The sequence below is a fragment of the Bacillus rossius genome, assembly GCF_032445375.1.
Source record: "Bacillus rossius redtenbacheri isolate Brsri chromosome 9 unlocalized genomic scaffold, Brsri_v3 Brsri_v3_scf9_2, whole genome shotgun sequence".
NCBI lineage: Eukaryota > Metazoa > Arthropoda > Insecta > Phasmatodea > Bacillidae > Bacillus > Bacillus rossius.
Genome location: NW_026962013.1, coordinates 5,028,769 through 5,080,689, shown reverse-complemented (window position 1 = coordinate 5,080,689; position 51,921 = coordinate 5,028,769). Strand labels below are relative to the sequence as shown.

Below are 51,921 nucleotides of genomic sequence, written 5' to 3'. Positions count from 1 at the left end.
TGCAGGAGGACTTGAGGAAGTTTGAGGGTTCATCGAAGGCAAATGGATGGGGGATAAATAACAATAAAACGAAGGTGGCAATATTCACAAAGACAATAAATTCCGGAGGTAGAGAACTTCAAGTACCTGGGAGTATTCCTACAGGTAGATCTAGGTTGGGGAAAGGAAAATACAGCGGGTAGTAAAGAAGGGTAGGAGGTGGCTGGGGCAGATTGTTAAGACAGTAAAAATGACAGGACGGAGGGAAATTAAGGCATAATAAATGTTGGTGGGAACGATGACAGAACATGCTGCATCAATTGGGAATCCGTATCTAGGGAAGGATTTTAAGAGCCGAAAAGGGCACAAAGCAGAAGTTCTAGATGTGCAATAGCTAGGTATGTAGTGGTGAATGGATAGGGAAATCGACAAATACATAGACCATCTGGGATGATGAATAGCTGGGGTGGAACACACTACAAAGAAGGAGAAAAGTAGAAAGATTGATTAAGCTTTTTAGGGTGACAAAGTCAGAGACGATGCTCGGGAGAGCTGTCAGGTAGGTTGAACAAAGGGGGGTTATAGAGGCAGGAGGGATCATGAGTGGAAGATCCAGAAAGAGTGTAGACTAACGAAAAGAGGAAAGTAAGCTTTCTGGTCAGGATGGGGTAGAAGTGGAATGGGATTGAGTGGAAGAGACTGTTTGATGTGGGTGGAAGTTCAATCGGTGTATCAAATCAAAATCGTGCACAGCAAAAACAGAATTGGCATTTGTTTCCATCACAAGTAATTTATTGATGAGCCAAACTCTGTTCATGGTGCTGTTCTTGGCCTGGTCTGTTTCGCTGTAGAGTTGATGACTCATAATTACACACTAATATATCCTTACTTGCAGTTTGGTTCACATGTTGAGAACTGCTTACAAGTTACGGTTCCAGTGAGTGGGAACACCAGCCGCTGACACGGTGTGGCAGACATTTACAGCCCGGAAAGCTGAACTAAGATAGTGATTGATGTGGTATAATTTACACTTACAATACACTACAATGTTACCGAAAATGTTTACAAGGGGCACTAAGTAACCGCTCTGTGGTTTCCGAAACATAGTGGATGTTGCTAGTCAGCACTCTCTGTGGAGCAGGATCTCATCGTGAAACAATTGCTAATTGCTAACCGAACACAACACACAATAGATATTTTGGCCTCGGTGTCTGTGATTAACGACCAGCGTGCACCAAAATGTGGCGGAATTTGCTAGTTAGTCTGTCCTTTGGAACACATGGCTGGCATAACATAAAACACTTACACAACAGTACTCGATTATTAAAATGATCATGCAGAATGGTGGTTGATTCCACATGCACCTTAATGTTCTTATACAGCAGGAAACATCTCGTCCCCTAACGAAAGCTAGGCAGGTAACCTCATAGGCCCAAGAATGTCAAAAACACTATGCGGCTTGCGGCAGTGTCCTAGTTAAATGAAATGTTCTTACAAAAGGTTTTACCCTTGAAGTACGCAGACAGTTCTGTGTGTGTTGACGCCGCCGTCAGTGCTCCCTCTGAGAGCACAGGCCGTTATGTGTCCTCAACACCTGATAAGTGCCACGCCCCGAACGCGCCCGCGCGCGCAACGTAGTGCAGTGCCCCGAACGGCGTGACGTCAGTCACGGCCTCCTACGTGTGCAAAGCGCCCGGCCGGGTGTGGCACTGCGCAAGGGTATTGTTTCTCAAGCATTTCATAATATAAACAAAAACTAAGAAATCTAAGCCATTCAATAATTAATGTTAATTAAATGATCATATGTTAAAAGGGTATAATTCACAAAACTGGCCGAAGTCACCTTCCCGCGCTCCGCAGTTTTCCCGCGGAATTTTCCCCCTCCCTGGCCCCGGCGGCCAGGGAGGTTAGTCAGTCGCCATCCAGCACTCGCCCGGGCCGGCAGCCCACGCACGGGGAGCCTTCAATTTTTGCACCAACGCCATATAACTGCAATAGGTAAATATAGTCCAAACGTTTTATATCAGCTCCCCGGTCGGCCCAAATCGGCCGTTAGCAGTCACGCGCGGTCTTTTAATAACATGTGTATCCCATCAGGGATTTTTATATTTTACGTATGCAATTAGGTGACCCGTCGTGGCACCTGCGCCTCACGCTTTCACGTCCCACCACGGGACATAGTTCTTTGCCCACGCAGGGCGGCACTGCGCCGAACGCGACCAAAACTTTCGGACGAGTATACACCTGGGATGTGCCACGGCCACGTGTGTGATATCGCTCCAGATTCCACCGTGTCCGTACCCAGCTTAACGTGGCCATCGCCACCCCGCGGACTATCCGCTCATGCATATTCTCCTGTGCGGGACTAATCGCAGTAATTCAGTGTAACGTGTTTTAGTAAGTAACTTATTCTCCTGTGCGGACCAATCGCAGTAATTCAGTGTAACGTGTTTTAATAAGTGGCTTATTCTCCTGTGCGGGACTAATCGCAGTAACTTAGTGTAACGTGTTTTAATAAGCCAATCATTCTCTTGTGCGGACTAACCACAGTAATTTAGTGTCATGTGTTCCCTTAATTAAGTCGTGGGACCGTTCGTCCTCACTCGTCACGCCACGTCCGTATACTCTCGCAGTGACCCTAGCAGGTCCAGGTGCGCGGAGCTTAGGTCGACGGTGAAGCGGCCAGTCACATGAACGTGTGACCTGTAGAGTGTACTCCGCAATAAATCACCAAAGGAACTCGTGTGTCTCATTAATAAGGCGTCCTGGGAGGCCATAACAGCCCGGGGAGTCCTTTGTCGCCGCATCCCTGCCTACCGCCACGAGGCCAGGAACCCCCCCTTGAGATTCAAAATTAACTTACCAGCTTAAATTTACGTAAATTCAGATTAGGCAACGGGGACGGCGTCAGTGTGAAACAGCAAACAGCCTCGTTGCTAACTGAAATATGGTTAGTGTGGGTCCACACATGTGGCCCGCGTAAAAAGTACAAAATTTATGTAGAAAACAAAACTGTCAATGAAGGTGCTAAGAATAATTAGTGTAACGACTGGCTGTGTCTGGCCAAGTGGGTGAGGCCGACCACGGAGTACATTAAAACTAAAAATTTTACTTACTCTATTGCAGTGAACTCAGAGTTATTGTGCCACCAAATGTACTAACGAATCAGTCCCTGGGACACGTGTAGGAATCATGTAGAGTCGCCGGAGATACGGGCCTACGTGCCAATAGCCCAGTATAATAAGTATCGTGTAATAGAGAAGTGTTTTGTTCATCAAGGTATAATTTGTCATATTAGAGTTTATTTTGTAATCGCCGCATCGAGTGCAAGAGTACGTCCTTCACGCGCAGTAAAATCGTGAGCCGCCACTGAGGAAGTGGGCTGCGCGTGTGACTATTCGATTCGGGACAACCGTTACAGCCAGAACGGGCAGCACTATGTATAGGGCTGTGCCATAATAAATTCGTCAAGTATCCACCAGTAACTTTGTGTTCTTCTTCAGGCGTCCCGAGTGGCCATAACAGCTCGGGGGGCCCTACTGCGTTAACCCCTACCTCTAGCCACAAGGCCGAACCCTCCCTGAGATCTCGAACCCAAACAAAAATCACGTAAAAATAATAGGAGGTAGTGGGGACGGCATCAACCCAGCTAAGTGATGTATGTGGTGCAGTCGATATCCATGCAAGTGTCTATCGAGATGTTGATGGCGCGGGCTGTTTGAGACATCACACACTTTAAATTTCACTACATGTCGCACTTGACCTGGTGAGGTGCTGATGAGGCTTAGCAGCCTTTGCCTGAAACGAGTCCTGGTGGTCAGTGTCAGCACTTTTTGGAAGGTATTTAAAAACATGGTAGAGTGCAACATGAAGAATTGAGATGGGTAACGAGTATGTGGTGAAAAGGTATTGTAGAGAGGGATAGATATATTGACCATCTGTGATGATAATGAAGCTAGGACCCAGGTTTTAATTAAGGGCCTATAACTGTTTCGATCTTCTTCATATGTACTTTTCTAATTCTGGGGAGAATTAATGACCACAAATGAAACCATGGCAACAGAAAACAATGTTAACAGCTAATATGTATGTACGGTTAGCCCTGTGACATTCTTAATTCCAATAAGAACGTACTAAGAAACAATGCCTTAGGGTTTATAGAACTATGAAGGAGCTTACTGGAGTCTGAAAATTGCGTACAAGCAGACGAAGTTATGTTGTTATACTCTCTAGTATCTACTATTATGTCCACTGTTGCACGGTGTGTAAACCAAATAATAATTAACTGACAATACACATTATTTTATGTTTGAAAATGCAGAGTGAATTCAACATCTATCGATTTTCTTTTAGTCGATAGTTGTCAATCTATTTTTTCTTGTCTACAACGGTACAACCATAAATGGAAATTTTTTCGTGAAACCAAACTGTCCGCTGACGTCATTATTAAGTGAGTGTTTGTAATCTCCGTTAATTGTGTCGTCGGTAAGCTTCGCTTATCTGTACGTGTGTTTGTTGAATAGAGGGAGGTTGAGGTAGGTAAGCTGTACGTTACGTCATGTTTCGAACAGCTGATAAGTAATGTAATCTGTCGTACGGAGCTCTTGCGCGTATGGCATTTATATTTTGGACAAGTCCTGTAAAGAGGAAGTGGGAGTGACCGGATATCACAATTTACTCAGTGCTTTGTTGAAGTCACAGTTTGGTTTGAATTTGAAACGCTTGTAGAATGAATAAAATCACAAAAAAATATATCCAGTTTGTTAAGTCTGTTGACATAAAACATTTAAAAAGTCTTGGAAATAAAATATATGTATAAAAAGGGCGTGCCATTTCTTAAACTGCCATTCGGAAGATGACCTGTCTGCATTGAAAATCATGTGTAAACTCTCTTAATCTCGGAGAGAGTTCATTATCACATGCTGGTGGTAGTTTAAAACCTGAAAATTGTGTTGCTCTTATTACCTATCCCATAAAAATATGTTCTTATATTCGTACTTCCCCTCCCCCCTCCAACATCATTTTATCAGCCACATGTATGTGTTACTATTCTTGCCACAGCATAACTAGGCAAGCACCCCTCTACTTGCTGTGTTTGTTCAGGGTAATTTTAATAGGTCATCAAATGCTACGGTTAGATAGATGGGAGTGTTCTTTGCACTGTACTCTCTGCTGGTGCAGTTGTTTTGAAACTTATTTATTACTATATCTGAAAAACAATCAAATTTCTTGGATGAAGTGATGGGTAAATATGTAGAGTCGCGGTATATGCGAAAAAAATGCTAAAAATCCGAAAATACATTTATTCTATGCTCTTTCACTTCCTCTTTTCAAATCAACCGGCGGAGATAAGAAATTCCGAATACTTTAGGAGATATCGAATTTTTTAATTTTCATCACAATACCTGTGTATTCATGCGGCGATCACCATTGTTTCTGGTTTACGAGTATCTATTATGTTTCTTATTGGATAATTTTGTCACGTGACAGTTCCGTGATTGGCCAGTATTCAAATGAACCAATACGTGATTATTTATTTATTTATAAATGTTCCGTCGGAGGTATCGCGACGTAGGTGAACGACTACATCATTTCCTTCTAATGGCAAAGGAAATGTACCCGCCTCCAATTTAGGTGGGTTTTTAACGTTTCTAATTTTAAAGTCTTATTTTTATTTGGATATTGTTGCGCAAGTAATAAGTAACAAAAACATTTTATCATTTGTCCGGGTTTGTTAGGTCAGGTCAGTTACATTATAAATACTTTAAAACTAAAGAACCATTAAAATTAATTCACATTATTTTTTATGTCCGCTTAGTTTGAAAGTATTAATAATGTAACTGACCTGACCGAATCAACCATTTTATTTATTACGCATTCACGAACACACGGCGAAATAACAAAAGTGGCGACAATCAAATGGTTGTATAGGTGTTGTATTGCAAAATTAAAAAATTAGATATCTCCTAAAGTATTTGGAATTTATTATCTCCGCCGGTTGATTTGAAAAGAGGAAGTGAAAGAGCATAGATTAAAAGTATTTTCGGATTTTTAGCATTTTTTTTTGCATATACCGCTACTCTACATATTTACCAAATTCTTATATATGGAGAAACACAGGATCGGCAACCTAACATTCACAACATTCCATTCCGAGGTTGTGTTGGTGCATATTCAGTATAAATATTATAAATTTGTTACATAGTGAGAATGATTGTTGGGATTAGGTTAGCTCTATTAAAATTACTTTACAATTTTGTGGATGATAGTGTAGCAGCATAAAAAATACTGTAAAATCATCTAAATGGTTGGTTAGGAAGGATAGCTCTATCTTAAATTGGTAATTCCTAAGCAACCATAAAATATTTAACAGTATTTTTAATGTAGCTATACTAACCCAACAACTGTTCTCAATGCTTTAAAGTATTTTTAAGGTAGCTAACCTAACCTAATAGACAATTCTCACAACTTGACTAAAGTTCTCCAAAACTTAAACATACAGACTGATGCAGGAAAGCCAAAAATGGTGGTGGCCGCATCAATTCTCAGGTTATTTAATGTGAGCGATAAACTTTGATTTCTCAGAAACCAGCAGGAATATAAAGATGCTGTTTTAGGATAAATACACGAACATCTTTAGTTTTCGAAAAAAGGATTTTCTGTTTTTTTATTTATTTCTGGAAAAAGCCATGACGTAAGAATTTTACCATTTAGTCACCTAGCTGCTTAGTCGAGCCACTTAAGTGCTACACTGCAACAGATTGCCAGAAGCAAGTTTGGTTGGCACAACACTCTTAAACACTACATTAGTCCTTACCAGCTTCTAGTTTAAAATTTTTGGTTTCAATTCAGTTTTGAGGTATTTATCCAAATTTTTTTGTTATGATAAGGCAAAAAAACTGTATTCATCCAAAAATAATGTGACCCCAAACTTTTAGATTGAGTTAATGAATAGACTTTTTGGATTGGAAATCACAGTTCAAGTACATACGTAGCACTTTAAAATTATTTAAATTATTAAATTTGTATATTTAGGTTACTAGACCCTTTCTGGTGCCACATTTCTCAGCAGCGATTTACATGGTTACTTTTGAAAAACCAAGACACAGAAAAAAGTCGTGTTTTATAACTAGTTCAAAAGGGGCAGCTGTTCAGAAAGGAAAGAATGTGTATACGGTGGGTAGTCTGGGAGGGTGAAAAAGGAGGGGGGAAGGGGGAATGGGTGCCTTCGCCAGCAGCCACAGGGAAGAGAAGCGGAAAGAAAACCCAGGGGCAGACTCCATTTGCACCTCTTCTTCAACCTGCATCTCTCCTCTGTCGGGCCTATGCAGAGGTCCAGGAAGCCCCGGAGCAAAGTGCTACAAGTGGTGCAGTTCACAGGCAGGAGAGCGTGTAGTTTTACAACTAAATCGTTTCCAATGGCAAAATACAAGTAGCTTGGCTTCTGGGTTGTAGCCGTGACCTTGGCAAATAATTCACCGACGTTTCGGTCAACATTGCAGTCGCCATCATTAGGGAGCATTTATCTAGTTAGTTACCTAGGTAACGACCGAAACGTCGGTGACTTATTTGCCAAGGACACGGTTACAACCCAGAAGCCAAGCTATTTAAGACAATGGCCGTGAAAGCCTGCGAACATTATTTGTGGATACAATGCGACCCCCACTTTTAGTTTCCACAGTTTTGGTAAAAATCATAGCTTTCTGGTAAATTCCAAGTTTTAGATAACTTGTATCAATCATATATTCACAAACAGGCTCTAGTATGGAGAGTGACAAATAGCAGGGAGTACCAAAACAACAAATTTTTGTTGAGGAATATATATATCTGGAAACGAAACTCTGAAAAGTCTCAGGGGCGAACTGTAACACGCAAATTTGAATTTGGCTTGCATCAGGGTCTACTTCACTAGCTGAGGGGACGCACGATCGCAGCGCAGCGACGTAGATGTTTGTGTAAACCACACGCAGTCTTGGTGTACATCACCCTTCGTGGTACGAAACTCTCAAGTTTCAGGCAGTTGCTGTTAAGACGTATGAAGATCTTCCTATTTGGCCACACGTCTGTTGTGAAAGCACCATTGGTAGATGCCCTCTGCTCCTGCTGCAATTTTTTTTTTCACCTGGCCGTTTACCATTAATATATCCGCCATCTCTGCGAGTGTCAAGTCTGCTGTGCCATTGCTGTTCGTCAAATATGTAATCTCAGTATCATGCTAACAGTCGTCACTACGCTAATCACCCAAATCAAAATGTGTAAATGTACCACAACCAACCAGTGTGCTGTACACCAGACAGACAGCTGGCTGTTAGTGCATTTGACTAACTCTACACGTCCTTCTCGTCGCGTGCTCCCCACAGAGCGTGTGAATGTCTCTGAGCCGCGACAGTGTGTCGTCTCAGCCGCTGCAGTAGTCCCGCCAAATTCAAATTGTTGCGCCACTGTTCGCGCCTGTAACTTTGCAAAGTTCATTTTCCAGTCATACGTTCCTTAACAAAAATTTGTTGTTTTTGCATTCCCTGCTTTCCGTTAAAATTTATGATCTGCTATTTATGAGCATTCTGTTCATTGGTAGATAGGTACTAAATTTGAAGGTAAACTTTTATGACTGTTAAAAGTTTGTGTGGTAAGTGTAATTTTGAGATAAAAGATTTCATTAAAACACATGTTAAAAATTTGCAAGTATTTATGTAAATTTTATGTATGTATATGTTTTTTATGTATGCATTCAATTTTTATGCTCAGGATTTTATTTTATAAAGTTATGTACATAAATGAATATATTTTTCAGTGTTTAATGTGGCACTAATTTAGCCAATGTTTCCATGCATATTTATTGTTATTTTATTGGTGTACAGGGTTCCTACGCCTCCTTCATGTTCTTAAAAAGTCCTTAATTTGCCTTTAATTGAATTAGGGCCTTTGAAAGTCCTTGCAGTTCACAAAGAATCCTGAAAAAACTCCTTTAATAAAGATTGATAGCATGCAAGTAATGGATAAATGCAGGCATTTTAATGTGCTTTTGTTTTGGACTTGGCAGAAAACAATGCTTTGTGCAGTACAATTGGAAAATCTTGAGACACATGATTAGAGTTTATGTATAAAATCATTTTGAACTCATGTTGTGTATTTTGTATCTCACCTTTAATCTGTAAACATGTGTTTTACTGTCTTTGAACTTATAAAGTAAATGTAAATGTGATAAAATTTAATGTTAGGGCTTAAAATTTTGGCTACATACTAGGCTTGGGTTGGATATGTTCCAGAGATAATTATGGACAATAGAGGTTTATCTGTATGAATTTAACTAACCGATGAAATTATTTCTATGCGTTAAAAATTTAATTTTTTTTTTCCTTGAGAGTTTTTGTGATATTACAAATAGTTTTATTTCTCTTGATAGTGGTGAAGTAAATTGATGAAGTAAAGGAGCCCTTAAAAAGTCATTTATTTTTTATTGGATGAAAGGGTGCGGACCATGATGTATCATTACTCATTTTGAGTGTGGCATCAAATTAAATTTGAATTTCTGCTGTTTGTTGCAGTTTCGAGGCCTGCCGTTGGTCTTAGGAGAAGTGACCAATGCCTGGGTGAGTGTGATGACGCAGTTCATTGCGACTGGCGGATGGTTGAATGTTTGAAAGCCACGCGTAGCTTCTTTCATGCTCATTGTGTGTTCCGTAGCCAATTGCCAGCAGTGCCGTTCACATGAACCAGTGGCTAGTAGCCAGGCTCAGATCGTGTCACAAACTCAAATCTTTTGCAGCTTTCACTTTTGCATTTGCGAAATCAAAAAAAAAAAAATTACTGTGGCCACTTATTAAAAGTCATTGGGTTCTGAAGCGTGCTTCTCAAATTTGTTGCTAACTTGATGAGATTTATTACCAGTCAGCCTAATGGTGCAGCAAAAATTTGCATGTGCCTTTGTGTGGCAACTGTACTAAACATGTGAAAACAAAGATTTAATTGTTCACGCAACAGATGCAATGGTAGACACTTCTTTGCCATGTGCACACAAAAACAAAAAAAGCAAGAACATTCAAATGGTGCACATGTGCAATTCAGTATCTAATGTAATATGAGTAATGCTACATTTATAGGTGCACATTGAAATACACTGAACACTTTTCTTCTGTCCCTAAATGTTAAGTAACTGAGCCTATTAGGAAGGTTTGTTTTTGTTTCACCTAAACCTATGTTGTATCCCATCGTTTTCGTGGATGTTCACTCGTGCAACTTGCTTCTGGTTAAGGTGGCTAACAAATTGCATGCAGAACTTGAGGTGTTAGCTAATTATAAACTGTTCAACATTTATTAAATGTGTCTGATTACTATTAGCATTTAAGAACTATTCAATTTCCTATTGTATTTTCATTTCATGGTTTGGTTTTTAATGTGTAGTTTTTGGACAGCAAGACGTTTTTACACTGGCATTTTTAATGAATGAAAATGTTGATACCGAGTTTTGGGTAAAAGTTCCGTATCACTTATCCAAGTTTATCCCTTGATTATGATGGCATGATCCTGTACAGATGATCTTGTGGTACATCATGCTTTCTGTTTTAATTTAATACGTCAAAAGATCCTGAAAATAAAAATATTACAATGCAAACAATGTAAGGAAGTAAAAAAAAAAATAATTTTTTAATTTTAATTTTATTAGATAAACAATCATAAGTCATTTTTCATCACAATATTTGTTTTATCCAGGATCTTTGTACTGAATTAAAACAGCAAGGATCATGTACCACAGGATCAATGTATTGAGGATCATGCCATTAGGATCAACCATGATAAACTTTTACAGGGTTTTGTCAGTTGGATAGACACATGCAAGAAGCCTTTATGCTCAATATTCCACCATGAAATGATGGGGTCGCTCCGTAAAGTCCCACAGGAGACTGCATGCCAGGTCGGTGCCGTCCTAAGCACTGCCATGCTCTTGGAGCGTGCGTGCCCAGCTTCGGCGCGCTGCGTCTTCGAGCAGGGGTGGGGGGGGCTTGTTTCCCCCAACAGCGCCACAACCCTGCTGACAAAGTAATTGACCCAGATTGTGGCCTCGTCGGAGGTCAAGTGACACTAATTGTCCGACGCTTCCCCTCACCACAACCAACAAACAGGCTTCTCAGTTGCGAGTGTTGTTATCTGGAAGATGGTGCTGTCTTGGGATGTGCTGGTAGTGCAGTTAAAATGGGAGATAAGTTACTTGGCTTTCCTTCTAACTTTGGCAATTTTTTTGGCACAGAAGTGATTGGGCATTTTTTTCTGCAATTGTATGGGAGTTAGGTGTGCTACAAAGTTTAGGTTTCAGTAAACACTGCTAAATAACTACTCATGAGTCTCATTTGTCTGAAATATGAATTTCATGCCAGAATGGGGAAAGTGATGCGAGTGCTATCTGGTTGAAGCTAATACGCTAGCTGACGTCTTTCTGGTGAAAGTGATTGGGAGGGCTGTTAGAGAACTCCATTAACTTGTTTCTCGTCGTCCAGCTCACCTGATCGCATAGAGCCCTTGTGTTGGCTATTTTAGCACGGCCAGCTGTGAATTGGCTCCTGCAGCTGGCACGGTTGGCGTGCGCTGGTGGTTGCGACGACGTGACTGTGCCAACAGAAGGCCTCAGATAAAGATTGTGGAGAGTTGTTTGCACTTGGCTCGGTGGCTTCCTGTGGATGGTGGAGAGGGAGGAGGGGGGAGGAGGAACAGATTACGCAACCGTGTCAACACGGAGGGGAGAAGTGACTCCGTTGCTAAAAGTGTTAACGTTTCCTCAACAGATTTCTGTTCCAGTTTATCGTGTGCAGTTGGCCTGAAATGAAATTTTGGTTCATAGTGGAATAATTTTACTGAATTTTAAAATTTTTCTGTTCCAGTTTTCGTGTGTAGTTGGCCTGAAATGAAATTTTGGTTCATAGTGGAATAATTTTACTGAATTTTTAAAATTTTTGTTTTTTCTGCTTTAATTTCGTGTTGGTGTGGCTACTTGTTTTCTTGTTACAACAGATGGAAGAGTGAATGGTTTTTCGTGTGGACACCTTGCAGTAGTGTCAGGATGGTAGTGGGCTGCAGCAGTGCCGGGTGAAGACTGGCTGGGGAGGGAGCAAGTGTCGCGTGTCGGGAGGACAGCGAGGTTGGGGAGGGAGCAAGCGTCGCGTGTCGGGACAGCGGGGTTGGGGGAAGCGCGCGAGATGGCCGGCCCCGTGCGGGACTTCCCGCTGGCGCTGCAGGCGCTGGAGCACAGCAGCCTGTACGCGCGGCGCGTGGCGCACCACGGCAGCTCCGCGAGCGTCAAGGACGCCACGTGCGACTACGAGGACCTGGGAGACGGGACCCCGCCGGCCGGCCCCGTCCCTCTGCCGCTGCCCAAACCCGGGGGCACCAGGTATAGTCGGTTCCTGCCAGGCTGAGCACTTAGGACCAGCCGCGGAGGGATGTATCCCTCGCTAGGTGCTTCTCTTGTCTTGGGGCAGGAAGGAAACGGCATTCAACGAATTATTTAATTTTGTGTCCCTTTGAAAAATCTAGTATCATTAAGTTGAGGCCAAACACTATATTAGTTACGATGATATTTATTAGTGGTAGGCAATATAATCCTACATTATCACACAAATGATTTTACTGTACAATAGTACGGAATAAAATTGATGTACTTCTACCCTAAGTAAAATATCAAATGTCTATATAAGAAAAACTATAAAAAAATTATTTAAATAGTTATGTACAAAGAAAACCGGTATCAGCTAAGTATGGAAACAAATTATGATCAGTTCACAGATAAGTAGGAAAAAAAATTAATTGAAATCATTCATTATAGAATAAAAATATGCAATATGTTCAACATAGTTACTTTTAAAAGATGTACAAAAAAATTGTTGGTAATTAATTTTAATGTTCCAAGTAATTGTCAGCTGTATGAATCATTATTTAATTTTATTTTTTATAAAAATGTTTCAAATAAATTTTTTGTTGATACTAACATATTTTTGTTGTGGCTTACAGTTAGTCATGCTTAGGGACCGGAAAAATTCGCGGATTCAATGACCTCTAGGATGGCCTCCATTATCCTCTGCACTTCTCAAGTAAACACGTGTGTTCATTGGTTACTAAATTGTGAGTCGTCTCCACCGGTTAGCTTGTGATTCGACGCTTCTTTGGTCGATAGTCTCTCATTGGCCCAGAGAGCTCCAGTTAAACCGCAAGCCAATAGCAGAACCAGCAGAATTGTACACATGTTTGAATTTCAGCCTATCACGAAATGAATCCGCGAATTTTTCCGGTCTCTAGTCATGCTTGTCCCACGGCCACAAGTTGCAGTGCCCAAGGAACATACGTGTGGATGTGTGGCGGTGGCGGTGTGGTTGTCGGACATCGCAGATAACCACAGACTAACTGCAATAACCTGCGGCCTCGGTGGTGCCATCGTCGGACGAGCGGGGACGACATCTTGGAGCCACACCCTTGTTTGTTCCAGCGTCAGCATGTCCCTGGGCAACATGTTCTGCTCCCGCTGCGGAGACGGGTTCGAGCCTCACGAGAAGATTGTCAACTCCAACGGGGAGCTGTGGCACCAGCAGTGTTTCGTGTGAGTCGAGTGCGCTTTCGTCGCTCAAGTCAGGCGGAAGTGCGGCCGTTGTGCCGGACGGTGACCACCGGGTAGCTTCTGTCCTAAACCTAGCTTCAACATGGCTGACATTTTAACGTGTGTCGTGGAAGTCTGTTGAAATCAAGTATTGTTAATCCATATAGTAGTAACAAATAAAACAAATTTATTTATTAACTGTATTAATACCTAATATGAGTGTGCTTATTGATTAAATATCATAAATATTTTTTTCTGTGTGTAGCTTACTTGTAGAAAATATGAATACACAATATAGCATTGATATGTACTTGCACGACTTATCTTTTTAAATGATATTTATTTGTAATTTACTATATCGCCAATAACTAAGAATACAGAATTTCTTTGTCAGAAAAATTAGGCTTATTTGATTTTCCAAATTAAGAGTTCACAAATTCCTGCTATGAAGTTGCATGTGTGGTTTTTATAAGATATAAAGTCTTCATTAATCTGTGACAGTGTTAATAACAGCAATGTATTTTTGACACAATTTTAGATCCTTGCCATTTTCACTCTCAAGATGAGAACCTTAACCGATACAAAGACCACAGTATGATAATTATTAAGGGTTTGCATGCATTTTGTTAGTATCTCTGTATTTTTTCTTTGAAAGACATTAGTTGTGTTAATCTAAAGAATTTAACTCATTGAATTTGTCCTTAAACTAATGAAATCACCCCAACATGACAGTCATGAGTACGTTGTATTTTAAGTGTCCACTTTCAACCACTGGTATACCTGACAATATTGTCTTGTGTCGTGCGTGTATCGTGGAGTGCAGCAGCAGTTGCCTGGTTTCTGGAGACGCTCGTCGCCACAGTTTCGTCCCCGTGGCCAGTGGCGAGTGTCGCCTCACGCTGTCTCCTGCCGCAGGTGTGCCCAGTGCTTCCGGCCGTTCCCCGAGGGCATCTTCTACGAGTTCGAGGGTCGCAAGTACTGCGAGCACGACTTCCACGTGCTGTTCGCGCCGTGCTGCGGCAAGTGCGGTGAGTGTCCGTGCCCGTTGGACGCTTTGTCCAGCTTTCTAGAGATGTGGGCGGGTCTGCAGATTTCTCAGTTAAATTGAGCTGAGCCTAGTTCGCTATTTATATCATCACGTCCAGGATTGATTAATTTTTGGAAGAGTCCTTAAAAATTGAGTTGAGCGTGAGTGGTTACTATAGTTTTTAACTAAAAATATCTTATATTTTTTCCCAGTCTTGCTATTAAAATTTGATAATCATATTAGAGAATATTTTTATATGATTATTCAAATTTGATTCCAGCAATAAAACTGATATATGCACATGCCTAGTATTTTTGCTGTTTTTAGAAACATGATGTCAAGTATTTTAATTTCACAGAGAATATATTTTAACATTTGGTAATTTTTTTTTTTCATTTTTTAAATAACCTGTTTCTATTAGCTCTTTTTTAATGTGATTCAATGGCAGTGTTAAAAAATTGACTTAACTATAGAATTTCCCAAACTAAAAATGAGCCAAAAGATTTATTGTGGCGTGATTTTTTCTTCTTTCATTTTCTTCCGCCAATTTCTGGTCAGCAGCGATTTTCCCCACTTCGTAAATGACGGGACTTAAAACATCTTCAAACCTCATGTTACATTAAAGAATAAGCCAATGAACTAGATATAAAATGAGTGTTTGAATATAAAAGCTGTAACACTTTTGATGTTGCTACATGTGTGCTGAACATCTATACGACTATATTAGTAAATAAAAAGGACATTTTAAAAAAACTAATTTTTTTGACCCAATCTTTCACTGTGGAAGTAATGGGGAAATACCTATGATAGTTTTTGAACGCTGGGCTCTCCTGCCTCCCCCCCGCTACGAGCTTGTGAACCCACGCCGGGCGTGTGGTGATGAGAGCGACGCCGGCTGCGCAGGGGAGTTCGTGATCGGGCGCGTGATCAAGGCGATGAACGCCAACTGGCACCCGAACTGCTTCCGCTGCGAGGACTGCGGCAAGGAGCTGGCGGACCTGGGCTTCATCCGCTACCAGGGCCGGGCGCTCTGCCACGACTGCAACGCCCAGGCCAAGGCCATCGGCAGCGGCAAATACGTCTGCCACAAGTGCCAGTGAGTCCTCCTCAGGGGTCGTTCAGGATCGACCCCCTGACCGTCCCGTCGACCGGTCACCCAGTTATCCGAACAAGACTCAGATATTCCCCAAACCTTTTTTTCCCCCCAAGTTAAAACAGATTTACATTATTTTAAATTTTGTGAACGTAACACTCTATGCATCTTAAAATTGCAATGCCCTTGGATAGGCACCAACCTATTTTTGTTCCCCCTATCGCGTGATGTAAAGACGTTATAAAACATTAACCTGAATTCATGTTAATTCTGCTACTGGTAAGGAAGAAAATTAATTTTCTTACTAGCGAGTTTGGTTATATGGGACATTTTTGTCTGTAGGTGCAAGGTAGTATGCGAGTTATAGCATTTTGTTTCCAATAAACATATTATAGCATCGTTTGTGAATACTCAGTTATCTATAATTATAATTTTTCTGACCCCAATTATGGCTTGAGGCAGAGTGGGAAATTTTCCGTGGCCCGGTACCAAATTAGTTGCTCAGGCGTTGGGAATCTCTGCTCTTCGCGACGTAGGAATTTTGGGACCACTTGTTTTGAAAGTCAGCATTTGTTGATTATTGTGACCTATTTAACATTTTTTTTTTTCTTTCTGGAGATGATGAATCATTTCTTCTCTGCAGTCACACACTGGAGCCTGTGACTTTATATAAGATTGTAACAAGATTTAAAAGCTTGGGAGGGATGCTGTTCATTACCTGGCATGGCAAAATGTTGTTGATGGATGGATAACTCAAACAGAAAATCATTGCAAAAAAAAAGTGTAAAAATGCCAGAAAGTTTAAAGCAGTGCTCCTCAAGGGACATGCCTAGTCAGGAGTGTGTGTGCTAGGGTGAGACAGGATGATGAGCGTATGGCTCTGGACTGGCACGCAGTCTTCGTGTCGTGCATAGATTTCAGCGGTAACCGTAACATTATATGGGAGAGTAATGAAGTTAAAGATTTAATGCAAATCCTCGGAGTACTTTCAAGAATCTATTACGGGTGTTTCACACCTAAAAATTGTTCTGAAAAAAAAATGCATTTAGGAATTATCACCCTTGTAAAAAATATAGTTTAAAAACAAAATAAGGATCCTGAACTTCTCGTCCGCCCTCACGTTTTCTTACATGCTTTGTGTGGACAGAAACCACATGGATATTTTGAGCAGTTTTCAAATAGCTTGGCTTCTCCTGTAGCTATGCTCTCTGCGTGTGTGCCCGGGTAGGCGGGGGGCCTCGGCTGATGGGCTCTGGCGTGCCGTGTGGCTCGCTGGCTGGTTGGGGGTCGTCCATTAATCACATACTGTTTTTTTAGCAATTTTTTAACCCCCCCCCCCCCCCCCCTCCACCTCCTCCTAGTGATTTGTGGTGAGGTTTCAGACTACCCCCCCAATACATCACGTGTATTTTTTTGGTACAAAATATTTTTAAAAATTTCAGAATATTATCTTCAAATATAGGTATATAATCTAATTTAATTCTGGAAAATTAAGCACAGTGATAAAAATGTCCAGACACACATTAAGGTTGCAGGTTTATTCTCACTGGCATAAAAATAATAAAGGAAAGGCTTATAAGTAGAAATTGAGCGAAAAAATAAATACACGTGATATCTCTCTATACACCCCTCCTCCCCCCTTGTGATATTTCGTGATTTTTCCAGACACTCCCCCCCCCCCCCCCCCCTACAAGCCTCGCGTGATTAATGGACGATCCCTCGGTTGTAGCTGCCTGTGTTGTGTCTGCGAGGATCGGTGACGGAGCGTGTGGCGTGTGGCTCGCAGTGGCGTCATCGACGACCGGCCGCTGCGGTTCCGCGGGGAGGTGTACCACCCCTACCACTTCAACTGCACCGCGTGCGGGGTTGAGCTGAACGCGGACGCGCGCGAGGTGCGCAGTCGCCCGGGCTTCGCCGCCAACGAGATGGTGAGGAGCTTGCGTGGTTGGCAGCCCTGCCACCCGATCGCCTGGTCTCTGGACTAACATTTTTTACTTCTGTGCACATCACTCACATGAGATTGATAATTGCTAGGGACACCTGTATTTTGCGAATACATTTCGTGTCAAGGTATTTCACAAAATACTGTAGCTACCCTCCTGTGGTCATTGGCTGAGGTCGGTGAGAGGTGTCGTCCCGCTCTTGACGGGGCCGATGAGAATGTGGTCACCGTACTGCTACACCCTCAAAATTTGCCATGACTCTTAGAAAAAGCTACAGTGTTTTGTGAAATACCGCGAAATACAGGTGTCCCTAATAATTGCTAGATACTTAAGTGTGATATTAATGTTGTTTCAAACTATAAAATGTAATTAATGACAGAATTATATGTTTATAAGTTATTCTTTATGTCCATAATGCAGGAACATGGGACAATGATAATTTTAGTTTTTCTACTACAGTCAAACCTTATCTATCGTTTTTCAGGGGACCAACAAAAAAATTCAATAGATGCGGACATTCAATAGATGTGGACTTCACTCTTAAGAATTTTAAAAAAATATTTCAACCTCAAAATTAGGGTCAGAAATATATCAGTTACTTGTCATTAAAGTTAATCAGTTGAAAAATAAATAAAAATAGTATTGTACTTAATTCAATTTACACTTGCAAAAAAAATAAAAACATATCCACAATAAATCTACATGGAAATTAAAGTCTTTTTCAATATCCTAAAGTCTGAAATATGTTTACTCATGTCATCAAATGTAGAGCTGTACTGAAAAAGCTGATTTTGCCGATATTTAGTTGAATCGGCATTTCTGCCGACTTCTGATACGCTTGTTAATTTTCGGCCGAAATTACTGAAAAACGAGAGAGACTGCCATAACCTAAAAATCCACGATTACCCTTTTCACTTTTCGTAGTAGTACTGCATTACGGTAACTGTAGTGCAAATGTGGTAGCTATCGTGCTTCTGTAGTAATTATGGTATTGACTAAGAATCTTTAGTTCTTTTTATGGTAATTATCTTAGGATAACAATTGGGTTTGTACTGTAGTTATGGTACATCATCCATATTTCTTCGTAAGTTGTTGTTCATTTGTCTTTTCTTCATATTTACGTGCTCCATTACTTGGCTGCAGATTTAAGGTGATTTTTACTACTGTATACTATCGTTACTGTTTTTATGACGGTTTCTTTCTAAGAAATGGTTATTTCTGCAAAATCTTTATGGTTAAACGATCATCTATTATAATTTATAGTGACGGGACCACATATTTTGTACGATCAATGCGGACAAAACGATAATTCGAACATCAGTACAAGCGGACTTTTTTAATCTCAGTTGTATGGCAATTTTGCCGGGACCGTAGAAAGTATACGATAAACACGGACAATCGATACATGCGAGTTCGATAGATAGAGGTTTGACTGTACATATAACACAAATTGACATCCATCACACAAGCATAAGAGTTATCTTAGGTGAAGTCGTTATGTTTTTGTTTTAAAGTGTTTAATTTGAAATGTGTCAGAGCAGGTGGGACGGCAAATTTTAATTAAAATTACTTATTTCTGACAATTTTGGTTTACGGTAAAATTCAAAACTGATGATAGTGACAATTAATTTAGTCTTTGCATACACTACGTAGTATCATTTTCTAGGTTTTGAATTATTTTATCCGTTTAGTCCCAAAATTATAGTTGGAGTATAAAAACACATTTTGCCATTGTTTGTCTTCAATTTCAAGCTCACCTCCACAGAACTATGGAATAAGAATATTGTCAGTGCAGAGCTACAGCGCGTCTCCTCCTGAATTTGCTGTGTGCGGTTAAAACTCTCTGTCTTTTCAAGCTGATTTTTGCCATTAAAGCTCTCCTTTTCGTTGTGCTCTGTTGCCAGGTATATGCCATGGAGATAAAATGTTTGAGACAACTTTGCAATGTAATGAAACTTTTTCAAATGTTATCGAAACATTGTATTTTGTTAAACTAAAATTTAGAATGATAATTTTGAAACTATAGATTCCTGTTGAATTTCATTAAGAGCTTTAGCTGATAATATTATTTGTTTTATTTATGAGTTGTGTTCAAAAAATGCTTTCTTGGTTTCAACTAGGTATTTTTGTCAACAATATATATTTTTTTTACATTATTTAATATTAAAATTTTTGCTCTTTTGAGCACTGTACTTAATTTTATGGATGTGTTGTTATTAATAGTAACCCACTGCTACAAATAGTGTCGCCAGTGAAATTCTAATTTGTGTGTACCATTGAAAATTTTTTTTGTCAGGTTTACTTCTACTGTTATAATACTGTCATGGACACCAAATTATGGTCTTTAAAAGTCAATAGATAGTAAAATTTAAAAAAAATATATTAAATTTAATACAGTTAAATCTGTGGATTTATGGAAGAGAGGGTTGAGTCAAAAACATCAAATTTTAAGAGAGGTGGAAGAAAGTCTAATATTATTTTCACTGTCAAATATTATTCCATATATTATTAATTATTGATATCTTATACAGACAACACAAAACTACAAACCATATAAAGTGTCAAAAGGCATATCCTTCAAATAATCCTTGACTTTCTTCCACCTCTCTTAAAATTCAATGTTTTTGACTTGACCCTCTCTTCCATAATACCACAGAAATATGGCATGAAAAATAAGATTTTTAACGTTAACAAGCCGGGTAGCATCAGTGGTCGCCATTTACTCTGTCCTGCAATCTTAAGCGTGGGTTACGATTCATGGTGCGGTCCTCGGAAGCAGGGAAGGTGTGTGCCGTGACCATGTGCCGCGTGCGTGCAGAACGAGCTCTACTGCCTGCGCTGCCACGACAAGATGGGCATCCCGATCTGCGGGGCGTGTCGCCGGCCCATCGAGGAGCGCGTCGTCACAGCGCTCGGCAAGCACTGGCACGTCGAGGTGAGGGGCTTCGTCCGTGCTCAAGAGGTCCTCAACCGAAACCCCTCGTGGCCCAACATTATCGTCGCCTGAGAATCGGAGTGTTCTGTGTCCCTTGAAGTCGGAACTGAGATGTAAGCATTTGAAAGTTCAAAAAACTATGAACATCATGACACAGAACAAAATAATATTGGTCTTAAATTAAGAACAAACATTTTTATGTGCGTAGACGTGTGTGGATATAGTACAAATGAATACTAATATTAATTTCGTGTCCATACCATAAAAAACCTAAAAAGTGGACACAGAACACTCCAATACTCAGGCGGCGATGTGTCACCGTGAAAGCCACGAGCAGCTAAAATAAGAACTCCAGTGTAGACTTTGCACACATTTCCCTATTAAATTTTAAATTTATCCTGACCACACATTCACGTTACAAATAAGAGCATTGCTCCGCAATATTAAAGCAAGATGTACAGTATGCAATTAGTAAATTTCGATTCACACTATTAAAAGTTTTATATTAAAAAAAAAAATTGAATTCATTTTGCGTATATTGTATCTCACCTTTTAATCTAAAAAAATGTTGATGTTTTTACTGCCTTACTTTGAAATTATAACGTAAATGCAATAGTGATCAAATTAAATGTTAGGGGCTGCAAATTTAAGATATTTCCAGGGATAGTTCTGGACAGTTGACCTGACCAAATTATTTTTGTGCGTTGTTGTTTTCTCGTGTGGGTTTTGTGATTTTCAAATGGTTTTTCTACCTCTTGGTGGTGGTGAAGCTTGTGTGGTGAAGAGGTCCGCGAACGCTCCTTAATTTTTCGGTTGCGCGAGAGGGCGGGGAACCACGTGCTGCGTGTTGCTTGCAGCACTTCGTGTGCGCCAAGTGCGAGAAGCCGTTCTTCGGGCACCGCCACTACGAGAAGAAGGGCCTGGCATACTGCGAGACCCACTACCACCAGCTGTTCGGCAACCTCTGCTTTGTGTGCAACCAGGTCATTGCCGGAGACGGTAAGACACGCTCTCGTACAAGTTTGCGAGTATTCAGAAAAATTATTTAACTTTACTGGATAATTTGTTACTAGGCTAAACATTCCATTTTAATTAATTTTTTTTTAATTTTTTATTTTTCATTATCATTAGAAACAGAAAAGTATGATTCGTTCACAAAAAAAAATATCATAAGAAAGTGTGTAACACATATAAAGCTAAGAATGTTTATTGAGTAATTTTTATTTGTTTTCTACATCTTAGTATATACAGCCTTTCTTTATGTAACAACTAGTTTGTGATAATGAAAATTTTTTTTTTTAAATATTGTATTTTTATTTTTTGTATATAATCAGTTGAATCAATAAAACTAGGTAATATAAAATTTTGCTGGTTTAAGAAAGTGCAGTGCTGTATTTTTTTTCTTGGATTTTACATCACACTATCATGGAGCCATATATATATATATGTATTTCTTGCTCTTTATTTTTACTCTATTTTGCATCAGTTTTGTTTATGTAATCCTGTGAAGTGCTGAAAAAAAGTTTCACTGTACATATGTTCAAATTTTATTTGAAAAATTATTTATGTTCAATTCAAATATTTAAAAAAAAAATGGGGGGGGGGGGGGGAATTCTCTAGCTGGTTTAAGCCCTGCTCACTTTGGCAATTTTTAATGGGGTGCAATAATTATGCAATTTCATTAAAGATGTCTAAATAATGTTTCAAGTTTTCTGGCAGCCAAGTTTTAAAAAACAAACTCACCTAGAAATTTATTCAGTCTCTTTGTCTGGTCAAGTTTAAATTAAAGGCAGAGTGAGGTTACATACACAAGCTGAATTTTAGTATTTTTTTATTGCTTTTACTGTGTTTGTGTTTTTAAATGTAAGATCACAGTTTGGTACAATATTTAAAAATTCCGTGTAATTGGAGAGTTTTGATGAATATTTGTTTCTGTCAGGACATAAAAGTACTGACCAAGTCCTTTTGTCAAATCTCTTGCAAAGAAAATATTACCGCCCAGATCTCATAGTAGCCTTATGCATCCGTAGCCTTGCGCTTGGAGGCGATACCGCGCCAGAAGCACCGGCGAGTGTCACACTTGCTAGCAGGCCTCGCTAACTCAAATACACTGACTAGGTTGGCCCCCTTGATCAATTGGTTCCCTCTCGTCGATTGTTTGAGAACCGGGAGCGGTCGGCGCGCCCTGTTGCAGTGTTCACGGCGCTGAACAAGGCGTGGTGCGTGCACCACTTCGCCTGCTCCGTCTGTGACCTGAAAATGAACCAGAAGACCAAGTTCTACGAGTTCGACCTGAAGCCGGTGTGCAAGAAGTGCTACGAGAAGTTCCCCGCGGAGCTGCGTCGCCGGCTGCGGCGGGCCCACGAGCAGATACCCAAGAAGCTGGCTGCCTGAGGTCTCTGCCCCCTCGCCCCGTGGCCCCCTTGTCGGGCCTCTGCCCCGCGATCATTCTCTCGCTTTTCATAACTCACACTGTCTACACCTTCGCTATGATAACTGTTGGAAATTGTCACTACCGTGAGTTGTGGTGTGGTTGGAGACAAGATTTTATAGTTTTATTTTTATTCCTATATAAATTTTAAAACAAAGGATTGTGGTTTTTTTTAGTTTTATGGAAGCTAGTTCTGTAATACTTACTCCACCAAAATAACGGTAAAATTTGTATTCTGCATTTTTACGATAAATAATTTGTGACAAATTAATCTGAAACAGCTACATACAGAACAATGAAAATCAATTGGCTAGCATTGGCTGGTTTAGAAGCGATTCAAAAAGAGATGCAAAATAAAATCAAATTAAATAAATTTTTGTGACCCATGCACTCAATTTTTTGTCTGAAAATAATGACATTCCTTGAATTCCAAACATTAAAAGATTACTTTTTTTTATGTTTTGAATTAAGTTTTGCTATATGGTGTATTATCTTGCATTTCGCTGTTTTATGGTGTAATGGCGTTTTTTGGTGTTATTTTAGGTTGTTTTTTTTTTTCTCAATCCACCATATAATCTTGTCTCTAGGTTATTGTGTTGATATAATTACTAGAGACCTGCAAAATTCGCGGATGCATTGACCTCTAGGATAGACTCCACAGTCCTTGCTTTAAATACTCGCGGAAATGACACCTGTTCATTGGCTACTGACGCTTGAGATGTCTCAACTAGACTGTCCGTAACTTGGCACTTTCTTGGTTTAGTGTTCCCCATTGGCTCCAAGTTCCCCGGATAAAATGTGGGCCGATCGCAGAAACGGTACAAAGGTATAGTTGTTTTGATGCTAGCCTATCGCAAAATGAATCCGCGAATTTTGCAGGTCTCTAATAATTACTCTAATGGTAAGGGTTGTTCATAAGATGATAATTGTAATGGAACTTCGTATTGACTGAGGATACGACAGTGAAGACTGAACCAAAGTTTGTTCATTCAGTCATTCATTTATGCACTGGTTGGAAACTGCTAAGGAGTGGGATGTCTTTATGAATGTCAATCTGCGAGGCATTTATTGGAATTGCGTTTGAGATTAGGAGAAAGGAAAGTAGTTTGTTGTTTTTAATGATCTGGTTGTTGGAAAGTGGAAAATATAGTTTCCACTTGTGTTGCGCATTAAAGAACTATATTAAAAGTTTCCACAAGTTCTGGTCAGCAAATTTTTTTTGGTTAGATTTTCAGAACTGTATTAACACTGTTAAATATTCAAAAACAACTGTAGATAATAGTTTATTCAAATCAACAGTTTAACAGTTGTATATTACACCTGTCTCCCCTCCAAATTAGGCTTGGGGTCCAGTTATAGCTAAACATTAAGTGTGTGTTGTGCGAAAGGTGGAACTTGATGGACTTAGGTAAGTTATACCATCTGTTGATCACTTGAGTGGACTGCTGGTACTGCCCCAACTCCAAAATAGTTTCTCATGTACATGATCATTGATTCCCAAAAGTTTGTTAAAACTACGGGTTTCCAGGCGCAGTTTTGGTCGAACGTGTCGTTCAGAATGTACAAAACGTATTAATGTAGCTTAAATCCAGGCCTGTGCGGATACTAGTTGTTTGATGGGAAGCGAAAATATAAAATCCAATATTTAAAATATTTGCAAAGTCGAATCTAATTGCGAATATAGTTCTTGGCAAAGCTGTTTTACACTTATTTTATAAAATACAGGATTGAAGTTAGAACATAATCATTAAAAATTTGTAATGTTTGAACTGATTAAGTGATCATCAAATTGGGCCAAACTTATGTACATTCAATCAAATTATAAAATAACTATATGTATAATATAATTATTGAGCATTCATAATGGCAAATGGACCACAGTCTTTTAATTTTTTAAGAGTATACACTGCATTAAAAAAAAACTAAATATATCATGAGCAAATTTGATGTTTCCAATGTTTTAAGTTTGCAACAAATGCAAAGCTTCGCAGCAGATGCAAAGCTTCGCATTACAACCGATACTTCAAGTAAAACGATAAGCAAATTTCCTGGCAAAGTCAAATTGAATATTAAAAAGAGCTTCGATTGATTTGCTTAGCGGAAGCTTGGCACATGCCTACTTGCTTCGTTTCATACCTTGCAGTTATACTAGCGGAGTGAGCTGTTATATATCAGTGTTTATTTGTATTGTAAACTAACTGCATTGCTAATTCAACTCTCTGTTTTTTATTTAATTATTTGCCAATTTTGTTGCTTAGAATCCAAGTCGCTTAACTGAATGTTTGTACTAGCTAGCAGTAGGCTTGTGAGACGAGAGCCATGTTTGTAACACGGTGTGTAACTGTGGAATTATATATCATGTGCCTTGTTGCTTGCCTTTTTAAAAAAAACTTAATTGTCAGTGTTTGGTGTGTTGTAAGTGTTCACTTGGCTATGGGTTCCAGAGGAGTAAATGTTGTTGAAACCTCGGAGAGTGAACATAGAGTTGTGTATTTTTTTAATGGAGATAAAGCAAAACCTTAATTACATAAAGAAAAAAATTAATATTTATATGTATTAACCTACCTGACCTTTCTAATATTGCAATTTAAAAATTATTTTACTTGGTACCTGAGCCATATTTAACAATTGGAACATAGTTTTTATATCAGGTTTATTTTTATGCAATTTATGTATTACAAAAAAATTTTTACTTGTATTAAACAAAATAATTGTTCACATTTTGGGTTTCAATCTTGTTGACCTACCTTCCTAGACCCAAGTCTTCCATGATAATTGCTATTATGCAACTTTAAATTGTATCATTTCCGAAAATAATCTCTGAAGAGAATTTTCATTCCGCCAGAAGAGTCATTTTGACGACGCGTCTATGTGTCTGTCTGAACAGCAAGACGTTTGTAGTGAATCTACTAAAACATTCATACCACTCATTGACAAAGAATGAAGATTGAAAATATAAATATTGATGCGTTTCACACATACAACTACCGACAGACGTCAAGTTTCTTCATTCCCTCCCAGCTCTCGAGACTTGCTTGGAATGGAAGGCCTGGCCTGATAGGCGATAAAATAGGGCGCTGCAGCTGTGATTCCAAACCGCCGACTCATCTTATCGCCTTGTTACTCGCTGCCTCGACTTGCGTATCTTCTGCCGAGACAGAACTGCCTGCACGTCTGCAATAAATGGCCTTGTACCAGAAATCGTTTGGAGTCACTTACCGACATGCTCTGTCACATTAATATAGGTATCTGGAACAGACTTGGTCACGCCACTCGTGCCTCGGCCGTGCTTCTCACGACTCGGCCGTGCCTCCCGAGAATTGGTGAGCTGGCCATTGAGACCCGATGAGCTTCTTGACCCTTGTCGCTTCACGAGGAAGGGATCTCCTTTGGAAGCTAGAACATTCAAACACTCAAAATACTTACGTAAGCATTCAGATGAGAAATAACTAAAGGAATTGAAACATTTTGACACACTTCATAAGTTGTAGCTACAGATCAAAATTCTACATTTATGTAGTGATTACAAAACTTTGATATTGTACTTTTTTTTTTTTTAAGTGCACCACTATAATTAACTTAATAAAGCAAAATCACTCGAATGTTGTTTGTTCAGTTTTGTTATTTCAGAATTTATTGTCTGGTTTTAACATTCAGGAATCCTCTATGTGGTACAACACGCACTGTCCTACCAGACCCATGTTCCACTGTATTTGTAAGGTATGCTCTGCAAGGGAAATTACAGGATGAAGAAATGCAGTGAGAGAAAGTCAATTAACCGGCCACATTTTAGACCACGGCTGTGTTGGATTAGTGGTTTTTCCGGATCATTTAATATTGGTATAGTTTTAACAGGAAAACCAAAGAAACATGTAAACTGTGCAATGTGGTTTAAAAAAAAGCTATATGCTTCTATGTGGTAACAAACATACAAGCATTACTGTTTAAGGGCTCAGCTGACCTGGGCGCACATACAGTATGCAGAACTCGGAAATAACCGCTTGATATAACCAAGTGGTTTATGTTTAAAAATAGGCTGAGAGAGGATGAAGAGTTTTGTTTACAAATTTAGTTTTTAATCTGTATTTTTAGGAGTGAAAATGGCTAAAGAAAGTGTTTTTAAAATAATATTTAGCAATGAAACACCCAATAGAGATTCTTGAAAGCACTCACAAGATTTACAGTACACCTTTATCTTAATTTCTCTGCCACTAATATTATGTTTATTTCTTAACTATCCTAGTTGGCCAATACACGAGAAGTATATGCACTGGTTCAGAGCCATGTGCCTAGAGGACACCAATACCTTCCTAGAAGCACCAGGAAGTGTATTCGTATCATTAACACAAATTCATATAGACCCACGTCTAGGCGAGCCCTTTGAAAGAGATCTCTGATACCATGCACAGCCTGTTGGTCAAGGGTAACATGTACCAGAATGCACTTAGAGTAACCCAAATGCAAGTGGCTAGAGAATGTGCGAACCTAGGAATGCCGTATAATAGATTTACCACATAAATTAATAATCGGTTTAAAATTGATTGAGTTTTAAATAAATTTGATGTAGTCTTATTCAAAAAAGAAATTGCTTATTTATCTACAATGTGTTTGTAAAGATCTTTCCTAACCATCCTCCCTTACAATTTTTTTTATATAACATTTAATTGTGTGGTAGTTATGACTGAAAAGGATAGATCTAGTTTAGCCACCCATCGTGCAGATTTCCTGCTGTCCTCCTGCAATATTATGCTTACGGTGCACTATCTGAGAGGTTGTCTACACATCGGAACAGTGATATTTGCAAGGGTAGATCTAGGGCTAGGCCCCATTACTAGAGGGACCCTGCATGGGAACTTTTTTTACTGACACACCTTCAATAAGATCTTTTAAGATAAATTAGCAAAACCATTGCATGACTTTATTTTCAGGTTAGCTTAAACACATTTTTTAAAGAATTTATTTTCTAATTTTTAAGGGATGACCCTCTAGTGTCCCCCCCCCCCCCCCTCAAAAAAATTTTTTTTGCTTTTTTTCTCTGTGAGTCATTCCACACCATCTTCTCCTCTGTAAGGCACCTTTTGGAGATTTCCACTACCGAACACTCGCCCACACACGGCTAGGTTTTCCTTGAATAAATCCTCTAGGTCGACTGTCATAAAAGCAATACACACCACATCTGCATGGGTAATTCCAGCCTCACGGTGATTTTTTTTGTTCGGGTTGCCAGGTCCACAGGTGGCCTAAAATGCACCTCCACACATAGTAGGGAATTCCTACCTGTCTGGACTATGCAGTCCAAACCTCGAGGATTTCCTGTACGCATTTGGTTAGAAAATGTTTTTATTACGTTGTTAATATTGAAAAAGGTTGCAAGATGCCCTTATGAGCGCGTAATATGCGCCTTGCTCTCTTTTTTGGCACAAATAAATACACAGAGGAGAGTCACAGGAGTGTAGGGCGAAAAATTGCTAACACCACTGTGAATACATAACTACTTGTCCAGCGAATATTAATTAATGTTAAAATTATTGAAAATGAGAATCTTCTTTCAACCATTTTTGTTTTTGTAAGTATATTCTTTTTTATGGATTATATTTCAATTAAAATTTTGAAAATTAGTTTTGCAAGTCTAGTAAAAGTTAATTGCACTTTAAAATTAAATATTAATTTTTTAAAATATTTATTATACTTTATTCTAAATTATCGTATAACATGTTTTGTGGTAAACTTAGTTTTCATATGTTGCGTACTTCATTTATTGTTCAAAAATAACGTTGGCGTTGTTTGGCACCGAATGGAAACCGATATGACCTGGTGGAATCGTAAAGCGTGTGTTTTCTGACCACGCCGCTGGTTAATTTTATAAATCGCTGTGTGTGGTAGTGTGATTTTTTTTTGCGCTGGCTTGCACGTCTGTTCTCTTTCAGTGATATAACTTTAAGTGACGTACTGTATTTTTTAGTGTGTTGTTACGAAACTTGCTGCTCTATATATGAATAATTGTGAATTTTTGATGCTAGTACTACATGTAGGGTTGTGCTTTTACATGCCTGTCGGGCCTGTATTTTAATTGATCTTTTTTTTACTATTGTAACCTCACCACTCAACGAACGTAATAAGTGGTAATGTATTTTTTTACTGTTTTTTTTTAATGTAATAATTGTGAGGTGGGCTTTTCGAATGTGTGGTTGTTATTTTAATTTATTTACTATTTGTTTCTCATGCATTTTATTATGGTCTTTTTTTGAGGATAAAAAAAATCTTTATTTCCAGTGATATTAGAAGTGGCCTCTAATATAAACTGGAGGACTGTGTGTTATTATACTTTTGAGTTCTATTAATATTGTTTGATTACCCTGCACAAATGTGTTTCTTAATTCTGACTGAATTCTTAGATACTCTTTATGAATGTTAATATATAAATGGAAATGTGTAAACTTGTGAAGAAATTTTCTTCACATGCTGTGTAAATTTCTAGAGTAGCAGCTTTTACATTAATAGAATAATTAAATAGGTTTTTTAGGTAAATCTGTATTGTACGGATTAGCGCCAAAAAAAATCGTACAAATATGAAATAACTTTCATTATGTGCTCTTTTACGTCCTCTTTTCAAAACCGCCTGCGGAGATTAAAAATTCCAATTACTTTTGGAGATATCGCCGTTCTTATTTTGCAATACAAGCCCTATGTAATCATTCAACAGACGCCATTTTATATTTTGCCGTGTGTGCGTGAATGCCTAAATAACAGAAATTTTCCATTAGGTAAGGTTAGTTACATGATAAATACTTCAAAATAAACGGAAATTAAAAATAATATCAATTAATTTTACTTGTATAGTTTTAAGTATTTATAATGTAACTGACCTGACCTAACAAAACGGGACAAAGGTAGATTAGGTCAGGTCAGCTACAGTATAAATACTTTGAAACTGAACGGACATTAAAAATAATAAAATTTATTTTTAATAGTTGTTTAGTTTTAAAGTATTTATAATGTAGCTGACCTGACCTAACAAACCGGGAAAAAGGATGAACAGTAGGAACTCACGTAATTTTCATTTTACGTGATGTAGTCGTTCAACTACGTCGCGGAAAAAAAAAAAAAAAAAAATCATACTGTAAACAAGCAACAATGGTGAACGCGGGAAGCCTACAATTCACTCATCTTTCTGGACATACCCGAATACTCACGTTGGCAAGCCTTCTTTCAACAGACGAGAGGCGAACGCCCGATCGTGCATCTTCGGTTTTTTTTTTTTTTTTGTTTATTGTAAATAAATATGCAACTCATGAAAACTAATGGTCAATTAGGTTATGTTAGCTACATTATAAATACTTCTTAACATTGTGGATGGTTGATTTGGTTAGGATAGCTACATTAAAAATACTGTAAAATCATGTAAACGGTTTCCTAGCGCTGGATAGCTACATATTAAAAAGTTATTTGCTAAGCAACCATAAAATGATTTTACAGTTTTTTTAATGTAGCTATACTTACCTAATATAACCAACCATCCACAATGTTTTAAAGTATTTTTAATTACTTCTTGCTAATTTCAAGAAAAGTGAAGGCTTGCCAACGTGAGTATTCGGGTATGTCCAGAAGGATGTGTGAATCGTAGGCTTCCCTCTCAACGCCGCATCAGTGCACAACATGAAAATTAAAAAATTCCATATCTCCTAAAGTATTTGGAATTTCTGATCTCCGCCGGGTTTAATGAAAAGAGGAAGTTAAAGAGCACAGAATAAAGGTATTTTCGGATTTTTAAAATTTTTTTTTAAAAAAATTGCCAAAAAATGAATATTAAAAAATTCGATATCTCCAAAAGTAATTGGAATTTTTTATCTCCGCAGGCGGTTCTGAAAAGAGGACGTAAGATAGCATATAATGAAAGTTATTTCATATTTTTACGATTTTTTTTGGCGCTAATCCGTACAATACAGATTTACCGTTTTTTATTCACTAAAGATGTTCCACACATACCTACTGTGTAAATTACTAGAGTAGCTGCGTTATCGTGAATAGAATAATAAAATTACGAAAAGGATTTTTTTCAAACACTACTGACATCTCTCTAGCTGATTCTTTTACAGTGTTTTAAAATTCCAAATTGATTCTGTGAAACTCATGTTTATAGACTAAGTGGTGTATTGACGTCAACATAACATTACCGCCACGTTTAACTACAACTGTATTGCGTGTGTATCGATTTGGTACTACTTGTTTTCAAATTTGAATTTTTATTAGCTAATGATGAAAATAGTCTGCAATCTTATTTGGTACTATTTGGGTCAAGTGTGGTTTTTATATTAATAAGGAAAATGGTCCATATGTAACTTACTTTTTTTCCCAGTGTTGCATCCATAAGGACATTAATTAAGGTAGACTGTGCAGTATAGCGATCACTGTTGTACTTACTATAGGGACATCAATTTATATTGTGTTTAATAATGCAGCCAAAACTGATCTCTGATTGTTATTGCAGTCATACTGTTTCCTTGATAGTAGCTGCAACCTGATTTTATGGTTCTCCAGAGATCCTTAAGAATACAGAGTAGCAGAGACTGTTTTCTATAAGACAGAAATGTTTGATATGTTACGACCAGGGCCAAGACTGTTGTCCAACCTAATTGGTTTTCTAGTAAGTAATAACTGAACAATTTCTTTGAAATACAAAACCAATTAGGAGGTCTATTCATGTAAAATCAGCTACAACATTTGGGGATATCTATAGTGGAATACAGTCTCGGCTGCACTATTAAATCACAACATAAATTTACATCACTATAGTGAGCACAGGGGCAGCGGCTCTACTGCAAAGTCTATTGTGATTAATGTCTTTATAGATGCAATCACAAAAAAACTTGATAGATTATGTACGGACTATTTTCCTTATTAATATGAAACAGCACTTGACACAAATAGTACCAAAAAAAGATTTTTGTATGGACTATTTTCCTTATTAGCTAGTAAGAATTCACATTTGACACTAGTAGAACCAAAACAGATACACAATACACACGTAGTTGAACATGACGGTAATGTTATACTGATGTCAATATACCACTTTGCCTATGAGTTTCTCGGATCCAGTAGGAATTTTTTAACACTTTTTTTTTGGTAAACGGTTGTGTTGAAAATTGCAACTTTCGTAATTTTATTTATACTATTTAGGTATATAATTTTTGGAAAGCCGCGTTCCTAGAAATTTACCGCTTATGATAATTTAATATCTAAAAATAATCGGAAAAAGAAAAATTTTCATCACAGTGTTAATGCGGCTGCAAGTAGATGGGTGTGCCACAGTTGTGATCACACTGTTCTCACTCGGGAAACCATGACACAGATTTGTGATACAATTGCAATTGATTTATTTTATATGAAAATTAAGTTTTATTGATAGTGATTTTAAGAAATTTTCCATCAATAATTTATTATTTGTTAAAATAATATATATATTTTCACCCTACTTCAGAAGCCTTTATAAATAGTACAGAGCTTTTCATACGCTGCTCATCATACGCTCCTGAAAAACATAGAGTAAATCTTATCCACTCGCGACTTCTATACAGTATATATATTCAGACGTAAGTGACAATAGTAATGTTAAAACTGGTGATGTTGCTGTTGCAAGCGCAGGAGTGAGCAGGCAGTGGAGGCAGTGCCTGGTGACAGTCGCAGGCAGCGCCAGTCGGACCACTCTCGTCGTCGCCGGGCGGTGTCAGGCGTGCGGACATGAAGCCCTACAAGATGGTGCTGCTCTTCCTGGCCTACCGGCTGGCGTCCGTGTTCCTCGTGCGCACGGCACACGTCCCTGACGAGTACTGGCAGTCCCTCGAGGTGGCCCACAAGAAGGCCTTCGGGTTGGTATCAGTGCGCACGCGAGTACTGCACTTACAACAGTTCAAGTAATTGCGATGAAATTAGAGTCCGTAAAAATATTTCATAAAGTATTTTTGTGCTGTCATCATTTGTGGGGGTTTTTATCGTTCTATTCTGTTTTGGAAAACTATTGTGTTTGTTTCATCTTTTCGTTTTGTCGTGTTTTTGTCTCGTTTCAACCGTTGTGCTGAATTTTTTTGGGTTCATTATTTTTGTGTCGTCATCATTTGTGGGTTCCCCCCCCCCCCTCCCCTCCCCCTTTTCTCTTAGTACATTATTCTTTGTTTTTCTTTGTTTGTTGACCATATTCCTGTTACGGAATATTTTGTGGTATTTATATCCTGTTGACAACAGTAATTTTTTGCTTAATCTGTGTTTTTTGTCTTTTGGGTATTTTATTTATTTATTTATTTTTTAGTTTTCTTCTGCAGAAAAAGTGCTTAGCAATGTCGTATGTCCAAAAACTTACATCAAGTCATAAAAATATGGTGATAAATTCTCGTGAGATTTTGCCATGCTTAGGTGTGAGGTTTGTTTGTGAAGTTGTGGTATCTTTTCAAGTCTGGGTAGAGTTATAGGTTTTTTATTTATCTGGCAGAGATACAGCCTGCTTCTTGAAATTGGTTGTCATTTAACATTGAAAGTATAACTTGGGGTATGCATTAATGATTCTGAAAACAGATTAAACTAGTGCCTTTAGAAACAGTTCTTTTAGTGCTTCGGATTTGACTCGGTAACTATATTACTGCAGTAATGCGTTTTTTTGAAATATCAGTACCAGTGCAATCATAATTATTGGTATTCTGAAATCATCATTGTGGTCAGTTAGGTGATCGGTCATCTACTAATCATACTCAGCACAATAAAGTAATGTAATTGTGAACTTACAATTGACAGCAGTTTGGGCTTCTCGCTTGTCTGTGCTCAAGGGCCTAGGAACGATGTTTGCGTTGTGTGACTCTGCCCGGCTAGCATGTCTCTGGGCCGGGTGGACGTGCTAATTCTTAGATTGCTGTGTGGTTCGTGACAGAAGTGACCGGTAGCTCGTCGTTTACACTTCACAATCAGATATCTAAGTCCCAGATTCAATAATTCACTGTTGCAAAGTTTCTGTAAAGGTCAAGAAAAATAAGTCCATAACAATGTGCCAATAGTCAAGTCCACCTTCTGAACCACGCCGTCACTGAAAGCGAACATCTTAATCCCCTGGTACTAATAATGCCAAAGTCTTGTACTTTACAGCGAGTTCCTTTAACTACTCGCCTAACGACTTGTACTTGCGCAACTCACCTTACTTCACTCCCCTTCCAACTGTGTGCTGTACCGTGGGGGGCGGCTCGGCTCGGCAGGTACGGCCACCTGACGTGGGAGTGGACGCACGGGATACGCAGCTACCTGCAGGTGTCGCTCATCACGGTCCTCTACAAGCTGCTCAAGTACTTCAACCTGGACTCCGTCGATGCGGTGGTAAGTTCGTGCTCTGCCCCCGACGAGAACACCTCAGACTATTTTGGTAAAAAAATATGTATTAAGAAATATCTTAGTTTCATATTTATTGACTAATACATTTTTTTTAATGTCTAAAGAGAATGTATACAAATTAAAAAATATACACAGAAATCTCCTGTTTTAAAAACGAAATTGCCGTAGAAATAGAACCGTTAAATCTGGTCCGTATTGTTCACTGTCAGCCAGGCATTATCCTCTTATTTATTTTGCCCTATGTATTGAGTATCCGTCTCTGTCACATGTCAGAAAAAAATTGTAATGGCACTGATGACTTGAACCTATGTGTCAGTTACTTGAGAACTTGACATCACTTTCAGCAAAAATAAGTTGCTGTCAATTCGTGTGACATCACTTTCGGCAAAAATAAGTCGCTGTCGATTCGTGTGATACATTTGCACTTTGAAGTTAAAGCTCTTTGTTTAGTGAACCACTGGCATTAAATGTTGCATAGGCTGAATTTGCATGTTCTACATTTTTAACACTACCACCATTTTTTTTGCTTAAACCTGATCTTGTCATGTCATACGTAGGGACACCTGTATTTCGCGAATACATTTCGTGGCAAGGTGTTTCACAAAATACTGTAGCTTTTCTCCTGTGGTTATTGGCTGAGGTTGGTGAGAGGTGTCGTCCCGCTCTTGACGGGGCCAATGAGAATGTGGTCACCGTACTGCTGCACCCTCACAACTTGCAAGCTACAGTTTTTGGTGAAATACCTTGAAATGAAATGAAATCGTGAAATACAGGTGTCCCTAGTCACACGAAAATGTGATGCGAGCTGACCGATCATCTTTGTTCGTGTTTGGTTTGAAGTGTGTTTGGTTTTTAAGATGAAGTATTTTCAGCATCAGTTGAAAGTGTGGCAGGTGTTGTTTGTAGCAGCGTGGGGTTGAGGGTACGACGTACACGGAGGCGTGCTCTCGCAGGTGCTGGCCCCCCGGGTGTTCCAAGCACTGGTGACGGCGTGCGGGGACTACTACTTCTGGCAGTGGTGCGCCCGGGCGACCGGCACCCAGGGGCTGTGGGCCGCCTACAGCCTCACCACGTCCTGGTACTGGTTCTACTGCGGCTCTCGCACCCTCTCCAACACCCTGGAGACCTTCTTCACCGTCCTCGGCCTGCGCTTCTACCCCTGGAGCGCCTCCAAGCCCCGGCCAGGTAGCCGCCCCGCACAGTCACCGTCGTCATCTGCACGGCGCTGCGATGTTAAACTTACCTTTTACTTCCGAATTCTTTCCCTTCATCGTTCTCCTCCTCGAATTTTCACATTTGAAATATTCAAGTAATTTGCTAACAAGTTTAATATGTAAGCTGAACATCCATAAGTGATGATATTCAAATCTTCGTTATTTTCCAAAAGTTGGCGCATTTGAGACACATTGGCGGCATTGTCAGTAACAACAGAGAGAACCTTGCACCTAAAGTCCTCCTCACTCATTTTTATACTGTCAACAGCCACTTCTGCCAGATAATTTGCAGTATGAGCATGACCAGATGTGTCAACTGTGTTCACTAAACATACATAACACATATACACAACAATATACATATACACAACTAAAAGGTCTTGAACTTTTTAAGTCTGGAAAAACCTGTAAAATTCAGAAACACAAGTATGCAGCAACTGAAATATCATCTGTGTGTTTGTTTTTTCCCTGCCCCAGGACTGGGTCGGCACAGCAGAGATGATCTTTGGCGTGTGTGTGTCGCCTGGCTTTTGAGGACGGACAATCTGATCGGTGTTCTCGTTCCTCGTCGCAGGTTTCCTGCCGCACGTGCTGTTCGCCGGGCTGGCGTGTGTGGTGCGGCCCACGGCGCTCGTCTACTGGGCCCCGCTCTTCCTGTACCACCTGCACGCCTCCCAGAACACGGTCCAGCTGTGCCTCCTGCACTACCTGCCGACGGGGTGGGTGTCTCGGTCCGGCGAGGGTTTTCCCTGGTGATGACGTGACACGCAAAGTGTGTTGCAGAAGGAGGGGTTTTTCTTGTTTGCCCTTCAGAAGGATTAGGAAGAACTCTTGCGTAGTGCAGGAAACTGAAACACAGGGCTTTTTTTTTAATACTTAAGCATTATTTGGGACTTCAGGAACTGCAGTTATGTCAGGAGGATATGAATTCAAATTTTAACTAGCAGAATTTTTTTGTAATATTAATACATTGAATGTATAATAAACTCACCAGTAAAATAACTAATGTCAATTCCTGAATCTACAACCCTCTAAAATAAGACCCTATAAATAGAGGCAAGATTATATGGTGATTAGGAATATAACTTAAATAACAGCAAAATTATTTCAATTCACCGATAAACACCGCAATGGAAGTCAACAGCATCAGTTTTAGCTTGGTTGCTAAAATTACTCTCATAATTGATGTTTTCATATTTTAGGCACCTTGTAAATGCTATCAAATTATTTTCATGAGAAATTCTTGTAAATTATTTCAGTGCAAAATTTGATGCACTATGTTTTATTTGTATGAAAAAATTCAATGAGAAGACTAAAAAAAAATTTGCAAAAACCTGGTACAATAAATCCCTGTTAAGAAAATTCTCTAGGTACGTATAATTTTATACTTATTAATAGGGAAATTTTAGTTAAAGGGTAAAATTGTGTGTGTTTATAAGGTCCAGTGGTATTTTTTTAAATTATTGTGCAGGAAATTTTTGTAACTGGGACTTTTTTTTGCGAGAGTTTTTATTTATGTGATACTGCCTGGTGCGAGGTCTCCTGATTTAGTTGTTCATTCAGCTTACTTGATCTGTAGAGTGCATAGATGATTATTGTAGACTGTTCGAACACATGTGTTAAGTTAACCTTCTTGTCTTTTATTATGCCCCACTTTGTTCCCATTACTTATTATTTCTGTTTTATTTCTTTGGAACTAGTGGTGCACCGATATGACTACCGATTACCGATTCGATTACCGATTATGAGACCAATAATCGGCAGATACCAATTTAGTTACCGATTATAATGAACAAATTTGTTTAAGTGTAATAATGCACACAAAATTTTTTATTCCCATGTGAATTTAATAACAAGATTAGGTAAAATTGAGAATACAGTTATAATAACAGTATAAAAATATATAAAATACACTATTAAGTCATTGCAAAGTGTAAATTAAATTAACTTCTATTTATATTTGTTATTGTAAACAACTTGAACTACAGTCTAATAATTTTAATTTACAATGGGTAAGTTTTTGTTGCGGAAAACTAGCATTATTATCGACTATCACATAAGGTTGCATCGAGAAATTACCGTTTAATAACGTAAACATGTTGCTTTATTTTGTTCACTTGAGTTTATAGAAAAATGTTTCCACACTTCACTTTTTTTTCTCCCTACTCGCCATCTCACTATAATTATATATAAATGACTCAAAACCAATTCTGGGACATGTGATTTTATTTATGTTGACTGAATAATATAAAATTATAAATACTTTTACACTTTTCACGTCACATACAAATAACACAACAACGGATAATGTTACCAAAGATACCCATAATGAGTTTGTAAAACCCAGTGATAAACTCTAGAAGGTATCGGGACCACGATTTTGAACCGCTACTACGACTCGAAAAGATTGATTGTCATAGAATCCACTGCAACTGCTTGTGGTATTTTGATTGCGTTCCATCTATTTTACGTCTCTGGCTATAGGTGATGTACAAGGCCACTAAACAAAAGACAGAACAAAAGACAAAACGTGTAGGAAAAACGTATTTTTTTTATTGTTCGAGGCAATGAGATTTATTAAATTTAACGAAATATCTGTAATCATCATATGACGGAGTTAGATGAATTTTGTAAAATATACAAATATTACCGTATTTCGTCCTAAAATGTGTAACAAAATATTACACGGTAAATACCTACTTAATTACGCCGGGACTTTGATAATCGGCAAAGTACGTAATCGTTAAGATAATCGCCGATTACGATTAATTGGAAAGTACTCATAATCGCAGATTACGATTCATCGGTATCCGCATCGGTGCACCACTATTTGGAACCCTGTAGCAAAGCGAGAGAGGAATATATTAATTCTTGGTTTAATTACTTTCCTCCCTGTACGAAGGGGAATGGCGGTGTTGGCAGGATGGTGCTGGCCACTGTGTCGTTCCTCCTGGACTCGTACTTGTACGACCGCTGGGTGTCGACTCTGTGGAACTTCGTGCGCTACAACGTGGCGTCGGGCGTGAGCAGCTGGTACGGCACCAGCCCCGCGTACTGGTACCTGGCCGTGGGCCTGCCCGCCGTGCTGTTCGTCCAAGCCGTGCCGCTGCTGTGCGGCGTCTACAGCACCGTCAGGAGGCCCCAGGCGCACAGGACGGAGGCTGTGTTGCTCGCGGTCGTGGCCTGGTCGCTGGCCGTCTTCAGGTGAGCTCGTCCGCCGGCAGTCCCTGCGTCATTCGTGCACGACGTGATGTTGAAATATAAGCAGTCCCCTACACGTCTGGATAACAGGGAAACCTGAGTAGGAGTCACTCATGTCATAAATTTCAAACTAAAATAGTACGGTGTTAGCTGAATAATTTCCCTCACGTATACAACATATTTTACTGAAAAGCATGTTACTCAAGGCTGTCAAAAAAATCATCTGGGTTATACTTCAAGGAAAACAAGTGTCACGTGAAATAAAAATTATATGTGTTGTGCAATTTTAGCTAGCTTTATGTGGTTTGTTTTTTGGGATGGCAATTTTAATGGAATAGCAATCTGTATTAAATCTTCAAATTGCTGGGAATTCCCCCTTCATGATTGCTGAAATACTTGCAAATGTACGTGACAATGATGAGAGGTGGGATGCCAATTATAATGGAATAGCAATCTGTATTAAGTCTTCAAAATTGCTGGAAATTGCCCTTCATGATTGTTGAAATACTTGCAAATGTGTGTGATGTCGGAAAGAGGATGGTGAAGTGGTTGCGTCTGCACAGCCTGCTACCTCACAAGGAGTTCCGCTTCCTGCTGCCGCTGCTGCCGATGCTCACCTTCGTGTCGTCCAGCTTCCTGTCGCGGTGGAGCAGACACGCGGCCAGGTACTTCCTGCTCCCCTCCCCTTGGGATTCAAGTAGTCACAGCTCTCATTTAGAGTGCTTGATAGCATGGTGAATAATCTGTAACGGTTGAGCAGAGATTGGCATGTATTTTGCCATTGTTCTGGGTACGCAATGAAACCTCGCTCGTAAAAACCCTGTTAATACAAAACTATCGTTAACACAAAGTGTTTACACAGCCCCTAGAAATTTCTTGGGTGTCATAACGCTAAGTAATTTGTTTAATATGAAAATGGGTTTGTTATGTAATATTTTAATGTGGGAGTAAGACTAATTTAATAAAAAAAATACCTAATAAGCAAGAAGTTTCACGTATGTCGCGGTTGGTCTCCGCGCACACACACTTATTTTTGGTTTGACGAAGCTGTGGAAATGTTCTAATAAACACTGTTATGGTCAGCCGGTGGTGTTTTGGAACGGAATGCTCGGGCGGCGGCACAGGTGGCAGCTGTGGGCGGTGACGGTGGCGCTGCTGGTGGGCTTCGTGGTGCCGACGGTCGTGTTCGGGACCCTGCACCAGCGCGGGACCCTGGACGTGGTGGCGTCCCTGTCCCGCACGGCCTCCAAGGACCCTGCCCACACCAAGCTGCTCTTCCTCATGCCCTGCCACTCGACCCCGCTCTACAGGTGACCGCTGTTCCCTGCCCTCTCTCCCTCTCTCTCCCTCTCTCTCCCTCTCTCCCTCCCTCTCCCTCCCTCTCTCCCCCTCTCTCCCTCTCTCCCTATCTGTCTCCCTCTCCCCCTCTCTCTCCCTCCTCTCTCCCCCTCCTCTCTCCCTCTCTGTCTCCCTCTCCCTCTGTCTCCCCCCCTCTCTCCCTATCTGTCTCCCTCTCCCCCTCTCTCTCCCTCGTCTCTCCCCCTCCTCTCTCCCTCTCTGTCTCCCCCTCCCTCTCTCCCCCTCTCCTCTCTCTCTCCCTCCTTCTCTCTCCCTCTGTGTCTCCCTCTCCCCTCCCTCCCTCTCCCTCCCTCCCTCCCCCTCCCTCCCTCCCCCTCTCTCCCTCTCTGTCCCCCTCTCCCTCTCTGTCCCCCTCTCCCTCTCCCCCCTCTCTCTCCCTCTCTCTCCCTCTCTCTCCCTCTCTCCCTCCCTCTCCCTCCCTCTCTCCCCCTCTCTCCCTCTCTCCCCCTCTCTCCCTCTCTGTCTCCCCCCTCTCTCCCTATCTGTCTCCCTCTCCCCCTCTCTCTCCCTCCTCTCTCCCCCTCCTCTCTCCCTCTCTGTCTCCCTCTCCCCCTCTCTGTCCTCCTCCCCCTCCCTCTCTCCCCCTCTCTCCCTCCCCCCCTCTCCCTATCTGTCTCCCTCTCCCCCTCTCTCTCCCTCCTCTCTCCCCCTCCTCTCTCCCCCTCCTCTCTCCCTCTGTCTCCCTCTCCCCCTCTCTGTCCTCCTCCCCCTCCCTCTCTCCCCCTCTCTCCCTCTCTGTCTCCCTCCCCCTCTCCCCCCTCCCTCCCCCTCTCTCTACCTATCTCTAGCTCCATCTCCATCTATCTCTAGTTCTATCTCCATCTCCATCTCCATCGCAACCAGTGGAATTGTGTTTCTGAGATTTTATTCTGTTATGAGAGAAAACTTAAATGCTCAATTAGTTTCAAAGTAACCCAATTATTTGGTTTATGTAATTTTTTCTAGTATTTGTCTTTTAAATATCAATGGGTATATTACTGCATTTAAATTTCAAAGAAACCCTGTATTTGCTTTCTCGTAATTTATGTTTTCCTTAGGTCCCAGTTATGTGTCATCAAATGTAATGCAATATTTTCCCTCTTGGAAATTACTTTCCACCTGCTATTCACGGCTTGTATGCAACACAAAAAATTATTTTTATCTACTTAAAAATTCAAGAAATTCTCACACGTCACAATCTACCATCAAATATGGTGAAATGTTTCAGTCCTGCCATTTTCTCCGTAAGAGGTACAATTTATGTCATTATTTCCCACGTACAAAAGTTCTCAAAAATTTGATATCATGCACTCTTTCGTGGTAAGTGTCTATTACGACAGTTATGCATTAGTTCTGTCTCAAGTTTTGGTTACAGTTTTCATTTTTCTGTTTCAAGCTGAACAAAATATGTTTTTGTTGCATGACATTAATTTAAATCATTTGGAATGCTTTTGTATGCTCAACTTTTTAAATAAACGTACTTTTCATGAATAGGTTTTGTTTTTATGAATGACTTTACCTCAAACAAAATGTTATTTTCGTACAAAAAAATCTATCCATTACTTTTCAAATCTTGATTTTTAGTGTAAAATGTGCGACGATTATGCGATAAAACAATTTTTGTGTGTTTGAACCCTTGAATTTGAGGATGTGATAACTAGAGACCTGTAAAATTTGTAGATTCATTTCGCGATAGGATAGAGTCCAAATACTTTTGACATTATTTTGCTTCAGTGATTGGGCCACAGTTTATCTGAAGGACTGTGGGCCGATGAAAAATCTCTAACAGGTGAATTAGCGAATCACGATCATTCCAGTCAACAGGTGTCACGAGTCGGTAACCAATCAGCAGATGTAATTGTTACGAGTGCGTAGAGGATCATGGAGTCTTATCCTTCAGGGATTTGAAATCGCGAATTTGACAGGTCTGTAGTGATAACTAAGTGGTGGTTGCTGGATACGTGTCGGTCTTATTGAAAGTCACAAGTTCCCGAGCACTGTGCTCATGCGTTGCTTCACAGCCACCTGCACGTGGACGTCCCGGCCAAGTTCCTGACGTGTGATCCGGACTTCTCGGGCCAGGCGGGCTACCTCGACGAGGCGGAGAGGTTCTTCCGCGCGCCCGACGCCTGGCTGAAGCGGCAGTACCCGTCCAACGCCAGCCTGCCGACCCACATCGTCAGCTACGACACCCTGTACCCGCGCGTCAAGGACTTCCTGGCCCAGCGCGGCTACGCCGTGGCCCAGACGTTCGCCAACACCTTCCTGCCGTACGACGGCGTGGGCGAGTCGGTGTTCGTCTACCACCGCAACTAGCGTCCCCAGACCCCTTCCAGCCGCAGCGATTCAAACCTTTAGTCCTGTTTATCGGTCAGCATTTGTAAACTGTGCCGAATCCTGTTTATTGTCGTGTTTTGCTTGATGTGCTGCATGATTGCATTTTTATTTTCAGTTCAACTCTTAACATCCTCAGATAGTTAGTTTTGTGGTTGTTTTTTTTTTTATGGCTTTTTAGTGCAGTGTGAATTAAGTTGTGATCCTGAAAAAAAATTTTTTATCCCACTTTTAATCATGTCTTTATCCATCACAATTTATATTCCTGCCAACTCAATTTTGTGATTGTGTGTTTTTTTTATTGTTTTTTTATTCTAAGAAGTGTTCTCAGCCGTTAATGACATCCTTTGCTTCTTTCGAGTGTGCTGGTGGCAGTTATTGAACGTGATTGGTTGGATGTCTAGCAGCAAGCACTTATGTGATATTTGTTGCTCCTATCAGAACACCTAGGGGTGTGCAAACAATTTTTGAACATTTTTGCTCAACAGTATTTCCTGGGGAGACCCCTCTTTTTTTTTTGGGCGTAATGGCGAGGCAGACGGATATCCTCATCAACTCCATTAAGGAGTCACTAAGGTACCGTGATGAATTCGTGAACAAGTTTCACGATGCAGAGGACGTGATTAGTGCCCTTGGAATGTTGGATATCGCGACGGATATCGCGAGGAAGAGGAAGCCAGCGTGAAATGTTTTGTGGAAACATTTCTCTGAGGGTCCCGCTAGGTGTCGACCAGAAAACTGAACTTGGGTGAGCAGGAGTATCTCGGCCTCGCCCACCGGCTGACATCACGACATTGTGCCTTGTACGCGCAGCTGTCTGCGTGCACGCATCACGCTTTTTCCGCCGGATGCATGCCAAATGAACTAGGCGAGTTTTCAAAAACTGCATTTACCTGTATTGCTTATTTTTATATTTAAAAATAAAAATATTACGACTAGTTTTTAATCGCAGTTGCATAAGTAAGAGAAAATTGTTAATAGGGCTGTGCGAATACTGCTATTATTTTACAAAATGAAAATAGAACTAAAGCAAACGTTATCTGTCAATATTGTTTTCACAATAGTAAAAACTTTTTTTTTGTGCAATATGTAGTTTAAACTGTATTCTGTAATTTGACTTTAGTAAAGAATATTAATTACTTTATAAACTGATGATATACTTGAAGAAAGAAAATAATTTATGCCAATTTTCATAGTATTGAGCATTGCTAATAATTATGCAATTTCTCGCAATGGAAATTAAAAGTAAACATTTCACATTTAAAGTTGGTTACTTTTTAGCTAATTTTAAGTCATCTTGAGTTGTGAGTTGTCTCATATTTAAGTTACCCTTTTATTTATTATCTTACAATCAATGTCACTTCAATGGAAGTGTTTTTATAATTTATTTTACCATACATTAAATGTTAGTGACATTTAAATTTTCACATATATTGGAGGTCGTCATACATTTTGATAATCATCTTACATTAGTACCTGGTTATTAGATTGCTGATTGTATCACCTTCATTTTACAGTCCCAGTATTTTCTTCATAAATTAATTTCCTCTTTACAACTTTTCACAATTTAACTTTTTCTATTATTTATTTAGTTTATATTTTTATTTTTAACATGCCTATCAACAGTTAAGGCTATTTAAGATATATACAATACTCAAATTCAAATACACAATAGAAAAACATAATACCAACTGACAGGACTAACATTAAAAAAAACCAGACTGTGAGTTGGTCACTGCAGTGTATGGTAGGCACCACGAGACACGGCCCATGAATAAACTTAAAATAGTTAAATATCCTTTATATAGTAAAGCTCATCATACTATTAAGCTGCCTACTGATTTGCATCAAGACAGAAAATATATATTAAATGCAATATATCTTAGGAATGATGCCCCAATAGAATTAGACATCTTTAAGCAGGACTTAATTTATTGAGAGTTGTTTTACATGATGGCTTTTGGTCATAATGGTTCCCAAAAAAATTAAACATAGCATATTAAATTAATAAATAACAATAATGTTGTTTGCAGTATTGATATAAAAAAAGATAATTAATTTAATACAGTTCCTAAATATTTAGTTACTACTCAAGTTCTTACACTACCTTAATATCTTTAAAAATCATTAAATTTCACTTATAATCCTTAAAAACCCCTTAATGGAGTGATAGTGTGCAAATAAGGGATAAACACTGTTGTTTTAACGTGCATGACAAATAATGCATGCGCAGTATGCAAATTGTGATTTTCGAACCATGTGATTATATTTGATGTATAAAAAATGTTTTGAATTTGTTTTTCATAATTAGCATCTCACCTTTAAACTAAAAAGTGTTCCGGAGATAATACTAGACAATAAGGGCTTATCTGCAAGAAAAGAACTAATCAACAAAATTATTTTTTGTGCATTATCTATTTAACATTATTTTCGTGATGTATCATAGGTATTACAAATGGTTTTCTACCTCTATATAGCATTAAACGGGCCCTTAAAAACTCCTTAATTTTTGATTGCCAAGAGTGTAGGAAGCATGAGACATTTATAGCACTCTACATTTTTTTTTCTCCCCTCTCTGTGAGAAACGTTAAAACAGCGTTCTTCTATTTAATATTCATGGAAATCTTAATTTTAGGTTGTATCACATTCACTGTCAATCTGCATTCTGTTATTTTACATTTTATTTCATCTTATATTAGGGGTCATCCTACATGACTGCAGGATAAATACCTTAAAATTTAAAAATTGAAATCAATGATTAATTGTTTTTTTTATTTTGAAAAGAACATATTTAACTCTAAACTTGTGCAATAATTTCATGTTTTAACTAAATAAACATTCAATAAGCGGTTGAATATTCATTTGATTGTAAAAATTTCTTATACATTTGTTTACTAGCGAATATTCGCACAACTCTTACTGTCATTGTAAATGTATTGAAGTGACATGTGGTGATTCACTAAGAAATTTTAAGTGATTTTCTGAGCTCACTCGGGTCAAATTATAATCCACTTACATATTTATTTATTTTAGTTAAATTAAAATTCTAATGTCACCATTGTTTTGTATTTAGCTTTGTATTTGCTGTGTTGGCTGCAAAGTTCAGAGATTTATCATGTAAGAATCTGTGGATGTTTGAAATCTTTTTTCAATACTGACAATACTAGTAAAATTGTTTGTAAGTGTGAAAATTGTAAGTTGACCTTACTGTTGAAATTAGTGAAATATTACTTTGGAGTATATTTTCATAGTCTTTTAATGCATATTGTATTACATATCAATTTTTTTTAGTTGTACTTAAATGTGTGAGGTGCAATACATATTTTTTAAAAAAAATTATATGAAATGTAATTAAGTGCATTTGGTTACAATTGAATGAATAACCGTTTGAAATAAATGTGTGTCGGTTCAGGTTGGGGGATTGTAGCGAAGTTGGGAAAATGCTGGCTAAGCGTCCGGTGTGTTCCCGCGTGTTGCCAGGCAGTGATCGGGGGAGGCTTCGTAGACACCAGCATGTGTGTAGATCTGTGGTTCTACAGGCTGTCTACAGATCACAGAATCCATGAAGAAGTAACGTAACCGAAGGACTGGTAACAAAAGTCACAAAAAAGTCCCTAAATAAGCAGCACTGCTGCTGGAAAGTCACAAAACTTATAGTTACATCAGCCTTTTGTGGACTTACAATTATTTTTGTGAAGCCTCACGTCAGGTTATTGTAGAAAATCTTGTATTGCATTTGCTCATGTTTAATTTTGGTTATGCATGTAGATTTAGAAACCACCCTTTGATTTAAAAAAAAAAATTACATGTATAAAGTTTGTGAATAAGTCCTGGAATTTGTTCACTAGGTGTTTGTAGAATTCCTGTTTCTAGGAGCCAGTGGGAAGCATAAGCCACAAGGGCAGCTCAAGGTACAGTTGAGGACCGTGTTGTGCAGTGACGAGAGAAAGTGTACTTGTATGTTAGAACCCCGAGATGAAGTGCTGTACCGGGGTGGACCTGACGAATGGGAACACGCGAGCCCCGGAATGGGGGAGGCAGTTCCGCCCCGATGATCGAGGCAGGTGAATGATTCGGAGCGAGAGATGGTCGAAGTGCACGCACGACAGGGTGGGAGGATGACTGCGAGCCACCATTTGCGGAACGTCGCTCGACCATTGTTCCTTCTGGCCGGGTATCTGCCCCGTCATGTTTGTGCAACAGGAGTTAAATGCGAGCGAGTGTGTCCGCGACTGGGCCAGTGCCAATGCCCTCGGCTAGCAAGACGTGTGGTGTGTGTTTTTTGTTTTCGTGCCAAACGAGCCAGCCAATCAGCAGCGACAAATACCTGCTCGCTGCAGCAAAGCCCTCACCATGCTGCTGGGATGGAGCTGGTTTCTGACGTACTGGCTCGGCAGTGTGTTTTCGTAGTGTAGTTTTATATTAGGCTTCTAACAGAGTGCACGCTGTGATGTATTTATGACAGTTGACATTTATACTCTGAAAGAGTTTTTTTATTTGTATGAGGATTACTCGAAGGAGTTTTTGATAATTTTAGAAGCCATATTTCATCCCGAATTAATACCCAGTATAAGGTTGAATTGATAGTGTTATATGAATAATTCAACATTTTTTTAATTTGGCCATTGTTGGAGTTCATCTGAGCCAAATCTATTTGGGGAGGATAAATAAAATGTAGTGATTGAAATTTTGTGTGTGTTTATACAAAGTAGTGTGCATGATTGTGTGTGGAAAAAAAAAATACTTCATGATGAACATGACAATATTAATATTATGTTCTTCATTTTGTTTGAAAAAAAAATTGTTTTTAATGTTTGTAATTTTTTAAATATTGTTACTATTGTTTTTGTGAATATTGATCTCTGTAAGTCAGAAAAGTACAACCCCCACCCCTTGTCTTCCCCCGTATGTCTCGTGGCTCGGGCAGCGTAGCTTGCTCCGTAGCAGGTGGATTCTGGTTCCTGAAGGGCGTTTGAACATGCTGTGTGCTCAAGTGTTGCTTGTTTATTTCCGATGGTGTAATGTCGGTAGCATCTGACCATCTGACTGTCCGGTGTAACAGATGTTGTCTGAGCTGCGTGTGAACTTTAAAACATTATCAGTGATTTGCAACTCGCTACAGCGTGGGCTGTTTGCATTGTGGTTGAAGATTCTTAAAATTGAGCTTTCACTACAGCAGAGCAAAAATAAAAATTAATGTGTTGATGTAAAATATTAAATTCTGTTTGTACAAGAACGACTCCTATATTTGATGACCGTTAACATGTTACGTGTTAATATTATCAAAAATGGGGTTTTTATTTTCTCTAATGTAAACTTGTGTTTTAACTATTGCCTGGTTAATCATTATCAGTTTTCTTACAGAAGAATCATTTTCTGCTTTTCTGCTTGAAATTCAACAAACAGGATGAAGGAGCTAAAAGTGTATTGTTGGAACTGGAATGTGTAATGTACAGAAAGAGCAATCGCCAATGGCTACTAGCGTTCTGGGCTGTCAACACAAGGTTACAATTCAGGAGCCAGATCTTACCAAGAGGTGTACTGTAATATGTTTTGTGTGCATTTGTATGTTTTTAGGAAACATGAAGTAATGATTTATGTTAGTAGTTTAAGAAATTTGTTAATTTATTGGTCTGACTGAGATTTTAATTTTTTTTTTTTAAATACGTAGGGAGTGTCTTGCCATTGAATGCAGGTGGCATAAACAAGTGATCTGTAGATGATGGGTGCATGTGGCCAGTTTATTTTGATATGACTGTACATACTGTACTGTTGACTCCTGCCTCTGGTAGACACTATGACTGTATGTGACCAGTTTGAACCTTGACATACTTGAGCTCAAAGTATACACCCTAAAGTTCTGTCTGCCTCCTTAGTCACTTGCCAGCGTTTATTCTGCAAATCGTCATTCTCAGGTCATTATTTCATTCTCGAGTGTGGGTTGAGTCATGAAAGCAGTGGAGTGTGGTTTTGAATACAAGGCTGAAATAAAATCCAATAGAAATTCCTTTGAATATACTGCAGTTTATTTTATTTTCGTGCATCTTGCTATCGACATATTTATTTGCATCTTGCCAGATTTAAGACCTACTGTTAAGATCTGCTTTTGCCCACTTTGCACTAGATCTCTCGTTCCCAGTAGCGGATCCAGAGGGGGGGCTAAGGGACTCAAGCCCCCTCCAAAAGCATCTGGGTCCACTATTGTTTTAGTGTTTGCCTTGATAAAGCCTAGCCTCAGCTGGGTCAAGCCCCTCCCAAACCAAAATCCTGGATCCGCCACTGCTCGTTCCATTGGAGGATTCATACCGTGCAGAACTGTAACGGCCCATAATCGACCCGTTGCCTTGTTTAGCAGTCACCTGCAAGTCTTGTACAAGAACAAAATTGTGTTCAGTGGCTGGGCGAGTTGTATGCGCGGTGGCCAGCGCAACTATGCCGTGCCTGACAGCAGCGCGCAGGTGAGAACCAGCCGTGCAGCGACACTGGCGACGCTCGTGACAACTGCGTGGTGCTCTGTGCCGTGCAGTGTTAAAATTATTTTATTCGGGGCAACGAAGATATATATTTTTTTTGATGTGATACCCATTGTGAAGTTCATGTATCGTGTGGAACAATTTTTCGTGGAAATGTCTGAGATAAGTATTCTATTTTCTTTCAAATTATTCAGTTTATTTCACTTTTATAAGGTAAATCTGTGCCGAGCCGGGTAGTTCGCGGTAGTTTGCAGTGCCAAAGTCCAACCACGCTGGAATCCATCACAGGAGAACAGACCAGATGTTAAATTTGCAGCGTGCATGACTTCGGCTAAAATTGTTTTGTCTATAAGCAGACATCACTTGCCATTCTTAACATCATAGTGTGTTCAGCTGAACCAGGCAAGGCAATCTCGGAGGATTGTGCTCAGGCATGACTGGGCGTGTCACAGACGTCCGTGGTGACGCGGCGTTGCCAGTTGCGCTGATGGTTGGTTTACACGCGCCAACTTAGCATGTAGCTGTTCCTCGGGAATTAAAATTAGTAATTTGAGTTTTTTTTTTCTGTACGGTCAAACCTCATTAATGCATGCCTAAGGAGGCTGTAATTTTGATACTCAATAAGAACTGGTTTAACAAATTATTTGAAAGGTAAATTTCCCAAGTATACCTTAAATGATAATATTTTCTGCATATAAAATCAATAATAAATAATATTTAAGGTGGTAAATGTTTGTTTAGTTTTTGCAAGTAAATGTCAAACTGCGTAGTCACGCCTATTTTTTTGTGTGAGCAAATTAATTCCAGGGATGGTGTCATACAAATTTATTTTTGAACCAATAATACCCTAGGAATGATGCTCGAATAAAAGTTTTTTTTTTTGCTGCTTGGATTCAGCTATAGTTTGAAGAAATGCAGGTATCTGTATTTTTTTGTAGAACTTTCCACATAAATTAGAAACTCCTTACGCATTAATACCATAAAAAATTAGTTCATTGCGAAGTTAAAAAAGTTGTGGAGTTTATACTACACGTACTGTTCTTTCATGCATTACCTACTGCAGAATGCATCAGACTCACAACTCGTGCCATGTGAGTGGCATTACAAACTGCTGTAACTCATTCGTACGTAATTTTTATTCCTTTGATCAGTGTAAGAACATAACTTCCTCTGCTATTCATTTCTTTTGAGTTTTGTCCCCACGCCACATCCAGAATTGGCAGGGTTTCAACATTATGAAAAGTTGTAATTGGTCAGGGTAAGTCAGGGAATTTACTTGTAATCCTCAAGTGATAGTAATTTTAGGGTAGATGGTAGCTCCATTCTGCTGTTGCCCAGTATGTGAAAGAAATTTTTTCCCCAGATGGTGTTTTGGTGCATAGTTCTGTTTGAACTAGGCCAGCGATAGGGATGGTGGAAACTGGATTTTCCTTTTCTCTTAAAAAACTGCAACATAGGTGAAGTACTGAAACATAAAATTCATGGAAATTTGAAATTTAATCCAGAAAATTTTATCACAGATTTGTCTGGATGAGACATTGCTTGCATTACAGTGTTGACAAATACACATTTAGTTTATTTTTTTTCAACCAATATGTTTACGTTCCCTAATTTATTTTTAAAAAATTTTCTGGACAAACTACAATGGTACTTTGCATTATTGGGACATTTATCAAACCAGTTTTGCATTAATGAGGTTGCACCAAGGTAGTTATAAGTTTTGTCATGCTTATTTTACAGCAGCTTACTATCATACTTGCTGAATCAAAGAGAAGCAATAAAATTTTGGTAAACTGCAAATACTTTTTTATTGATAGATGTGTATTTGCTGGTAGTGTTATAGGGAGAAAAAGTTTTTAATTTTGTAATTGTGTTACTTTTATTTAACAATACAGCAAGTACAAAACAAGAATGTATGTAATGCTGAAGTAATGCAGCTTTAAAAAGTTTTATATTGAGACATTTCATAAATAAATAGTTTATTGCAACTGAATTTTCTTTGTGACTATCCCATCTTGCTTCTGTGTTTGTGTAAGTGAATGAAATATGTAATAAGTTAGAAATTATTGTGTATGCAGTTAAACAGCAATGCAATTGAAGAAAAAAAAATGAAGTTTTCTTTTATTAAGTGCTTATCAATAAGTGGTTATAGGAAATTTTGTTAGCTGACCCATACAAAAACAAATTGAAAGTAGTAGTTTGTAGCAGTGATTGGGGAATCCATGCATTTGGACATTCAACCAGTAACTGAGCACTAGTTCTAAGAGTGGATCTTACGTAGGGGCTCCAATCTATGAACTGGTGACTGTAATCTTATTTAGCAATAAAATTGATTTTCACATATCATTTATCAGTGAATTCTGAGGTAATAATCCACCATAGTCAGGTTATTTATACATGTAACTGGTTATGTGCTGAGAATTTCGGTTAGTTTAAACAAATGATGATGACACTTGATTAAAATCCACTAGTTTGTTACATATAAGAAATGCTAGCTAGCATCTTACTTGGATAACACAAATTTGGTTTTCTTTCCCCTTGAGACCTATCGAATCCTTCCTTCTCTTGCGGACACAAGTATACATCCTGCATGCTACATAATATAGCTTTATAAACCGCATGAATACATCCATCATACTCAGAAACTAAGTGAGTTGAGTATCGAAATACATAGGCTATAGGGATTGCATTTGTAGTCGGATGGAGAAAATTGGCTACATTTGTTGCCGTTCTAACCGTATGGGGAGTAACATTCGATTATGATTGACTAATATTATGTACCTACTTTAAATAAAGTTTACTTCATTAGAAATAAATAATTAAATACTTTTGGTCTATAAGGCTTATAACAACACTGTAGGGAAATATAAACACAACCCTACATACATTGTATGTCTTTAAGAATAAATGGTGGTTACAACAACAAAATGACTGGAATATGTGATTTATTTTAACTTAATTTGTGAATTTTTTGGTCTATTAGGGTTATAACAACACTGGTAGGAGA

General features: G+C 39.1%; 2 protein-coding genes and 1 long non-coding RNA gene across 9 annotated transcripts; 2 read left to right on the top strand and 1 right to left on the bottom strand.

The window, feature by feature from the left end:
* Positions 1-4,330: 4,330 nt before the first annotated feature.
* Positions 4,331-25,705, top strand: LOC134543331 (LIM and senescent cell antigen-like-containing domain protein 1). Of its 5 annotated transcripts, none has more exons than XM_063388289.1 (9): positions 4,331-4,429; positions 9,525-9,569; positions 13,451-13,561; positions 14,474-14,586; positions 15,489-15,681; positions 17,465-17,606; positions 20,440-20,556; positions 21,414-21,555; positions 22,751-25,705. In XM_063388289.1, exons 2-9 carry the CDS (start codon positions 9,562-9,564, stop codon positions 22,948-22,950), a joined length of 1,026 nt encoding a protein of 341 aa, XP_063244359.1. In that variant the 5' UTR covers positions 4,331-4,429; positions 9,525-9,561; the 3' UTR covers positions 22,951-25,705. The 5 variants fall into 5 exon arrangements, with proteins under 5 accessions (XP_063244359.1, XP_063244358.1, XP_063244357.1 ...); XM_063388288.1 differs by having other exon boundaries at positions 4,345-4,514; XM_063388287.1 differs by having other exon boundaries at positions 4,412-4,464.
* LOC134543333 (uncharacterized) lies at positions 9,415-11,589 on the bottom strand. Its single transcript, XR_010076919.1, has 2 exons — positions 11,477-11,589; positions 9,415-11,008 (listed from the first exon to the last, which is right to left on the bottom strand). It is a non-coding gene; the product is annotated as an uncharacterized LOC134543333 (long non-coding RNA).
* A 3,048-nt stretch (positions 25,706-28,753) lies between the features above and the next one.
* LOC134542800 (GPI mannosyltransferase 3) lies at positions 28,754-51,665 on the top strand. Of its 3 annotated transcripts, none has more exons than XM_063387335.1 (9): positions 28,754-29,109; positions 32,630-32,853; positions 34,222-34,339; positions 35,308-35,539; positions 36,143-36,287; positions 38,491-38,772; positions 39,333-39,434; positions 39,894-40,079; positions 42,129-51,665. In XM_063387335.1, exons 2-9 carry the CDS (start codon positions 32,726-32,728, stop codon positions 42,421-42,423), a joined length of 1,488 nt encoding a protein of 495 aa, XP_063243405.1. In that variant the 5' UTR covers positions 28,754-29,109; positions 32,630-32,725; the 3' UTR covers positions 42,424-51,665. The 3 variants fall into 3 exon arrangements, with proteins under 3 accessions (XP_063243405.1, XP_063243404.1, XP_063243407.1); XM_063387334.1 differs by having other exon boundaries at positions 28,773-29,109; positions 32,666-32,853; XM_063387337.1 differs by having other exon boundaries at positions 28,773-29,109; positions 32,625-32,853.
* Positions 51,666-51,921: the final 256 nt, after the last annotated feature.

Excerpts from the sequence above, each read along its gene's own strand:
- LOC134543331 (XM_063388286.1), top strand. The coding sequence starts at position 12,168 with ATGGCCGGCCCCGTGCGGGACTTCCCGCTGGCGCTGCAGGCGCTGGAG. Across the intron at positions 12,362-13,450 it reads CCCAAACCCGGGGGCACCAG|CGTCAGCATGTCCCTGGGCA; the intron begins GTATAGTCGGTT and ends TGTTTGTTCCAG. Across the intron at positions 17,607-20,439 it reads GCTTCGCCGCCAACGAGATG|AACGAGCTCTACTGCCTGCG; the intron begins GTGAGGAGCTTG and ends GCGTGCGTGCAG.
- LOC134542800 (XM_063387335.1), top strand. The coding sequence starts at position 32,726 with ATGAAGCCCTACAAGATGGTGCTGCTCTTCCTGGCCTACCGGCTGGCG. Across the intron at positions 35,540-36,142 it reads CGCCTCCAAGCCCCGGCCAG|GTTTCCTGCCGCACGTGCTG; the intron begins GTAGCCGCCCCG and ends TCCTCGTCGCAG. Across the intron at positions 38,773-39,332 it reads TGGTCGCTGGCCGTCTTCAG|CCTGCTACCTCACAAGGAGT; the intron begins GTGAGCTCGTCC and ends GCGTCTGCACAG.